At 48.1% G+C, this 64507-nt stretch overlaps 1 protein-coding gene across 2 annotated transcripts; it reads right to left on the bottom strand.

Annotated features, from left to right (window-relative positions):
* Positions 1-9805: 9805 nt before the first annotated feature.
* Positions 9806-52787, bottom strand: LOC146009871 (uncharacterized). 2 transcript variants are annotated; one of them, XM_083150440.1, is made up of 9 exons: positions 52658-52787; positions 34884-35033; positions 33759-33944; positions 29065-29143; positions 25413-25510; positions 21815-22124; positions 12840-12925; positions 12578-12707; positions 9806-11231 (listed from the first exon to the last, which is right to left on the bottom strand). In XM_083150440.1, the coding sequence occupies exons 2-9, from the start codon at positions 34959-34961 to the stop codon at positions 9922-9924; spliced, it is 2277 nt and encodes a 758-aa protein (XP_083006566.1). In that variant the 5' UTR covers positions 34962-35033; positions 52658-52787; the 3' UTR covers positions 9806-9921. The 2 variants fall into 2 exon arrangements, with proteins under 2 accessions (XP_083006566.1, XP_083006565.1); XM_083150439.1 differs by lacking the exon at positions 52658-52787 and adding an exon at positions 38953-39102.
* Positions 52788-64507: the final 11720 nt, after the last annotated feature.

Here is a 64507-nt window from a genome sequence, read left to right as displayed (position 1 = left end):
CACCGGGGAACCCTGATGATGCTCTCCAGAGCCGCACCCCTCCCGCTGTCACTCACTGTTGCTGATGTCAGGGAAACGTCAGTGTAATGCCTGGTACACACCAGGACGACTAGGGCCCGATCCCCACAATCTAGATCCAATTCCGATCAATTGGATGTAGATTGTGTGCTGATTGGGCCCTTTTCTGACCTGGTGTGGACCGATACCGATCCGATGCGCGGTCCCGCGGGTCGGTCGGTCGTTATTGAGATCCTACCTGCTGCAGGTAGGATCTCAATGATGACCATACAGCCGGGTGCGGGTCGCCATCGGATTGGACCCGCTCACGGTGCACATCGTGAGCGGGTCATGCCCCCCAGCGTCACCGTGAGCGGGTCGGACGAGACACTGACGACCCGCTCACGATGTGCATCGTGAGCGGGTCGTCCTGGTGTGTACCCCGCATAAGTCTGGTTGGCCTCATTCATACTTTTTGGCGCAAATGCATGCTATTTAAACCTGCTCTGAATTACTGTGCTTCACCTCTGATGAAAACTGCCTGCATGCAGTTGAAACAGCTGTCAGGTGTACAGCTGTCTGTTTGTGCAACCATGTTTGTACAATAACTCACTTTTGTTCAACTACATTCCGTGTGCCGGTTCCAATCCTTCTCCAAAAAGAGGGGGGTAAGTGCTTTTTATATTACTTCATACGTTCCTGGCACCGGAGCCCAGAATCTCACTAGAGTGCCATCCTGTAAACCATCCTCTATAATATATATATATATATTTCTTATCTATGATTTTTTACATATATGAATTATGTACTTACAGAAATGTAAGATACGGAATCCGGTGTTTTTTTTTACTATAAGCAATACCGGCCATTTTAGATGTAATGTTCATAAGATTTATTAATTGGATATCTCATTCTAAAAACGTTTTTATTAGTGTGATCTTTAAAAAAAAAAAAAATCTGTAATTTACTGAGGGTATGATTTTGATGATATATTTTTTCATCATAACTTTTTTAGCGGCAATTTATTGTCTGTCTCTCCTTAAATATATTTTATTCACCAATGAAGTTTGTCAGCGTGAACACGACAGCTGCCTCTGCCGCACGTGCCGGGCGACGCACTACAGAGTGCAGATGCATTCTGGCAGATGCTGAGGCGAACGACAGGAAGGCCACTGGTGAGACTGTGCCGCAGGCAAACTGTGCCCATGTACTTCCAGCAGGTACAAACTCACTCCACCTTGAAAAAGACGTCTGAGAACATCGAAACATGTTGGAGGAGCTAAGGATACCCAATTATTCCAGCATCTTCTGTATGCCGTAAAGGTTTTCACCACCTGGCTATATGGTACGGGGAATATCCTTCCTTTTTTAAATATTTTATTGTTACAATAAACACTTTTATATACTGCACCACGGAAGTCTCTAAGTGATTTTCCCACATATGCTGAAATGAGGATCTAAAGAAACCTTGAAGTGTTTACATGTATGCCATTTTAATACAGGAGCGGTGACTGCACTTTCTGATAGACGGATAAAGATACCCTTATATGTTTCCAGCAAACAGCATTACATGAGAGCCTTGCGTAAGCACACCCCTTAATGTTATTAACTAGAGGTGTCAGAGTGAACGGAACAACGTCCTTTCTAGCACCTTCTTCTATGGGGATAAAAGAAACCTCGATGGGCTTGCTTTTACACCATTCCATGTTAGGCCCCGTACACACCAGAATGATCCTGATTGTTAGTAGATCGTTAGCAGATTGTGTGACGGTTGCACGATCTGTTGGAGCACACGATCTGCTAACAATCTGCAAACGATCTGCATCCAATCCGATCCCAATCCAATCCGAGTCTGTATCCAGTTGAATGGATCTTTTACAGATCCTACCAGCAGCAGGTAGGATCTGTAAAACGACCAAACGACAGCAGGGACGCGCATCGGATTGGAATGGGATCGGAATTGGATCTAAACATCCCAATCTACATACAATCTGCATCCAATCTGCATCCAATCTGCAGCCAATCGGTCAGAATTCGATCCAGATTGACGGAATTGAGCCCTAATCGTTCTGGTGTGTACCCCCCCCTAAGACAAAAGTGGGCCACCCCTATTATTTTCTAGAGGAGACACATGCCCCTCTTATTTTTGGTCTAGGGGTGACATAGTATAAACTCCACTGACCACATTTGCATTGGTTCCTAGAGTTATTCCATATAAAAAGCAATAAACGACACCGGGAACTATCAGTGCAAAACGCCATCTTCCTTTCTTTTTTCCTTATTGATCACATTATTCCAGTGTTTGTAGTCTTGGATTTGGAAGAACGGTGATCACAAACTTTCCTTTCTGATCTATATTACCCTGCTGGCTGGTTGGGCCCTGTGCTGGTTCACAAAATACGGGGAACCCCTACTCATTTTGGCCCCCCGTGTTTTGGAAACCAGGACCGGCCCTCGAGCCTGCTGCTGGTTTTAGAAATTCTGGGATCCCCTACATTTTTTAACCCGTGAATTTCTAGAACCAGGATCGGCTCAATGAGCCTGGGGTTGGATACGACCGTGGCGGGGGATGGGGGATGGACCCAACGTCGTTTTTTTAAATTATTCATCTTTTCTATTTTTTTACACTGAAGTAGCCAGATCCGTGAAGACTTCACCCAAATACTTATTTTCAGGCCATATTTTACATACGGCCGGTTAGCAAATTAGGAATCACCATTCGACTAAATGATGATTCATATTCTATCGTATTTTAAAATATGAATGGCCATATATCGGCCACAGTAAATAAAAAAAAATATATGAATTTATGGCCGTAGACGATGGAAATGGCTACAAATAGGTGTATTCGTAGCCATTTCTTCTTAGTAAATATCTCCCAAAAATTGGGAGTTTTCTTGAGGGAGACAATATTATATCAGGTCAGCTTAATAATTATTTGAAGTGTATCTGTGCATAAGTACAATATTTAACACCTGACCATCACATAAGTACATGGGAAAGTGTCAATAAATTGTGTTTACACCACAGAGAGGGAAGGATAGGTAATAGGAACGAGGGTAGGACAGGACACTGACGCTAGCAGGAATATGACCTGGTGAGTTAAGGGTGGGAATCTATACAGTACTTGAGGACCCTGTACCCAATGTACGGACGAGCAATGTGCCTGCCTAAAGGAGATGAGCACTGGTGTCATGGTTAGAGAGGAAGAACAGGAGAGAGGAGGGCCCTGCACACAACATCGTACACTCTAAGGCACGGGTGTCAAACACAAGGCCCGCGGGCCAAATCTGGCCCGCCAGACCTCGTCATGTGGCCCGCACGAGGAGATAGCACGCAGGGCAGTGTGTCCCAGCAAAAAATTCCCAGGGCCAAAGACCAAGGGAAAGTAACAGGCGCTTGGCAGGAAGTGTTTTTCAGGGTGTTAGCTGCTGCTCAAAGGGGGGATAGTCAGTCCCCACCACAAGAAAACACAAGGACCAATCACGCCGAAGCGTGTGAGCAGCGCTAAAATGAAGGTGACACACACCAAATTACAATGTAGTAATATTTTTACTTGTTAAGGATAAAAAACATATAATAAAGTACAATACAAAAATTCACAATAAAAACAATATAGGTACCATAAGAACCAATTCTTCACGTCACAAGTTGGGGTGAACGTGACTGTATTAAGTCCAGTGTAGGACAGGGGATGTAAACCATGTAATAAATGGAAAAGGGAAGGGAGTGGGCATTTGATCACAGGTAAGTGCACATTACCATTTGGTGGACGATCTGTAATGAAACCACGGGTGGTAGTTGGAATCCTCACCCGGGTAGATGATGGTATTAGAGAGTGCTGTCGGTCGGCTTCCGCTGAAGATGTAACCCCTTGCAGATCCTGATGGTATTGGAGGGGGGGGGGGGGGGGGGTGGAATACCCCAACACTTTTGCAGTGAGCGGTGTGCGCCAGAAACCCGACAGAAGAAATTTGGAGGGGTGGTATCGGTGGATGAAGCAATGTCCTCCTTTTCTGGAAATGGCAAGCTGGAATTATGCCGCTGAGTGTTCCAGGAGAGACCGTGGCCACCAAACACAATGGAGGGACTGGGGTGATGAAGAGGGTGTTTTGAGCTGGTGAATCCGTGGGTCAAAGTGTACCAGTGGGTGAGTCCAATCTGGGTACAGTATCCCACACTTGGAGTGAAGAACCGGAGGTCTGCCTGACGCGTTTCACTGCCAACTGCAGCTTTATCAAAGGTGTCATTACAGATCGTCCACCAAATGGTAATGTGCACTTACCTGTGATCAAATGCCCACTCCCTTCCCTTTTCCATTTATTACATGGTTTACATCCCCTGTCCTACACTGGACTTAATACAGTCACGTTCACCCCAACTTGTGACGTGAAGAATCGGTTCTTATGGTACCTATATTGTTTTTATTGTGAATTTTTGTATTGTACTTTATTATATGTTTTTTATCCTTAACAAGTAAAAATATTACTACATTGTAATTTGGTGTGTGTCACCTTCATTTTAGCGCTGCTCACACGCTTCGGCGTGATTGGTCAGTGTGTCCCAGCTCCTGCCTAGGCCACCTCCTCTCACCCACCCTACCGCGGCCTCCTTACCTGTTCCTCCACTGTCGGCGGCCATGTTCCTGTAGGCACATATGTATGCGGCTACAGAAACATGGCCGCCGGCCTCCACGGCTACGTGGAGGAGGGCCCGGCCGCTTGTTCCCTCTGATGCCCGGCAGTGACAGACACTGGGTGGGGACGTCATGACGATGACGCCGCCCGCCCATGCGTCTGTAGAGAAGTAGGAGCAGGCAGGGAAGCTGGACCAGGAGTCGGGGACAGTGTGGCCGCAGCAAGCAGTGAAGAAAAGCTGGAAGCCACAGCAGCTGCGGGACAGACGGAGAAACAGTAAGTGAGGATGAGGATCACACTCACAATAAAAAAAAGATATATCTGCTGTTTCCTGAGGTGTCCCCGTGTATAATAATAATAATAATGCCATGACACCACAGGCTGCTCCTCCTGTATAATCATTTATGTGTCATGGCATTACTTTTATTATATTATATAGGGGGAGCAGTCTGTGGTGTCATGGCATTATTATTATACAGGGGGAGCAGCCTGTGGTGTCATGGCATGTCATTTGAGGATGACCAAACTGCTGATGCGGCCCCCGATGAATTTGAGTTTGACATCCCTGCTCTAAGGGGTGAACAGATGGACATACTGCCGAGAACAGCAGGAAGCTGGGGAAGGACAGTAAGCTTTGATATAAAAGTCTAGTATTGGTGCACATGTAAAGCGTAGAAGAACGGTCATATGGAATATTCACTGAGAAATGTAGTTACCTATATCAGAGTGCACCGTATTCAAACTTAACATTAAGAACAGTAGGAAGCTTAGGGGAGGGACAGTAAGCTTTGATATAAAAACGGGATTTTGTACTTACCGTTTAATCCTTTTCTCCAGTGACACTGGAGATCACAGTGGGGAATAGAAGGGTATTTACCAGGAGCATGGGCACTTTAAGAAATTAAAGAAGTCTGGCTGACTCCTCCCCTTCTATCTCCCCTTCCCAGGCTGTCTTAGTAATTGTGCCCGGAGGGAGCTGGAAGAAAACCTCACAGATCCTAACATACAAAACATGGCAAGAACAGTGAGAATAGAAATTGCAAACAGAAGCAACCACACAGAACTGGCCAGGGAGATCCAACAGACAACTAGAAATAACCCTGGCAGGAGACTTCAATGTAATAGGAAGGTAACCTGAACTTATGGAAGAGCAGCGCTGGGAGGGCGTCCAGTGCCACCTTTTGAATCGGAGAAAAGGATGTAACGGTAAATACAAAATCCATTTTCTCCTTCATCCACTAGGTAGCACTGGTATTCACAGTGGGGACGTCCCAGAGCTCCCATCATGGACGAGACAGTGCAGAGATCCTCCAAACACCGAACAGCCAAACTGGGAAGCCTGAGCAGCGAAGGTGTCAAAATGGTAGAACTTGATAAAAGGTCCTCTGACCAGACCAAGTAGAGGCCCTACACAGCTGTTGAGCAGAGACTCCTCGGGCAGCTGCCAAGAGGGACCAACTGAGCACGTGGAATGCCCTGTAATAGATGAAGGTGACACCTGCAATTCCGCCACACATGCCTGCTGAATAGAAAGGCGAAGCCACCTGACCAACATCTGTTTTGACACAGGCCAACCAGGCTTTGCTGAATCATACAGTATAAACAAAGCATCAGACTTTTCTGGAGACAGATCTTGAGGGCATGCACCACATCCAGATACCTGAAGTTGGTGGAATGGTCTGGGAAAGCTAGCTCAACAATCGTTGATTGATGTGAAATGAGGACACAACCATTGGAAGGAATGACACTTTAGTTCGTAATTCCACCCGATCCTCATGAAAGGTGGACGACAGGATAGTGCACTTAAGTCTGAAACCCATCTGTAGATCCTGTGTCTGTGCACAGTACCGCGGTAATTGATGTTTGTGGCAAGTCGCCATCAAGTCTATTTGGAGGCCCCCCGCTGCGCTCGCCACGCTTCGGGCTCGGTGGCTCGCTGCGCTCGCCACACTTTCTATTCTCAACTCCACGCCGACGTGGATAGTGGGGGTATGAAAAGGTCGTAGGACGCGTACCGCCGCCCCTCGCGGGCTCGCTGCGCTCGCCGCGCTTCGGGTTCACGTTGATCGTGGGGTGGCGTTAACAATTGTGGGGGCCATTTCACACTTCAGGGTGCCTATTTGGCCTCTGTGGGCCATTTAACATTGTTTCCTATGGAAAAATCGGGTCAATTGAGGCATTGAACAGGAAAATCGGGTCAATTGAGACATTTAACATTGTTCCCTATGGGAAATCGCGGGCATCGCACCCAATTTTTAGTGCATTCAATGCCCGCGATTTTTTACTAACGATGCCCACGATCAAAATCGTGGGCGCCGTTCTAAGTAAAGAGTACCGAAAATCTATTTAGCAGCCGAAGGCCACTAAATCCCTGACCCAAGCATCCTGACTGGATTGGAACCATACACCGCGGTACAATCGTGGACATGCCCCCACTATGGGATCCCCCAAGTGGGTTGGAAGTGCATCACGCTGAAGGCTTTGAGGAAGACTTAGCTTCCTGTTGGCCCGCAGAGGCGACTTCCCTACCACAACCCCTGGTTCCACGGCCATCGGAACACAATATCTTGCCATTGGACGAAAGGATCGAGAAGACGACCCCTGAAAGGACCGCTTAGGAGGAGCAGCTGAAGAAATGAAGTCTTACCCCTGTAGCTTGGGAAATCATTTTGTCCAACTCAGGACCAAATTTAAAATCTCCCTGAAAATGTAGGGCTTCCACTGCCCTTTTGGATTAAGCATCGGCCTGCCATTGGCGCATCCAGAGAGACTGAGGAGTCCACTGAGGGCGGAGTCTCACATGGCTTCCTAATATCTGCAGGGAAAGGATGAGATCAACAATCTGCTTGATACCTGAAAACGTTTATAAGGATGCAGCTGCCTGTCTGCGTCTTTTATCAAACATCTGTGGACGAGCCGACAATAAGGTCTCATATACCTTTATGGTTGTATTAACCATGGCAATTAGGTCCTCCAGCCCCTATGAAACCAGCTCTGGAGGTTCTTCCAAAGGTGGCACGTCATCATCCGACTCATCTGTATCCTCTATGTCTGGGAACAGTTGTTTTGAGGTAAAACAGAGGGGCTGCGGCTTATGTTATATAAACCTAGTGGGACCTGGTGGCCTCTCTATCCTGCTGTGAGGATAAATGAGAGGTGACCTCTGTAAGTTGTGAGACCCATGCAGGGAAGTCCTGCTGGGGAGGTAACAACGGGGGTTCTGTACAGTTATCACATATTACAGCACCCTCTGATTGTGGGGTAAATTTGGTGTTATATCTAACTCTCCTGAAACGGCTTCTATTGTGAACTTACATTTTATTTCTGTCCCGAATTCCCATAACGGTATCTTTGTCCAATCCGACAACAGAAAAGATGGTGAAGTTGAATGACAGGTTTATTTCCAGGACAAGACAATTTCCACAAAAGATGCAGTAAAACAGTTAAAAAATGGTTAAAAAAAATGCAGGGAGGTTCACAAGCAGCCGCGGCGGCTGTGTCCGGCTCACAGTATAAGCGCTGCAGACGCTGTGTCCGTGTAACTGGAGGGAGAGTCTGTGTGAGCCGCGATCTCCGTAGCGTGTGCGGGTGCTGCTGGTCTCCTCTGCGTTCACGGCTAGATCATCTTTTCTGTTGTCGGATTGGACAAAGATACCGTTATGGGAATTCGGGACAGAAATGAAATGTAAGTTCACGATCCTGTCTTACCCTTGAAGCATATATTTGCCAAAGATACCTTGATGTGCATGCCAGAATAGAACTTCCAAGTAAGTTGACTTCCTTCTGGCACCCACACACAAGGACATCTCTGACCCATTCAGAAGATTTAAGAATTTCATTATTCTTGGAGGTTCTCCCACCGATTATCTCCCAGCGCTGGTCACCTGTGTATATTGTCTCCAAGTTTCTCTATAGGTTGGGCGTAACCTTTTCCTAGGAGACCAGCAGCTTTCACTCCTTAGCGCAAGGTTTAAATCTATTTCTCCAGATCAAATTCTAAACCCACATTTACGTAAATACTGAATACTCCCCTTAGAGCAGAGGTGCCTAAACGGTGTCCACAAGGCACCCCCAACAGTCCAGGTATTACGTATGTCCAAGTTTGTCTATAGATGACTTCATTAGAACCTCAGTCAATTTGATTTAACCGTCTGTGCCGGACTATGGATATACTAAAGACCAGGAGTCTTGGGGAGACTTAACGACCACGTTTGGGAACCTCTGCCTTAGAGCCTGACAAGGCAAAGGGGATGTGCTCTGTATTGGCCAGAGGAAGAAGACAAAGTCATGAGAAGATGGAGGTCAGGGGAGTGGAGGTAGATGTCACCAGTGAAGGCAGCGGTGAGAGGAGGTGCACCAGGAGACAAGGGGCCAGGAATTTGGCAAAGATGATACCACCAGTAGCAGTACATACACAGCCATATAGGAGTTACGGTATCTCAAGGATTTTAGGAAAATAAATGGTTTATGCTTCTGTAGTTCTACTGGAATGCCACCCACCCGGAGGACTTCAGGGAAGTAATAGTGTTGTCTACATCAAGGTTACTAGCCATACACGAGGGGAACAGAACTGGGCAGGGATAGGACACTTATCTGAACCACTCCTATTCCATGTATTGGGCTAGCAATGAACCGACCTACAACTCTCAGAAAACCTCGGCAGGATCAGGAATCCCAGTGAAGAATTATATCTTATACATCCAGAGACCCCGTGACCACTAGACATACAGAGACTACCATGACCACTTACACATCCAGAGACCACTTAGACATCCAGAGACCGCCGTGACCACTTAGACATAGATGGACAGCCGCGACCACAGACCGATGTGACCACTTAGACATACAGAGACCGCTGTGTCTTTTACACTCTTTCACCAGGGCAATAAGTGGGTCACATCTACCAGAGGACTCAAATGGAACGTTCCAACATAATAACAATGACCGTTTAGACTAATCGGAGGGATAGTCAGTCCTGCTCTGAGCCAGCAATCTGCAGTCACAGGATTGAATAGGCCCTTAGCATCAGAAACTCCCCGATCCCTGGTGACCTCCGACACTTAGTGGATCCAGAGAATGCTATACCCGCCGTCATCCCTTGTGCTCCCACTTACTGGATATTATCTTGTACGATGGACAATAACAAGAAAAACCACACACACACAGAGAGCCCCGGTCAGGAGAAATACAATGCTGAGATTTATTCTTTAGATAAAATATTTCCATTAGTGAACACACAAAGTACAACCTGAGTAATCATGTGGGGATAATGTACGGTGTACCAAGATTACAGATCCGGAGTCCCGCTCACGCCAGAACTTGGAACCGCCTTCTCATTATTGTGACTTCTCGTATGTATAACGAGGTGTGATTTGGTCGTAAAACGCCTCCCACACTCAATGCATACAAATGGCTTCTCCCCGGTGTGGATTCTCAGATGTTCGAGAAAATGTGATTTCTTGGGAAAACATTTCCCGCACACATAGCATGTGAACAGCCCCTCACCTGTGTGGTATTTATAATGTTCAACGAGATTTGATTTGTGTTTAAAGCATTTCCCGCATTCAGCGCAGGAAAATGGTTTTTCGGCCGAGTGTGTCCTCTGATGTGCAACGAGACCCGTTTTCGTCGGAAAACATTTCCCGCACTCCGAGCATAAAAACGCTGTCTCGCCCGTGTGAGTTTTCTGATGTGTGACAAGATCCGATTTTGTGGCAAAAAAATTTCCACACTCGGTGCATATGAATGCAATACCGCCTCTGTGACTGGTCTCGTGTGTAGCTGGGTCTGATTTCCCAGGCTCAGAGCTCGAAGAAGGTTGTGCACCATTGTGACTTGCCTCGTGCACTACCAGATCGGATTTTGTCTTAAAAAATTTTCCACACTCAGAACATATAAATGCCGTATCGCCAAAGTGGCTGGTCTCTTGTGTCGCGGGGTCTGAGTTTTGCGTGAAACATTGCTCAGGCTCAGAGCTGGAAGATGGTTGTGCATCTGTGTGAGTTCTCTCGTGTATTAAAAGATCTGTTTTCTTTATAAAAGATTTCTTACACTGGGCGCACGTAAATAGCTTCTCGCCTGTGTGTCTTCTCTGATGCAAAACAACATGTGATTTAGTTGTAAAACATTTCCCGCACTCTGTACATGCAAATGGCTTTTCCCCTGTGTGACTTCTCTGATGTACAACAAAATGTGATTTCTTCGTAAAACATTTCCCACACACAGTACATGAAAACAGCCCCTCTCCCGTGTGATATTTGTAATGTTCAACAAGATTTGACTTGTGTAGAAAACATTTCCCACAATCGGCGCAGGAAAATGGCTTCTCATTTGGCTTAGCTGACTTGTTCCTTTGCTTTTTTTTCTGTGTTAAACGTTTCCCATCTGTAGAAGAGTTAAAAAGGGCATCTACAGTAATAGCTATGACAGATGAACCGAGCTCCGTGTAATCGGGAAAACCACGATTGGATGAATCGGATGACACATGTGAACTGTAATTTAATGGATGGATATTGGAGTTCGGTCCTTGAGAATTTCGGGTGTAGTCATAATCTGGAGGCACATGTTCCCCTGAGATGTTGCGGCTGTTATAACCATCTGGTTGAAATAAAATACATATGAACAAGTTTAATTACTTATGCTGTGAAATTAATGCAATCTATATATTATTACACATAAAACACACACACACACACACACACACACACACACACACACACACACAACACACACACACACACACACACACACGGGCCAGCATAGTGCCACATGAAGTGATTGTGGAATACCCATTTGTGAATCACCGTCTGCTAATTCACAACACCTGTTACTTCCTGTTATATGTGTGTCCAGAGCGGAGGGTCAGGGTTCTTAATGCCTTTTAGTGGCTGGTCAGTAGGCTGGGAATTATGCTAGAGATCTCTGGAGTGTACCCATATTGTGAAGCCTATGTGCTGTAACCTGTGAATTGCCAAACTATCAATCCTGCATGCTGTCCGCCTGCTGCTAATAAAGGAACAGACTTCATTTTTTAATCCGGTGTATGTGATTCCTTGTTACAACACATAGGAGGTGGTTCAATAAATAAGGCAACAAGACCTCATTACGTAATATAGTCAACTCAAACATATAGAGGCTTCTTGATGTTCCTCGAGGTTTCTTTAAAAAAAAAAAAAAAAAGGCGTATGAATGCAGAAATGCGTTGGTCACGCAAAAGACATATGCAGCAAAAGGCACCACCAAATTCAAGCCCACAGAGACCGTTCAATCTATTTCGAATAGAGACAAGAAGGGTCCAAGCGGGCAGACAGACTCGTAGCGTGCTATTTGTGAGACTGGAGAGTAACGGACCAGGGAAGTTATTTAGTAAAACTGCCCAACTGATGGCCTGAACAATACACAGAGGCCACCATGGATCTCATTCACGAGAGGTCTGAAATTAAATTACCATTAGGACCAGCCAAAGGCATACGTATAAGAAAACAATTAGTAATGGCAGTTGGGAGCATGCAGGATGATAGTGCAGACTGTATCAATAGTGCAGACATTGGTATTGCAGGTAGGGGCAAACAGCACACTGGTGTAACAGAGTCTGACTTGAACATAGCAGGCCATGAGATGGAACACACTGCACAGCTGGTAGATCGCTCATCCCTGGACTGACTGCAGATAATACCCTGAACATCACAATGTGTGTGTGTGTGTGTATGAACATCTCGTCCTTTACAATGCGGTCAGAGGTTAGCAGACTTGTGTTGTGTGGTGTGGTGGCTAGTCCCAGCCTCTAGGGGTCACTAGGCCTCCTGTTATGGGAGCTGCAGTACCGGAGTTTCCCAGAGGTGCTGCACTTCTGACTTCGTTCCGTGGCCTGGTGTCAAGTGACTGACACCTATTTATTCTGCTGAACATTGCAGGAATTTGGGACTATCCTTTGTATTACTCACCTGTGTCGATAAATGTCGGGAACGCAGGGAATGCAGGAATTTCCCCCTCCTTACTCTCCTGGTCACCCATCATATACGTCTCTTCTTCTACCTCTAAAACTTTGACCTTAATGTTACACAGATCTTCACTCTAAATAACCAGGGAGACAATAACACAACACATTACTAAGAGTATAACATCAGTGTATAAGACACACAGCTCCTGTACAGATCATAGTGACAGACACTGGTGTATATCGGTGAGACCCTAAATGCCACCTACCTGATACTCATGCGATATCTTGTGTTTCTTCCCTCTACAATCCTGGGCATACTGAGGCTGGGGGATATTCCTGTTACTGGGCCCATCTGTAGGAGATAACAGTGACTGAGGACATTGTATATATGTAATGATCAAAAAATGACTATTTATGCTACATTTACAAAGTATATAAATATATACACTAGTGACGGTGGGGTGAGAGGGAAGGTTGAGGAGCAGGTAATAAACAGATAAGATTTTAAAGCAGACCCCCCCCCCCTACCCCCATCCCAGTAAAGCTGGACGGCAAGGCACAGGGCAAGGTGGTGTCCATGCCAGAGCCTGCTCCTCAAGGTATCTGCCAATTGGGACTGTTTCGGAGAGGGCTGCCTTCTGTTAGCTCCAGAGAACCCTGCTTGGCACCATCTCTTAAGACAATCTCCATCTTGGAGTCACGTTCCTACGTGAAGAGGTGAGTGAGATGGAGGAACTCAGTCAGAACATGCATTAAGACTCCCTAGTGGAGGATGTGTTGCCTGCTTGGGTGAAGGTCATGGACCAGTCAATTGTGGTTTTGACCAGAGCGATACGGGATGACCGCAGCTTCCTCAGTATAGTCAAACTATGGTAGCCGGTACCTCCATGGACCCTGAGCAAGTCCTGCAGATGGATAGGCTTTCAAAATTCTGCTCCTCACCGAATTGATGTTCTAGGAAGCACCAGACTCCACCTGGTGTCCACTTCCCAGGTAAGGAGAATTCCAGAGGTTACGCCGGTGAGGAGGATGACATTTAAAGACCAGGACTGGGGTCGAGAAGTTTATTTGGAAGGGGAGCTTTCCAGTCAGCGACCAGACTGGGGTCATCTGCCAAACTTTGCAAATAGGAGAGGACGAAAGGCCTGCCTCTGAGAGGAAGCGGGTTATTACTTTCCCTTGCTCACAATGCAGAGGTGTTGGAGGAAGCCTGGCTCAATCCTCATAGGTGGTTTAAGTTTCTTGCAGGGTTCCAGAACCCATTAGCTGAATAGGACACGGCTGTTTGGGAGGCTCACCATTCCATGGACGAGTCTACTGCATGGTCGGCAAAAGTCACGGTCCTTCCTACAACAAGCACCACTCAAGGAAGGAAGGCACTGACGATTTGCTTAAATCTTTGTTTGTTTTTTAAGGGAAAATCCTTCCGCTTTTCTTAGCAGGACAACCAAGGCGATGGAAGTGTGGTCTGACCAGATGGCAGAGGTCATACAAGCTGGGTCAGATCTATCTGATGTATTTGCCTTTGCAGGTCACGCTTCTTCTTTTATGATTTTAATCCTTTCAGATATAGCCGTGCTGTCCATTTTGGCCAGGAGGTCGATGTGGCTGCAATTGTGACAGGTGGATAAGAAGACTCTAGAGACTGTTCTCTTTGAGAGGGATCCAGATTAGTCCAGAGCTGGAAGGTTTCATTTCTCAGATGACAAGTAGTAAGAGTGTTTACTCCATGTGGGAGACCATCCAAGTTTCGGCCTTTTCACTTCCCTCGATGGACCCCAGGCACCACCAATCAAGGAACACTTGAGGGATGGTGGGTGGAATAAAACTTTCACGTCCATGGTGTACAGATGCCCAGACCCTCAGCAGTGTGACAAGTAGTCAGCTTGGCCACTACCAGGTTTGTCCAGGAGCAAGTTTCCACCTAATCCTGTTCTAGGATATGCTCTGGACTTAATGCTTCTTTTGTCACCAATATTCTATGGCAGTGGTTCCCAACTCTGGTCCTCAAGTACCCTCAACAGTGCACGTTTTCCAGGTCACCCGGCAGGTGCACTCATTATTCAGGCACATTTGAAAAGATCCACAGGTGGAGCTAATTATAGCACTTGTGATTCTGTGTGGAGACCTGCAAAACATGCACTGTTGGGGGTACTTGAGGACCAGGGTTGGGAACCACTGTTCTATGGGATAGAATTAAATTTTCTGCCTTACTGTAGACTGGGCCTCAGAGGGTTGACCAGGTTCATACACATTTGTGGAGCAAGCAGCCCACAGAGTACCACCATTATCTAGTTGTGATTTGCCAGCTGTCCCAGTATCTCCTAATGTCACCCAGAAGACTGAAGAAGTCAGTCCGGTATCCTGGTGACTGAGGAACAAGCAGTCCACAAAGGGCTCCAGGAATACCATTATCTGGTGGTGATGGCCAGCTCTTCCAATATCTCCTAATGTCACCCAGTGTCAGGAGGCTGCAGGAGAAGTCAGTCCGGTCTCCTGGTGACTGAGGAACAAGCAGTCCACAAAGGGCACCGGTAACACCATTATCTGGTGGTGATGGCCAGCTCTTCCAATATCTCCTAATGTCACCCAGTGTCAGGAGACTGCAGGAGAAGTCAGTCCGGTCTCTTGATGACTGAGGAACAAGCAGCCCACAGAGGGCCCTAGTAACACCATTATCTGGTTGTGATGGCAGCTGGTCCAGTATCTCCTAATGTCACCCAGTGTCAGGAGACTACCGGTGAAGGCAGTCCGGTCTCCTGGTGACTCAGGAAAAAGCAGCCCACAGAGGGCACCAGTAACACCATTATCTGGTTGTGATGGCCAGCTCTCCCAGTATCTGCTAATGTCACCTAGTGTCAGGATACTGCAGGAGAAGGCAGACTGGTCTCCTGGTGACTGCAGAACAAGCAGCCCACAGAGGGCTCCAGGAATACCATTATCTGGTGGTGATGGCCAGCTCTTCCAGTATCTCCTAATGTCACTTAGGGGGAAATTTACTAAAGGAAATTTGTAAAAAATAGGTGTATTTGTATCCAGAAATACACTTATTTTTGACATTTACTATCCCGAAAATACGGCAATTCGTAGTCGTATTGATAGCACATCAATACGACTACGAATTGCCGTATTTTCGGGATAGTAAACGTCAAAAATAAGTGTATTTCTGGAAACAAATACACCTATTTTTTACAAATTTCCTTTAGTAAATTTCCCCCTTAGTGTCAGGAGACTACCGGAGAAGGCAGTCCGGTCTCCTGGTGACTAAGAAACAAGCGGCCCACAGAGGGCACCAGTAACACCATTATCTGGATGTGATGGCCAGCTGTCCTAGTATCTCCTAATGTCACCCAGTGTCATGAGACTGCAGGAGAAGGCAGACTGGTCTCCTGGTGACTGAGGAACAACCAGCCCATAGAGGGCACCAGTATCACCATTATATGGTGGTGATGGGCAGCTGTCCTAGTATCTCCTAATGTCACGTAGTGTCAGGAGACTACCGGAGAAGGCAGTCTGGTCTCCTGGTGACTGCGGAACAAGCAGCCCACAGAAGGCACCAGTAACACCATTATCAGGTTGTGATGGCCAGCTCTCCCAGTATCTCCTAATGTCACCTAGTGTCAGGAGACTGCAGGAGAAGTCAGTCCGGTCTCCTGGTGACTGCTGAACAAGCAGCCCACAGAGGGCACCAGTATCACCATTATCTGGGTGTGATGGCCAGCTGTCCCAGTATCTCCTAATGTCACCCAGTGTCAGGAGACTGCAGGAGAAGGCAGACTGGTCTCCTAGTGACTGCGGAACAAGCAGCCCACAGAGGGCACCAGTATCACCATTATCTGGGTGTGATGGCCAGCTGTCCCAGTATCTCCTAATGTCACCCAGTGTCAGGAGACTGCAGGAGAAGGCAGTCTGGTCTCCTGGTGACTGCGGAACAAGCAGCCCACAGAGGGCACCAGTAACACCATTATCTGGTGGTGATGGCCAGCTGTCCCAGTATCTCCTAATGTCACCCAGTGTCAGGAGACTGCAGGAGAAGGCAGTCTGGTCTCCTGGGGACTGCGGAACAAGCAGCCCACAGAGGGCCCCAGTAACACCATTATCTGTGGTGATGGCAGCTCCCAGTATCTTCTAATGTCACCCAGTGTCAGGAGACTGCAGGAGAAGGCAGACTGGTCTCCTGGGGACTGCGGAACAAGCAGCCCACAGAGGGCACCAGTATCACCATTATCTGGTGGTGATGGGCAGCTGTCCTAGTATCTCCTAATGTCACCCAGTGTCAGGAGACTGCAGGAGAAGGCAGACCGGTCTCCTGGGGACTGCGGAACAAGCAGCCCACAGAAGGCACCAGTAACACCATTATCAGGTGGTGATGGCAGCTCCCAGTATCTCCAAATGTCACCCAGTGTCAGGAGGCTGCAGGAGAAGGCAGACTGGTCTCCTGATGACTGAGGAACAAGCAGCCCACAGAGGGCACCAGTATCACCATTATCTGGTGGTGATGGCAGCTGTCCCAGTATCTCCTAATGTAACGTAGTGTCAGGAGACTGCAGGAGAAGGCAGTCTGGTCTCCTGGTGACTGAGGAACAAGCAGCCCACAGAAGGCCCCAGTAACACCATCTGCTGGCCAGCTCTACCAGATTACACATCTGAGGTCATCACTTGTATCATTACAAATTGAATAATCAGTTTATCTGAATATTAATTTTATTTCCATACTCCATTGCCTGAAGCTCAGAAGCAGTTCAATGTTTGAACACACGTTCCTACACATTCTGTATGCCTGGTGTATGCGGCAGTACCAGGCTGTTATTTCCACATTGCTGGAGCCTGGGACTACATTGCCATATAGCAGCACATCAGTGGTTATCCATCCGCTGCAGACGATGGATTTGGTCTGGGCTGTGGCTCTCTGTGGCGGGAGGAGGGCACTCTGTAAATCTGAGCCCTGTAGCCTGGCGCTACATTTATAGCAGCTGCGGCTCCTCGTGTGCACTGCGACTGGAGTCACACAGGTCCCTTGTGGAATAATAATAGCAACAGAACCACATGACTCGAGGACCTATCAGCAGCCAAGGCTTCCTATGTAAGTCCCTCCCTAGCCACCTCTCATTGGCAGAAGAATGTCTTCTGTATCCTGCATGCTTAAGTTCCACTTTGCATTATCTAGAGTTAGGCCGCACTGATAAATGTGAGGTATAAAGCTGCAGTGTTCCTCCAGTGCTAGACGGTCCTGCTGACCGCTATCCATAGATTCAGTGCATTGTGTATGCATGAAGCTCCAGCCAGTCCTGCTGAACACCACACAGGTCTCATGTGTTCCTCCAGCGCTGGCCAGTCCTGCTGAGCACCATACAGGTCTCCTGTATTCCTCCAGCGCTGGCCCGTCCTGCTGAACACCACACAAGTCTCCTGTGTTCCTCCAGCGCTGGCCCGTCCTGCTAAACACCACACAGGTCTCCTGTGTTCCTCCAGCGCTGGCCCGTCCTGCTGAACACCACACAGGTCTCCTGTGTTCCTCCAGCGCTGGTCAGTCTTGCTGAGACCCACACAGGTCTCCTGTGTTCCTCCAGCGCTGGTCAGTCTTGTTGAGCACCACACAGGTCTCCTGTGTTCCTCCAGCGCTGGCCCGTCCTGCTGAACACCACACAGGTCTCCTGTGTTCCTCCAGTGCTGGTCAGTCCTGCTGAACACCCTACAGGTCTCCTGTGTTCCTCCAGCGCTGGTCAGTCCTGCTGAACACCCTACAGGTGTCCTGTGTTCCTCCAGCGCTGGCCCGTCCTGCTGAACACCCTACAGGTGTCCTGTGTTCCTCCAGCTCTGGCCCGTCCTGCTGACCACCATACAGGTCTCCTGTGTTCCTCCAGCACTGGTCAGTCCTGCTGATCACCCCACAGGTGTCCTGTGTTCCTCCAGCGCTGGCCCGTCCTGCTGACCACCATACAGGTCTCCTGTGTTCCTCCAGCGCTGGTCAGTCTTGCTGACCACCATACAGGTCTCCTGTGTTCCTCCAGCGCTGGTCAGTCCTGCTGAACACCATACAGGTCTCCTGTGTTCCTCCAGCGCTGGTCAGTCCTGCTGAACACCCTACAGGTGTCCTGTGTTCCTCCAGCGCTGGTCAGTCCTGCTGAACACCCTACAGGTGTCCTGTGTTCCTCCAGCACTGGCCAGTGCTGCTGACCACCATACAGGTCTCCTGTGTTCCTCCAGTGCTGGCCCGTCCTGCTGACCACCATACAGGTCTCCTGTGTTCCTCCAGGGCTGGTCAGTCCTGCTGAACACCCTACAGGTGTCCTGTGTTCCTCCAGCACTGGCCAGTGCTGCTGACCACCATACAGGACTCCTGTGTTTTTCTCTGGCGGCAGCTGCTTATCTACCATTTACCATAGAGACTATAATACGTTAGGCTGTCCCCAGTCCCCTGAGTAAGTCATATTCCCCAGCCGTACTGGTAATAAGACCCTGTGTATTGGGGTCCATCGGAGATCTGCAACCAATGCGCTCAATAAGAACTGTTCCATTTACCATCTATATGAGGAGACTTTATTTAACCTCCTAGTTTCTAAGACACAGACTCCAACCATTATAACAAATACTGACAGTTGTTCTGGCCCTGGAATGTGAGGCTTTGAATGTTCTGCGTCCAGCTCAGACCAAGGGCAGGTATCCAAGTTTTCTATAACCAAGTCTTTTGAAAGATAACATGACACAGTGACATGATGTGAGGGAGAGCAGGAGTATAATAGGGGCTGATGGCTCCTGATGTATGAGAAACACCAGAGAGTGCAGGGAGGAGACTGGTCAGATCTCTGGGCTGGTAACACACAGTGACATGATGTGAGGGAGAGCAGGAGTATAATAGGGGCTGATGGCTGCTGATGTATGAGATACACCAGAGAGTGCCGGGAGGAGACTGGTCAGATCTCTGGGCTGGTAACACACAGTGACATGATGTGAGGGGGAGAGCAGGAGTATAATAGGGGCTGATGGCTCAAGATGTATGAGATACACCAGAGAGTGCAGGAGGAGACTGGTCAGATCTCTGGGCTGGTAACACAGTGACATGATGTGAGGGGGAAAACAGGAGTATAATAGGGGCTGATGGCTCCTGATGTATGAGATACACCAGAGAGTGTGGGGAGGAGACTGGTCAGATCTCTGGGCTGGTAACACACAGTGACATGATGTGAGGGGAGAGCAGGAGTATAATAGGGGCTGATGGCTGCTGATGTATGAGATACACCAGAGAGTGCGGGGAGGAGACTGGTCAGATCTCCTGGCTGGTAACACACAGTGACATGATGTGAGGGGAGAGCAGGAGTATAATAGGGGCTGATGGCTCCTGATGTATGAGATACACCAGAGAGTGCAGGGAGGAGACTGGTCAGATCTCCTGGCTGGTAACACAGTGACATGATGTGAGGGGGAGAGCAGGAGTATAATACGGGATGATGGCACCTGATGTATGAGATACACCAGAGAGTGCAGGGAGGAGACTGGTCAGATCTCTGGGCTGGTAACACACAGTGACATGATGTGAGGGGGAGAGCAGGAGTATAATAGGGGCTGATGGCTCCTGATGTATGAGATACACCAGAGAGTGCGGGGAGGAGACTGGTCAGATCTCTGGGCTGGTAACACACAGTGACATGATGTGAGGGGGAGAGCAGGAGTATAATAGGGGCTGATGGCACCTGATGTATGAGATACACCAGAGAGTGCGGGGAGGAGACTGGTCAGATCTCTGGGCTGGTAACACACAGTGACATGATGTGATGGGGAGAGCAGGAGTATAATAGGGGCTGATGGCTACTGATGTATGAGATACACCAGAGAGTGCGGGGAGGAGACTGGTCAGATCTCTGGGCTGGTAACACACAGTGACATGATGTGAGGGGAGAGCAGGAGTATAATAGAGGCTGATGGCTGCTGATGTATGAGATACACCATAGAGAGTGCAGGGAGGAGACTGGTCAGATCTCTGGGCTGGTAACACACAGTGACATGATGTGAGGGGGAGAGCAGGAGTATAATAGGGGCTGATGGCTCCTGATGTATGAGATACACCAGAGAGTGCGGGGAGGAGACTGGTCAGATCTCTGGGCTGGTAACACACAGTGACATGATGTGAGGGGGAGAGCAGGAGTATAATAGGGGCTGATGGCTCCTGATGTATGAGATACACCAGAGAGTGCGGGGAGGAGACTGGTCAGATATCTGGGCTGGTAACACACAGTGACGTGATGTGAGGAGGAGAACAGGAGTATAATAGGGGCTGATGGCTCCTGATGTATAAGATATACCAGAGAGTGCGGTGAGGAGACTGGTCAGATCTCTGAGCTGGTAACACACAGTGACATGATGTGAGGAGGAGAACAGGAGTATAATAGGGGCTGATGGTTCCTGATGTATGAGATACACCAGAGAGTGCGGGGAGGAGACTGGTCAGATCTCTGAGCTGGTAACACACAGTGACATGATGTGAGGAGGAGAACAGGAGTATAATAGGGGCTGATGGCTCCTGATGTATGAGATACACCAGAGAGTGCGGGGAGGAGACTGGTCAGATCTCTGGGCTGGTAACACACAGTGACATGATGTGAGGGGGAGAGCAGGAGTATAATAGGGGCTGATGGCTCCTGATGTATGAGATACACCAGAGAGTGCGGGGAGGAGACTGGTCAGATATCTGGGCTGGTAACACACAGTGACGTGATGTGAGGAGGAGAACAGGAGTATAATAGGGGCTGATGGCTCCTGATGTATAAGATATACCAGAGAGTGCGGTGAGGAGACTGGTCAGATCTCTGAGCTGGTAACACACAGTGACATGATGTGAGGAGGAGAACAGGAGTATAATAGGGGCTGATGGTTCCTGATGTATGAGATACACCAGAGAGTGCGGGGAGGAGACTGGTCAGATCTCTGAGCTGGTAACACACAGTGACATGATGTGAGGAGGAGAACAGGAGTATAATAGGGGCTGATGGCACCTGATGTATGAGATACACCAGAGAGTGCGGGGAGGAGACTGGTCAGATCTCTGAGCTGGTAACACACAGTGACATGATGTGAGGAGGAGAACAGGAGTATAATAGGGGCTGATGGCTCCTGAATCCCCCACTGGGCAGATAGATTTCACTCATTAGATTATACAGACAGATGAAGGTGTTGGATGAGAGATTGCTGTAATAACTGAGCAAGGAGAATGTGACTGTTTCTGTAATAAGTCTTTATTGCTCACCTGTGCTGAGATCTGTAGGAAGAACCTCCTCCTCCTCCTCCTCCTTACACTGCTGGTCCCCCATCATATACGTCTCTTCTTCTCCATCCGAATCTTCGGTTTTCATTTTAGTAAAATACAATTCTTCTCCTCTCACTGTACCTGTTTTCTTATCATTTACATACTTCTCATCTTCTCCATCGGTATCTTCTGTCTTCGTACGAGTCACATACGTCTCCTCTTCTTCCATTATATTATCTACCTTATCGGTCAAATAAGTGTGTTCTTCTTCCTCTGTACGTTCTACTTTAATACGAGTCCGCACTTCACTCTAAATTACCAAAAAATAAAGGTCTGATTTCATTGAGGGGATACAACAGCAAAAAGAAGGGTTCTGCAGCACAGTTTTTCTTACTCTATCTGGGGGACACTGGTAACATGGGGTTCAGAGGGCACTGTGAGGGGATGACCCATTGAATTAAGCGGATTGCAAATGAATCCACCTCCTTTACTTCCCTTTGGATCCTCTCAGGCACTCGAAATACATCTGAAATTTAAAACTTAAAAAGCAGAGCATATACAAAATCTCTCAACCAGCGCGACTGAACACACACACACACGTGTACAACTAGAAGGTGGATACACAGTGTTCCACAGACCGATTGAAAGGTACAGAAAATCCCATTATCTTTTGTCCTCCAAACTGGGAACCAGTGCCAGCCTTGGGGACAGTTGCCCAACAGGCGCTGAACAAGGCATGTTCCTTGACGTACGCCTGCTCAACAGCAGCCATGATCCACCTTTCCACCATTGTTATTCTCCTGGCCAACCACACAGGATCAGAAGAATGCCGGTCTTACATAATGTCGCTGATATAAGAAGACACATTCCTGGTGGAAAACCAAATATGAAGATCTACATGAGACGGCCACCAATACAGATACCCATCTGGCCGAAGACATGGCCAAACAAACCGATTTAGGTTCCTGTGATGCCGAGAAGACCAGATTAAGGTCCCAAGCCAACCACCGGTGAGGCAATAGGCACTTGGACATGCAACAAAGGAACAATTAAATCCCCTTACCTTGAGGGGTTCATGGCTTCAATAGAGAAGCCAGTTGTTGTGGAAGAAGCTACCTTGACTTAGAAGATCTATCTGGTATAGTAGTCTCCATGGAGGTTCCACCACCATCAGAAGAAGGTCAACATATCAAGATCATTGTTGTAAAGGCCACCATACACTATGCGATTTGGCCCCGATTTCACCCGATCCAGATGGATCGGGCAGTGAAATCGGACCAAATCGCAGGTTGACACCCGGTACGACCCGATGCGCGGTCCCGTGCGCATCGGGTCAGAGTTGGGATGTCGGACCGGCTGCACATAAGATAAATCTTATGTGCAGCCGTGGGGACTTTGAGGACGCCGGCGAGGGAGGGGGGCGGCAGGGGGAGCCGGAGCAGGGAGCTGTCATGCTCCGTCCGGGTAGGGGGGGGACACGCCGCTAGTAGTGCGGACGCTGCGGGGGACACAGGCGGCAGTGACATAGAGCCGGGCGGGGGGAGCCGGGAGCTGTCAGTACTGAAAAAAAAAAAAAAAAGCCCATACAATGAATGGGCAGCCTGTGATTGGCTGAGCGCTCAGCCAATCACAGGCTGCACATTCATTGTATGGGCTTTTTTTCAGTACTGACAGCTCCCGGCTCCCCCCGCGCCGGCTCTATGTCACTGCCGCCTGTGTCCCCTGCAGCGTAAGCACTACTAGCGGCGTGCGTCCGTCCCCCCAGCCGCCTTGCAGCATCCCCCGCCCGCCACCTCGATGTCCCCGGCCCCCCTGCTCGCTCCACATTGCAGCTCCCCGGGAGTTGCAAATGATACATCGCATGCGATGTATCATTTGCAAAACTTGGCACATCAAGTGCCAAATCGTGTGTCCCCCTCCCTGGGAGCTGCAGGGGGAAATCAGGTCCGACTTGTCCTTAGGACAAGTCGGACTAATGTATGGGGGCCTTTAGTTTGGGGCCAGCAAGGACTGCCCTGTAAAGAGGAGTCTGGTTCATCCAGGTATACTTCTGACAGACCACAACAATCTAACGACCGATGGAACGATGGTGAGGGTGAGGTTCGCTCCCCGACATAAGAGGAATATTGGCTGAGACAATCAGCTTGTACATCTAGGGTAATGAGGATATTGCCAGAACGTACTCTTCTGCCCAGCAACAGGACCTAGTCATCTCAGCCATCACGAACGAGTTTCAGGCTCCTCCGCTGGCTTATGTACGCCTCCTCGGTGGCATTGTCAGAGGAAGGGGTCTTCCTGAAGGAATGGATGAGCCTGGAGTAGAAGCTTCTGCACAGTACATAGCTCGAGGATATTTTTCAGAAGAACTTCCTCTCGGAACAAAGACCCAACGTCACTGCCGACCAACCCTGGGGACAAGCATCTGTTGTGATGAAGGATTAGGACCCCACAGATAGGATCTGGTTCTGGCTGAACTGGTTTATCCTCCAGACAGGAGAATGCAGAGAGCCAAAGACTGGATTGTGAGCAAGACAACAGCGATGACACCAGACACAAGATGGACAGAACCTTATCCTCCGGCTAAGGAACCAAAACAATATGGCATCAAAGAGGAGACTCAGGAATGGTACCGAGTCAGACTTGAGGTAACTAACCACCCAGCCATGAGCCTCCAGAGCATGGGTCCTCAAACTGCGGCCCTCCAGATGTTGTGAAACTACAATTACCAGCATGCCTTGCCACAGTTTTAAGTCTCCCTTATAGGAAAACTGTGGCAAGGCATGCTGGGATTTGTAGTTTCACCACATCTGGAGGGCCACAGTTTGAGGACCCATGCTCCAGAGTCTCTATCATCTAATGAAGATGGACTGAAGACTTTTCTTGTAGAAGAAGGATGCTGAGATACTGTATAACAGTCATCCACCACTGTGATCATTGTGTTCATTCTAGCACCCGCCATCTTTGAAAACCCATGTAGTTCCTCTTCCCAGCCTGGGGAGTCGCTGTCTGCTGTGGCGTTTCTAACACAGGTCTCGTTTGCATATCAGTGCTGATATACAGACCACATGGTGCTAGAAGCACTACAGCAGACAGCGACACCCCAGACAGGGAAAAGGAACTACATGGGTTTTCAAAGATGGCGGATGCTAGAATGAACACAATGATTAATGTGAAGGTACGAGTCTTACTAGATCAAATGTAAGTGCCCGCAACTAGATACAAGCACTAGCCCACCGTTGATATGGGTAAGCAGTAGTACCCATCCTAAACTGAGACCACGGGTGTAGGGGTGGTGCAATGAGAGGACTTCTGCCTGCCCCCATCCAGGAGAGCTATGCCACAAAACTGTACAAGGTAAAAACCGTACACTTCTCCAAAATGCACCAGCAGCTAATTGTTAGTGCACAATGCTGATTGGCTAAGGGGAAAATAGAGGGGAAAGATATCTTCTAAGGTACTGCCAGTGCCACACAGTGTCCTCCATTCCCCAATTCACCAGTGTACAGAGGAAATTCAGTGTATAACACACACAGCTACTGTATAGATCATATAGCGACAGTCACTATATTATATTGGCGAGACCCTAAATCCCACCTACCTTAGCCACCTGTGGGGTCCTGTATTTCTCCTCTGTAGAATCCTGGGAATACAGAGAACGGGGACATCTCTCTGGGATATTCCTGTTACTGGGCCCATCTGTAGGAGACACACAGTGACTGAGGACATTGTATATGTGATTATCCTGGGAATACAGAGGACAGGGACATCTCTCTGGGGTATCTCTGTTACTGGGCCCATCTGTAGGAGACACACAGTGACTGAGGACATGGTATATATGTGATTATCCTGGGAATACAGAGGACGGGGACATCTCTCTGGGGTATTCCTGTTACTGGGCCATCTGTAGGAGACACACAGTGACTGAGTACATGGTATATATGTGATTATCCTGGGAATACAGAGGACGGGGACATCTCTCTGGGGTATTCCTGTTACTGGGACCATCTGTAGGAGACACGCAGTGACTGAGGACATGGTATATATGTGATTATCCTGGGAATACAGAGGACGGGGACATCTCTCTGGGATATTCCTGTTACTGGGCCCATCTGTAGGAGACACGCAGTGACTGAGTACATTGTATATATGTGATTATCCTGGGAATACAGAGGACGGGGACATCTCTCTGGGGTATTCCTGTTACTGGGCCCATCTGTAGGAGACACACAGTGACTGAGGACATGGTATATATGTGATTATCCTGGGAATACAGAGGACGGGGACATCTCTCTGGTGTATTCCTGTTACTGGGCCCATCTGTAGGAGACACACAGTGACTGAGGACATGGTATATATGTGATTATCCTGGGAATACAGAGGACGGGGACATCTCTCTGGGGTATTCCTGTTACTGGGCCCATCTGTAGGAGACACGCAGTGACTGAGTACATGGTATATATGTGATTATCCTGGGAATACAGAGGACGGGGACATCTCTCTGGGGTATTCCTGTTACTGGCCCCATCTGTAGGAGACACGCAGTGACTGAGGACATTGTATATATGTGATTATCCTGGGAATACAGAGGACGGGGACATCTCTCTGGGGTATTCCTGTTACTGGGCCCATCTGTAGGAGACACGCAGTGACTGAGGACATGGTATATATGTGATTATCCTGGGAATACAGAGGATGGGGACATCTATCTGGGGTATTCCTGTTACTGGGCCCATCTGTAGGAGACACGCAGTGACTGAGGACATGGTATATATGTGATTATCCTGGGAATACAGAGGACAGGGACATCTCTCTGGGGTATTCCTGTTACTGGCCCCATCTGTAGGAGACACGCAGTGACTGAGGACATGGTATATATGTGATTATCCTGGTAATACAGAGGACGGGGACATCTCTCTGGGGTATTCCTGTTACTGGGCCCATCTGTAGGAGACACACAGTGACTGAGGACATTGTATATATGTGATTATCCTGGGTATACAGAGGACGAGGACATCTCTCTGGGGTATTCCTGTTACTGGCCCATCTGTAGGAGACACGCAGTGACTGAGGACATTGTATATATGTGATTATCCTGGGTATACAGAGGACGAGGACATCTCTCTGGGGTATTCCTGTTACTGGCCCATCTGTAGGAGACACGCAGTGACTGAGTACATGGTATATATGTGATTATCCTGGGAATACAGAGGACGGGGACATCTCTCTGGGGTATTCCTGTTACTGGCCCCATCTGTAGGAGACACGCAGTGACTGAGGACATGGTATATATGTGATTATCCTGGTAATACAGAGGACGGGGACATCTCTCTGGGGTATTCCTGTTACTGGGCCCATCTGTAGGAGACACGCAGGGACTGAGGACATTGTATATATGTGATTATCCTGGGAATACAGAGGACGGGGACATCTCTCTGGGGTATTCCTGTTACTGGGCCCATCTGTAGGAGACACGCAGTGACTGAGGACATGGTATATATGTGATTATCCTGGGAATATAGAGGACGGAGACATCTCTCTGGGGTATTCCTGTTACTGGGCCCATCTGTAGGAGACACGCAGTGACTGAGGACATTGTATATATGTGATTATCCTGGGAATACAGAGGACGGGGACATCTCTCTGGTGTATTCCTGTTACTGGGCCCATCTGTAGGAGACACACAGTGACTGAGGACATGGTATATATGTGATTATCCTGGGAATACAGAGGACGGGGACATCTCTCTGGGGTATTCCTGTTACTGGGCCCATCTGTAGGAGACACGCAGTGACTGAGGACATTGTATATATGTGATTATCCTGGGAATACAAAGGATGGGGACATCTCTCTGGGGTATTCCTGTTACTGGGCCCATCTGTAGGAGACACACAGTGACTGAGGACATGGTATATATGTGATTATCCTGGGAATACAGAGGACGGGGACATCTCTCTGGGGTATTCCTGTTACTGGCCCAATCTGAAGGCGACACGCAGTGACTGAGGACATTGTATATATGTGATTATCCTGGGAATACAGAGGACGGGGACATCTCTCTGGGGTATTCCTGTTACTGGGCCCATCTGTAGGAAACACACAGTGACTGAGTACATGGTATATATGTGATTATCCTGGGAATACAGAGGACGGGGACATCTCTCTGGGGTATTCCTGTTACTGTGCCCATCTGTAGGAGACACGCAGTGACTGAGTACATGGTATATATGTGATTATCCTGGGAATACAGAGGATTGGGACATCTCTCTGGGGTATCTCTGTTACTGGGCCCATCTGTAGGAGACACACAGTGACTGAGGACATGGTATATATGTGATTATCCTGGGAATACAGAGGACGGGGACATCTCTCTGGTGTATTCCTGTTACTGGCCCCATCTGTAGGAGACACGCAGTGACTGAGGACATGGTATATATGTGATTATCCTGGGAATACAGAGGATTGGGACATCTCTCTGGGGACATCTCTCTGGGGTATTCCTGTTACTGGCCCATCTGTAGGAGACACACAGTGACTGAGTACATTGTATATATGTGATTATCCTGGGAATACAGAGGACGGGGACATCTCTCTGGGGTATTACTGTTATTGGGCCCATCTGTAGGACACACGCAGTGACTGAGTACATTGTATATATGTGATTATCCTGGGAATACAGAGGACGGGGACATCTCTCTGGGGTATTCCTGTTACTGGCCCCATCTGTAGGAGACACGCAGTGACTGAGGACATGGTATATATGTGATTATCCTGGGAATACAGAGGACGGGGACATCTCTCTGGGGTATTCCTGTTACTGGCCCATCTGTAGGAGACACACAGTGACTGAGTACATGGTATATATGTGATTATCCTGGGAATACAGAGGACGGGGACATCTCTCTGGGGTATTCCTGTTACTGGGCCCATCTGTAGGAGACACACAGTGACTGAGGACATTGTATATATGTGATTATCCTGGGAATACAGAGGACGGGGACATCTCTCTGGGGTATTCCTGCTACTGGGCCCATCTGTAGGAGACACGCAGTGACTGAGTACATTGTATATATGTGATTATCCTGGGAATACAGAGGACGGGGACATCTCTCTGGGGTATTCCTGGTACTGGCCCCATCTGTAGGAGACACGCAGTGACTGAGGACATTGTATATTTGTGATTGTTAGATGCTGGGTGTATATAGGGGACCCCCATACCTGCTCTCCCCTGTACGATAAATGTCTCCTCTTACCCAGTGATGTGAGGGGCCGGTGATTCTCCATCATCCCGTCCTTGTACAGACCCCTGTATTCCTCTATATACTCCCCATCCTGCATGGAGAGATAGACAGTAACATCCTGACACCTTATAGGTACCTGACACACACAATGATACAGTCATCACACATCCCCCCGGTGTTACTGTATAACGTCCCCTTCCCAGCAGTCACCTCTCCGGTCACATCTCCTGGTGTTACTGTATAACGTCCCATTGCCAGCAGCCACCTCTCCGGTCACATCCCCCGGTGTTACTGTATAACGTCCCATTCCCAGCAGTCACGTCTCCGGTCACATCCCCGGTGTTACTGTATAATGTCCCATTCCCAGCAGTCACCTCTCCTGTCACATCCCCCGGTGTTACTGTATAATGTCCCATTCCCAGTAGTCACCTCTCCGGTCACATCCCCGATGTTACTGTATAATGTCCCATTCCCAGCAGTCACCTCTCCTGTCACATCCCCTGGTGTTACTGTATAACGTCCCCTTCCCAGCAGTCACCTCTCCGGTCACATCTCCCGGTGTTACTGTATAACGTCCCATTGCCAGCAGCCACCTCTCCGGTCACATCCCCCGGTGTTACTGTATAACGTCCCATTCCCAGCAGTCACGTCTCCGGTCACATCCCCGGTGTTACTGTATAATGTCCCATTCCCAGCAGTCACCTCTCCTGTCACATCCCCCGGTGTTACTGTATAATGTCCCATTCCCAGCAGCCACCTCTCCGGTCACTTCCCCGGTGTTACTGTATAACGTCCCATTCCCAGCGGTCACCTCTCCATTCACATCCCCCCGGTGTTACTGTATAACGTCCCATTCCCAGCAGTCACCTCTCCGGTCACATCCCCCGGTGTTACTGTATAACGTCCCATTCCCAGCAGTCACCTCTCCGGGATGCAGTTAATTTGCCGGCGGTCGGGATCCCGGCGGTCGGAATCCCGACACTGGAATCCCGAAACTTTCTCCCTCTGTGGGTGTCCACGACACCCATAGAGGGAGAATAAAATAGCGTGCCGAGCGTAGCGAGGCACCGGGCCCGCTGCGTGTTGAGCCCGCAAGGGGGGGCGATCCATGTCCCCCCCTTGTCGGGATTTCGGCGGTCGGGATTCCAGTGTCGGGATTCCGACCGCCGGCAAATCGTATCGGATCCACCTCTCCGGTCACATTCCCCGGTGTTACTGTATAACGTCCCATTCCCAGCAGTCACCTCTCCGGTCACATCCTCCAGGTGTTACTGTATAACGTCCCATTCCCAGCAGTCACCTCTCCGGTCACATTCCCCGGTGTTACTGTATAACGTCCTATTCCCAGCGGTTACCTCCCCCGGTGTTACTGTATAATGTCCCATTCCCAGCGGTCCCCTCTCCGGTCACTTCCCCGGTGTTACTGTATGACGTCCCATTCCCAGCAGTCACCTCTCCGGTCACCTCCCCCGGTGTTACTGTATAATGTCCCATTCCCAGCGGTCACCTCTCCGGTCATATCCGCCGGTGTTACTGTATAACGTCCCATTCACAGCGGTCACCTCTCCGGTCACATCCCCCCGGTGTTACTGTATAACGTCCCATTCCCAGCAGTCACCTCCGCCCCGGTGTTACTGTATAACGTCCCATTCCCAGCGGTCCCCTCTCCGGTCACATCCCCCCGGTATTACTGTATAACATCCCATTCCCAGCAGTCACCTCTCCGGTCACATCCCCCGGTGTTACTGTATAACGTCCCATTCCCAGCAGTCACCTCTCCGGTCACATCCCCCCGGTGTTACTGTATAACATCCCATTCCCAGCAGTCACCTCTCCGGTCACATCCCCCGATGTTACTGTATAACGTCCCATTCCCAGCAGTCACCTCTCCGGTCACATCCCCCCGGTGTTACTGTATAAAGTCCCATTCCCAGCAGTCACCTCCCCCCCAGGTGTTACTGTATAACGTCCCATTCCCAGCGGTCCCCTATCCGGTCACATACCCCAGTGTTACTGTATAACGTCCCATTCCCAGCAGTCACCTCTCCGGTCACATCCCCCGGTGTTACTGTATAACGTCCCATTCCTATCAGTCACCTCTCCAGTCACTTCCCCGGTGTTACTGTATAATGTCCCATTCCCAGCGGTCACCTCTCCGGTCACATCCCCGGTGTTACTGTATAACGTCCCATTCCCAGAAGTCACCTCTCCGGTCACATCCCCGGTGTTACTGTATAACGTCCCATTCCCAGCAGTCACCTCTCCATTCACATCCCCCCGGTGTTACTGTATAACGTCCCATTCCCAGCAGTCACCTCTCCGGTCACATCCCCCGGTGTTACTGTATAACGTCCCATTCCCAGCAGTCACCTCTCCGGGATGCAGTTAATTTGCCGGCGGTCGGGATCCCGGCGGTCGGAATCCCGACACTGGAATCCCGAAACTTTCTCCCTCTGTGGGTGTCCACGACACCCATAGAGGGAGAATAAAATAGCGTGCCGAGCGTAGCGAGGCACCGGGCCCGCTGCGTGTTGAGCCCGCAAGGGGGGGCGATCCATGTCCCCCCCTTGTCGGGATTTCGGCGGTCGGGATTCCAGTGTCGGGATTCCGACCGCCGGCAAATCGTATCGGATCCACCTCTCCGGTCACATTCCCCGGTGTTACTGTATAACGTCCCATTCCCAGCAGTCACCTCTCCGGTCACATCCTCCAGGTGTTACTGTATAACGTCCCATTCCCAGCAGTCACCTCTCCGGTCACATTCCCCGGTGTTACTGTATAACGTCCTATTCCCAGCGGTTACCTCCCCCGGTGTTACTGTATAATGTCCCATTCCCAGCGGTCCCCTCTCCGGTCACTTCCCCGGTGTTACTGTATGACGTCCCATTCCCAGCAGTCACCTCTCCGGTCACCTCCCCCGGTGTTACTGTATAATGTCCCATTCCCAGCGGTCACCTCTCCGGTCATATCCGCCGGTGTTACTGTATAACGTCCCATTCACAGCGGTCACCTCTCCGGTCACATCCCCCCGGTGTTACTGTATAACGTCCCATTCCCAGCAGTCACCTCCCCCCGGTGTTACTGTATAACGTCCCATTCCCAGCGGTCCCCTCTCCGGTCACATCCCCCCGGTATTACTGTATAACATCCCATTCCCAGCAGTCACCTCTCCGGTCACATCCCCCGGTGTTACTGTATAACGTCCCATTCCCAGCAGTCACCTCTCCGGTCACATCCCCCCGGTGTTACTGTATAACATCCCATTCCCAGCAGTCACCTCTCCGGTCACATCCCCCGATGTTACTGTATAACGTCCCATTCCCAGCAGTCACCTCTCCGGTCACATCCCCCCGGTGTTACTGTATAAAGTCCCATTCCCAGCAGTCACCTCCCCCCCAGGTGTTACTGTATAACGTCCCATTCCCAGCGGTCCCCTCTCCGGTCACATACCCCAGTGTTACTGTATAACGTCCCATTCCCAGCAGTCACCTCTCCGGTCACATCCCCCGGTGTTACTGTATAACGTCCCATTCCTATCAGTCACCTCTCCAGTCACTTCCCCGGTGTTACTGTATAATGTCCCATTCCCAGCGGTCACCTCTCCGGTCACATCCCCGGTGTTACTGTATAACGTCCCATTCCCAGAAGTCACCTCTCCGGTCACATCCCCGGTGTTACTGTATAACGTCCCATTCCCAGCAGTCACCTCTCCGGTTACATCCCCCGGTGTTACTGTATAACGTCCCATTCCCAGCAGTCACCTCTCCGGTCACTTCCCCGGTGTTACTGTATAATGTCCCATTCCCAGCAGTCACCTCTCCGGTTACATCCCCCGGTGTTACTGTATAACGTCCCATTCCCAGCAGTCATCTCTCCGGTCACTTCTCCGGTGTTACTGTATAATGTCCCATTCCCAGCGGTCACCTCTCCTGTCACCCCAGCCCCGGTGTTACTGTATAACGTCCCATTCCCAGCAGTCACCTCCCCCGGTGTTACTGTGTAACGTCCCATTCCCAGCGGTCCCCTCTCCGGTCACATCCCCCCGGTGTTACTGTATAACATCCCATTCCCAGCAGTCACCTCTCCTGTCACCTCCCCCGGTGTTACTGTATAACGTCCCATTCCCAGCAGTCACCTCTCCTGTCACCTCCCCCGGTGTTACTGTATAACGTCCCATTCCCAGCAGTCACCTCTTTCCGGGTACATCCCCCAGTGTTAGTGTATAATGTCCCATTCCCAGCATTCACCTCTCCGGTCACATCCCCCGGTGTTACTGTATAACGTCCCATTGCCAGCAGTCACCTCTTTTCGGGTACATCACCCGGTGTTACTGTATAACGTCCCATTCCCAACAGTCACCTCTCCGGTCACAACCCCCAGTGTTACTGTACAACGTCCCATTCCCATCGGTCATCTCTCCGGTCACATCCCCCGGTGTTACTGTATAACGTCCCATTCCCAGCAGTCACCTCTCCAGTCACATCCCCGATGTTACAGTATAACGTCCCATTCCCAGCAGTCACATCCCCCGGTGTTACTGTATAACGTCCCATTCCCAGCAGTCACATCCCCCGGTGTTACTGTATAACGTCCCATTCCCAGCAGTCACCTCTCCAGTCACATCCCCGGTGTTACAGTATAACGTCCCATTCCCAGCAGTCACATCCCCCGGTGTTACTGTATAACGTCCCATTCCCAGCAGTCACCTCTCCAGTCAGCAGCTGAATGATCTTGTTGGCAAGTTCCCGAATCTTCTTGTCATTGTGCTTCTCATGTGTGTGAGGTAGAGGCACCGTGACGGGACTCTGGGTCCTGCTCAGTCCTTCGGACACACAGGGACGGCTGCTGGGTGTCTCAAACTCACCGGATGTCTTCTTCACTACTGTGTAACCCTGTGTATTGGGGGAGACAGCTAATATCATTATATACACTCCCAGAACCCCCTCACCTCCCTGTATTGTTAATATATATATATATATATATATATATATATATATATATATATATATATATGTGATGTCACTGTCACCTCCCCGGTCACGTCCCTGTATTATTACTATAGATATAAGTGATGTCACTGTCACCTCCCTGTATTATTACTATAGATATAATTAATGTCACTGTCACCTCCCTGTATTATTACTATAGATATAAGTGATGTCACTGTCACCTCCATGTATTATTACTATAGATATAAGTAATGTCACTGTCACCTCCCCGGTCACGTCCCTGTATTATTACTATAGATATAAGTGATGTCACTGTCACCTCCCCGGTCACCTCCCTGTATTATTACTATAGATATAAGTGATGTCACTATCACCTCCCCGGTCACGGCCCTGTTTTATTACTATAGATATAAGTGATGTCACTGTCACCTCCCCGGTCACGGCCCTGTATTATTACTATAGATATGTGATGTCACTGTCACCTCCCCGGTCCCCTCCCTGTATTATTACTATAGATATAAGTGATGTCACTGTCACCTCCCTGTATTATTACTATAGATATAAGTGATGTCACTGTCACCTCCCCAGTCACGTCCCTGTATTATTACTATAGATATAAGTGATGTCACCTCCCTGTATTATTACGATATAAGTGATGTAACTGTCACCTCCCTGTATTATTACTATAGATATAAGTGATGTCACTGTCACCTCCCTGTATTATTACTATAGATATAAGTGATGTCACTGTCACCTCCCCAGTCACCTCCCTGTATTATTACTATAGATATAAGTGATGTCACCCTGTATTATTACGATATAAGTGATGTCACTGTCACCTCCCTGTATTATTACTATAGATATAAGTGATGTCACGGTTACCTCCCCGGTCAGCAGGTAGATGATTTCCAGGGAGATATTTATTATCATCTCAGTCTTCTGACTCTTGTCCGTGTCCATCCTCAGGGAATCAATCAGAATACAGAACGTGTGACGTGTAATAAAGATTTTGGTTCCTCACAGCTGGTATGTCTAGGAATAAATATAACATACATTACATAGAGCCCTGGTCAGCGTCTGTCAGAGGTTCCTGCGACCCAGCCCCATCACACCGCGCTGTACAGCATAACCCGGCATAGAGCCCTGGTCAGCGTCTGTCATAGGTTCCTGTGACCCAACCCCATCACACAGCGCTGTACAGCATAATCCGGCATAGAGCCCTGGTCAGCGTCTGTCATAGGTTCCTGTGACCCAGCCCCATCACACCGCGCTGTACAGCATAACCCGGCATAGAGCCCTGGTCAGCGTCTGTCATAGGTTCCTGTGACCCAACCCCATCACACAGCGCTGTACAGCATAACCCGGCATAGAGCTCTGGTCAGAGGTCCCTGTGACCCAGCCCCATCACACAGCGCTGTACAGCATAACCCAGCATAGAGCCCTGGTCAGCGTCTGTCAGAGGTTCCTGTAACCAATCACACAGCTCTGTACAGCATAACCCAGCATAGAGCCCTGGTCAGCATCTGTCAGAGGTTCTTGTGACCCAGCCCCATCACACAGTGCTGTACAGCATAACCCGGCATAGAGCCCTGGTCAGAGTCTGTCAGAGGTCCCTGTGACCCAGCCCCATCACACCGCGCTGTACAGTATAACCCGGCATAGAGCCCTGGTCAGTGTCTGTCAGAGGTTCCTGTAACCCAGCCCCATCACACAGTGCTGTACAGCATAAGCCGGCATAGAGCCCTGGTCAGAGTCTGTCAGAGGTTCCTGTAACCCAGCCCCATCACACAGTGCTGTACAGCATAACCCGGCATAGAGCCCTGGTCAGAGTCTGTCAGAGGTTCCTGTGACCCAGCCCCATCACACCGCGCTGTACAGTATACTGTTACCCCAAAGCTCCTCTCCTTCCTGCTGTCTTATCCTCAGACAGGACAGCAAGGAGAATGAGGGATAACCACAAGTACCAGCACACCCTATCAATTGGAGGCCACAGATACCCTATCACTGCCACCAGATGTAGGTGTCCTGTGTGACTGGTCGGCCGTGTGTGCGCAGCGTAAGGTGGGGGAGACATTACCTGAGGGACAATCACTGATACTCTGAGGATCTGGGGACTGACACAGCCACTGGCTGAGAGTCTCTATTGCTCAGTATAACAGGACACCACAGGCTGCTCCTTCTGTATAACAACAGGGCACCACAAGCTGCTCCTCCTTTACAACAGGACACCCCGACAGACAATCAGGGAGAGCAGCCCCTTGTTACATGGCTGGTCTGTGTCCTTACACATCCGGCCCCATCTGGTATACACATACATGTTATACCTATTATGTGTTATTCCTTCCCCTGGCCGCTGATTATAGAAACATAGAATTTGACGGCAGATAAGAACCATTTGGCCCATCTAGTCTGCCCCTTTTTTTTTTACCCTTCAGGTAATCTCAACCCTTTTTAATCCTTATTTCTTTGTAATGGCCCCCACACACAGCACAATTTTCAGGCATTTTCTGAGCGATTTTACTAAATTGCTCAGAAAATGCCTGAAAATGCATGTAAATCGCTGTGTATATAGCCCACACAGCGATTTACATGCGCGCACCCGCCGTTCTGAATCTGTCCAAGATTCAGAACGGACGGGCTGTACAATACAGAACAGTCGCTCAGAAAGCTCCTGCTCATCTCCCGCATGTGTGGCTGCGGGCAGATGAGCAGGGCTGTTCTGAGCGACTGAAGCCCCGCTGAACGCCGCCGCCGCTGCACCTGACACACCGCCGCCGCTGATCCCGATGACAGGCACCGCCGGAGACCACCGCCGGAGACCACCGCCGAGCCGATGACGTCACCGCCGGAGACAGCCCTCCTGATGACGCCGCGGGACAGAGCCGCGATGCTGGACTCCAGAGTAGCGGTAAGTATATCTATTTTTTTCCCACTGTGCCACCAATGTTTGGGGGGCTATACCCACTATACCACCAACGTAATATCCTTAATTATCTCCATCCTGGGGTGGGGGACTATATCTCCACCAATGTATGGCCCTTATTCTGGTTGGTGCGGTCGAGCCGCATATGCGGCTCCGACCGCACCAGACGTATCCCCGCCCACACTACGGATCGCCACGGCCGTCCGTACACGGACGGCTGGCGATCCGCACGAAAATGGTGGAGGCGTACGCCTCCACCATGGTGGGAGCTGCCCCCTGCATTCGATGGTCGACGACCATCGAAGGCAGGTCCGCACGCCGCGGCAGCTCCCGCAAGCTGAGACCACACGGACAATCGTCCGTGTGGTAGCTTGTATGGGGGCTGAAAGCTGACATCCGCCGACGTCAGCTTTCCGCCCCCATGAGTGGCGTCATGGCCTCATTACCATGCGTACGCCCCGCGTTTGCATGGGAACGCCCATGAAACGCGGGGCGTACACATAGGGAAATGAGGGCATGATGCCTCTCACGCCCCTATACGCCCCCTTTGCGGCGGACGAAATCCGTCTGCGGCGAAGGGGGCTGCACATGCGCAGATTGACCTCTGCGCATGTGCAGAAGAAAAACATCGGCGGTACGGCCGCACGCGGGCCGTACCGCACGAATCAAAATAAGGGCCTATGTATGGACTATAACCACTATGTATATATCTCCACCAATGTATGTATGGACTATCTCCACTATGTATATATGTATATATATATATATATATATATATATATATATATATATATATATGTGTATATATATATATATATATGTGTATATATATATATGTGTATATATATATATATATATATATGTGTATATATATATATATATATGTGTATATATATATGTGTATATATATATATGTGTATATATATATATATATATATATATATATATACACATACACAGTGCAGTTTGATGGCATGTGCGGCGTGACAGTCGTGACAGATTTGAAATCTCCCGTGCTGAATCTCCCAATTTGAATCTCTGACACAAATCTCTCTGTATGTGGCTCATTGTCTGAAATTAGCCACAAGAGTGAAATCTCTTGTGCTGAATCTCCCGTGATGTATCTCTGGCACACATCTCTGCGTATGTAGGGCCCTTAAGGATATGCATATGCCTATTCCAAGCATGTTTACATTGTTCTACTGTCTTAGCCTCTACCACCTCTGATGGGAGGCTATTCCACTTTATTACTGTTATTAATACTCCGCAGCTGCTGCTATAGCAACAGGGAACTACAGGCTGCTGCACCTGTATAAAAACATGACACAACATGTTGCTCCCCCTGACACCACAGGCTGTCCCCTGTATAATAATAACAGGACACCACAGGCTGCTCCCCTGTATAATAATAACAGGACACCACAGGCTACTCCCCCTGTATCATAATAACAGGACACCACAGGCTACTCCCCCTGTATAATAATAACAGGACACCACAGGCTACTCCCCCTGTATAATAATAGGACACCACAGGCTACTCCCCCTGTATAATAATAGGACACCACAGGCTACTCCCCCTGTATAATAATAGGACACCACAGGCTACTCCCCCTGTACAATAATAGGACACCACAGGCTACTCCCCCTGTATAATAATAACAGGACACCACAGGCTACTCCCCCTGTATAATAATAACAGGACAACACAGGCTGCTCCCCCTGTATAATAATACCATCAGGACACCACAGGCTGCTCTCCTGTATAATAATAGGACACCACAGGCTACTCCTCTATAATATGGCACCACAGGCTGCTCCTCCTGAACAAAGGGACACCGTAGGCCGCACCCTTTATATAGTAGAGCACCAAAGGCAGCTCCTCCTGTTCAAAAGGTCACCACAGGCCGCTCCCCTCATGCAGCAGGACACAATAAGCTACTCATCCTGTATCATAGCGCACTACAGGCTTCCCCAACTGTATAACATGGCACCACAGGCCGCTCCCCGGGTACATGAGGGCACCATTACCTGCTGCTGACGGACACAGCGGCGCCGCTATCTCCGTGCTCGGGTCCCGACTCTCGACGGACTCTCGGAAGTTGCAGCGATCGATAAGAAACTCCCTTCCTGTGTTTGGACCGCAAAGACCGGAAGTGCTGTGGCACGCAGCGCCCGGAAGTGCTGTGGAACGCAGCGCCAGAGCAGGAAGTGCTGTGGAACGCAGCACCAGGAAGTACAGTTTCACTCCTCATTAACATAACAACACCTTTATGTTCTGCCTCTCTGAAACCCATGTATGGGGCCTAAATCCTCCATGTAGTGGTTACTGTAATGCTGAATGACTTGGCAGAGCTGACACTTATAGCTATATTTAAAGGCCCCCATACACTGGGCAAGCCACATGCAATTTAGGCTCTTTTCCTGTGATTGTGGTGACCAGACGCAGGAAAAGAGCCCAAATTGCAGGTGATTGACAGCCGGTCCGATGTGCTGTCCCCTGCGGATCACACCGGAGCCTGCGAGTTGCGTATCTCCAAACTTTAAAAGCATCACTGGCGGGACCTTTGCGCAAGCCCAAAGTTTGGGGGCTTGACGCACAGCAAGGGGGTGTGGCCTTCAAATCGCGTCATCCAATGCCTCAGAATCTAATGAAAATGGTTGAAATCGCACTAGTGGATGGGGACCTTACACTGGAAGTGTTCAGTGCCCCCCACCCCCGCTCTAATGTATGCTTACCTTTACAGCAGGCTCCAGCAAGAACTGAGGGCCTTATTCTAGTTCACTCTTTCTGACAAAATCCTTCTTAGATGGACAAAACCATGTGCACTGCAGGTGGGGCAGATGTTACTTGTGCAGAGAGAATTAGATTTGGGAGGGGTTTTACTTCAAAGTGAGATCTATATTGCAGTGTAAAAATAAAGCAGCCAGTATTTACCCTGCACAGAAACAAAATAACTCACCCAAATCTAATTCTCTCTACACATTTTACACCTGCCCCACCTGCAGTGCACATGGTTTTGTCCATCTAAGAAGGATTTTGTCAGAAAGAGTGAACTACAATAAGGCCCTCAGTTCCTGCTGGAGCCTGCTGAAAAATAGCACTGGATATTGGTATAAATGTCCTACTACACTCACTGGTAATAATAGTCTCTGTACAGTGCTGCGGAATATGTGTGCGCTATATAATATAACTGGTAATAATATTCTCTGTACAGCGCTGCGGAATATGTGTGCGCTATATAATAACTGGTAATAATAATCTCTGTACAGCGCTGCGGAATATGTGTGCGCTATATAATAACTGGTAATAATATTCTCTGTACAGCGCTGCGGAATATGTGTGCGCTATATAATAACTGGTAATAATAATCTCTGTACAGCGCTGCGGAATATGTGTGCGCTATATAATAACTGGTAATAATAGTCTCTGTACAGCGCTGCGGAATATGTGTGCGCTATATAATAACTGGTAATAATATTCTCTGTACAGCGCTGCGGAATATGTGTGCGCTATATAAATAACTGGTAATATTCTCTGTACAGCGCTGTGGTATATGTGTGCGCTATATAATAACTGGTAATAATAGTCTCTGTACAGCGCTGCGGAATATGTGTGCGCTATATAATAACTGGTAATAATAGTCTCTGTACAGCGCTGCGGAATATGTGTGCGCTATATAATAACTGGTAATCATAGTCTCTGTACAGCGCTGCGGAATATGTGTGCGCTATATAATAACTGGTAATAATATACTCTGTACAGCGCTGCGGAATATGTGTGCGCTATATAATAACTGGTAATAATAGTCTCTGTACAGCGCTGCGGAATATGTGTGCGCTATATAATAACTGGTAATAATAGTCTCTGTACAGCGCTGCGGAATATGTGTGCGCTATATAAGAACTGGTAATAATATTCTCTGTACAGCGCTGCGGAATATGTGTGCGCTATATAATAACTGGTAATAATATTCTCTGTACAGTGCTGTGGAATATGTGTGCGCTATATAATAACTGGTAATAATAATCTCTGTACAGCGCTGTGGAATATGTGTGCGCTATATAAATAACTGGTAATAATATTCTCTGTACAGTGCTGTGGAATATGTGTGCGCTATATAATAACTGGTAATAATAGTCTCTGTACAGCGCTGCGGAATATGTGTGCGCTATATAATAACTGGTAATCATAGTCTCTGTACAGCGCTGCGGAATATGTGTGCGCTATATAATAACTGGTAATAATAGTCTCTGTACAGCGCTGTGGAATATGTGTGCGCTATATAATAACTGGTAATCATAGTCTGTACAGCGCTGCGGAATATGTATGCGCTATATAATAACTGGTAATCATAGTCTCTGTACAGCGCTGCGGAATATGTGTGCGCTATATAATAACTGGTAATAATAGTCTCTGTACAGCGCTGTGGAATATGTGTGCGCTATATAATAACTGGTAATAATAGTCTCTGTACAGCGCTGTGGATGATGTGTGCGCTATATAATAACTGGTAATAATAGTCTCTGTACAGCGCTGCGGAATATGTGTGCGCTATATAAATAACTGGTAATAATAGTCTCTGTACAGCGCTGTGGATGATGTGTGCGCTATATAATAACTGGTAATAATATTCTCTGTACAGCGCTGCGGAATATGTGTGTGCTATATAAATAACTGGTAATAATAGTCTCTGTACAGCGCTGTGGATTATGTGTGCGCTATATAATAACTGGTAATAATAGTCTCTGTACAGCGCTGCGGAATATGTGTGCGCTATATAATAACTGGTAATAATATTGTCTGTACAGCGCTGTGGAATATGTGTGCGCTATATAATAACTGGTAATAATAATCTCTGTACAGCGCTGTGGAATATGTGTGCGCTATATAATAACTGGTAATTATATTCTCTGTACAGCGCTGCGGAATATGTGTGCGCTATATAATAACTGGTAATAATATTCTCTGTACAGCGCTGCGGAATATGTGTGCGCTATATAAATAACTGGTAATAATAATCTCTGTACAGCACTGTGGAATATGTGTGCGCTATATCTAAATAACTGGCAATAATATTCTCTGTACAGCGCTGCGGAATATGTGTGCGCTATATAATAACTGGTAATAATAGTCTCTGTACAGCACTGCGGAATATGTGTGCGCTTTATAATAACTGGTAATAATAGTCTCTGTACAGCGCTGTGGATTATGTGTGCGCTTTATAATAACTGGTAATAATAGTCTCTGTACAGCGCTGCGGAATATGTGTGCGCTATATAATAACTGGTAATAATAATCTCTGTACAGCGCTGTGGAATATGTGTGCGCTATATAATAACTGGTAATAATATTCTGTGTACAGTGCTGTGGAATATGTGTGCGCTATATAATAACTGGTAATAATAGTCTCTGTACAGCGCTGTGGAATACGTGTGCGCTATATAATAACTGGTAATAATAGTCTCTGTACAGCGCTGCGGAATATGTGTGCGCTATATAATAACTGGTAATATTCTCTGTACAGCGCTGCGGAATATGTGTGCGCTATATAATAACTGGTAATAATATTCTCTGTACAGCAGTGTGGAATATGTGTGCTTTATATAATAACTGGTAATAATATTCTCTGTACAGCGCTGTGGAATATGTGTGCGCTATATAATAACTGGTAATAATATTCTCTATACAACACTGGGGAATATGTGTGTGCTATATAATAACTGGTAATAATAGTCTCTGTACAGCGCTGTGGAATATGTGTGCGCTATATAAATAACTGGTAATAATATTCTCTGTACAGCAGTGTGGAATATGTGTGCGCTATATAATAACTGGTAATAATATTCTCTGTACAGCGCTGCGGAATATGTGTGCGCTATATAATAACTGGTAATAATAGTCTCTGTACAGCGCTGTGGAATATGTGTGCGCTATATAAATAACTGGTAATAATATTCTCTGTACAGCGCTGTGGAATATGTGTGCGCTATATAATATCTGGTAATAATAGTCTCTGTACAGCGCTGTGGAATATGTGTGTGTTATATAATAACTGGTAATAATATTCTCTGTACAGCGCTGCGGTATATGTGTGCGCTATATAATAACTGGTAATAATAGTCTCTGTACAGCGCTGCGGAATATGTGTGCGCTATTAAATAACTGGTAATAGTCTCTGTACAGCGCTGCGGAATATGTGTGCGCTATATAATAACTGGTAATAATAGTCTCTGTACAGCGCTGTGGAATATGTGTGCGCTGTATAATAACTGGTAATAATATTCTGTGTACAGTGCTGTGGAATATGTGTGCGCTATATAATAACTGGTAATAATAGTCTCTGTACAGCGCTGTGGAATATGTGTGCGCTATATAATAACTGGTAATAATAGTCTCTGTACAGCGCTGCGGAATATGTGTGCGCTATATAATAACTGGTAATATTCTCTGTACAGCGCTGCGGAATATGTGTGCGCTATATAATAACTGGTAATAATATTCTCTGTACAGCAGTGTGGAATATGTGTGCGCTATATAATAACTGGTAATAATATTCTCTATACAACACTGGGGAATATGTGTGCGCTATATAATAACTGGTAATAATAGTCTCTGTACAGCGCTGTGGAATATGTGTGCGCTATATAAATAACTGGTAATAATATTCTCTGTACAGCAGTGTGGAATATGTGTGCGCTATATAATAACTGGTAATAATAGTCTCTGTACGGCGCTGCGGAATATGTGTGCGCTATATATTAACTGGTAATAATAATCTCTGTACAGCGCTGCGGAATATGTGTGCGCTATATAATAACTGGTAATAATAGTCTCTGTACAGCGCTGCGGAATATGTGTGCGCTATATAATAACTGGTAATAATAATCTCTGTACAGCGCTGCGGAATATGTGTGCGCTATATAAATAACTGGTAATAATAGTCTCTGTACAGCGCTGGGGAATATGTGTGCGCTATATAATAACTGGTAATAATATTCTCTGTACAGCGCTGCGGAATATGTGTGCGCTATATAATAACTGGTAATAATAGTCTCTGTACAGCGCTGTGGAATATGTGTGCGCTATATAAATAACTGGTAATAATATTCTCTGTACAGCGCTGTGGAATATGTGTGCGCTATATAATAACTGGTAATAATAATCTCTGTACAGCGCTGCGGAATATGTGTGCGCTATATAATAACTGGTAATAATAATCTCTGTACAGAGCTGCGGAATATGTGTGCGCTATATAATAACTGGTAATAATATTCTCTGTACAGCGCTGCGGAATATGTGTGCGCTATATAATAACTGGTAATAATAGTCTCTGTACAGCGCTGCGGAATATGTGTGCGCTATATAATAACTGGTAATAGTAGTCTCTGTACAGCGCTGCGGAATATGTGTGCGCTATATAATAACTGGTAATAGTCTCTGTACAGCGCTGTGGTATATGTGTGCGCTATATAATAACTGGTAATAATATTCTCTGTACAGCGCTGCGGAATATGTGTGCGCTATATAATAACTGGAAATAATAGTCTCTGTACAGCACTGCGGAATATGTGTGCGCTATATAATAACTGGTAATAATATTCTCTGTACAGCGCTGCGGAATATGTGTGCGCTATATAATAACTGGTAATAATATTCTCTGTACAGCGCTGCAGAATATGTGTGCGCTATATAATAACTGGTAATAATAGTCTCTGTACAGCGCTGCGGAATATGTGTGCGCTATATAATAACTGGTAATAATATTCTCTGTACAGCGCTGCGGAATATGTGTGCGCTATATAATAACTGGTAATAATATTCTCTGTACAGCGCTGTGGAATATGTGTGCGCTATATAATAACTGGTAATAATAATCTCTGTACAGCGCTGCGGAATATGTGTGCGCTATATAATAACTGGTAATAGTAGTCTCTGTACAGCGCTGCGGAATATGTGTGCGCTATATAATAACTGGTAATAATAATCTCTGTACAGCGCTGCGGAATATGTGTGCGCTATATAATAACTGGTAATAGTAGTCTCTGTACAGCGCTGCGGAATATGTGTGCGCTATATAATAACTGGTAATAGTCTCTGTACAGCGCTGTGGTATATGTGTGCGCTATATAATAACTGGTAATAATATTCTCTGTACAGCGCTGGGGAATATGTGTGCGCTATATAATAACTGGAAATAATAGTCTCTGTACAGCACTGCGGAATATGTGTGCGCTATATAATAACTGGTAATAATATTCTCTGTACAGCGCTGCGGAATATGTGTGCGCTATATAATAACTGGTAATAATATTCTCTGTACAGCGCTGCAGAATATGTGTGCGCTATATAATAACTGGTAATAATAGTCTCTGTACAGCGCTGCGGAATATGTGTGCGCTATATAATAACTGGTAATAGTAGTCTCTGTACAGCGCTGCGGAATATGTGTGCGCTATATAATAACTGGTAATAATATTCTCTGTACGGCGCGTATGGTCTAAAGCAGGGGTGTCAAACTCAAATTCATCGGGGGCTGCATCAGCAGTTTGATCACCCTCAAAGGGCCGGTCCCCCAAAAAGTACAAATGACAGAAAACTTGTACAAGGTGTACTTTAAAGCAGTGTGAAACAGGACATGCATATAACAATAATGCGATAACAAAAATGGTGGGCCATCAAACACAGAGCTATGCTGCAGAAATGTAATTCCACATCCAGTACTAATTATATTGAGGTGCAGGGTTCAGTGGTAGACAGGGACAGAAGGTACAGAGCTGCCTTAGGGATGCTAGAGGAGGTGACACCATTTTGGGAAAGACATTTTAATGTGGGCTAGCAAGATAGACACGCAGTGACTAGAGGAGAGCATGGCCTGCTGTGTAAATGTCACCCTCAGTGACAGAGATCCCCACGTACAGTGACCAGCCTGAGTTATATACTAACCTATTTCAGTCAGCCGCCTCGCACACACGGTTACCGCTACTACCAGCAGTCCAGCACGGATCGCCAGCTGCGTGACGTCCCAGTCCCAGCAACCAACCCCGCAGCTCCGGCGAGCGAGCGAGTGCGCGCGGGGTGGGGGGTGGGTGAGAGGAGGTGGCCTAGGCAGGAGCTGGGACACACTGCCCCTGCATGCTATCTCCTCGCGCGGGCCACATGACGAGGTCTGGCGGGCCTTGTGTTTGACACCCGTGGTCTAAAGTGTAATACCACACCCTTTTTGTGATGCCACGCCTCCTTCCATGAGGCCACGCCCCCTTTTACCTCACTCCTCCTTCCATTAGGCCACGCCCCCTTTTGCCGCGTGGCTATGCCGCACAAAGGTCCCCCTGCTATTATGTCTAGATCTGGGACCACCCATTACCAGAATTCTAGATTTGCCTATGACGCTGAGGCCACCCTGCCAGGCAGTCTCCCCATGCATCTAGCGGCACCTCTTTGTGTCTGGCAGAAGTGAACCCAAGCCTGTCTCCTGTGCCCGTACCGGTGCCGTCTCCTCGCCCGCTGGTGGATCAGCACCCTGGCAGCCCCTATAGAGGTATAGTCACACAGCCCTGGATGATATATAGCTATATAATACTCTCTATATACAGCGCCATGTGCAGGCTGGGGGGAGCAGGACGCAATGTACACTAATATCTCTGGTGTGCCCCCCCAACACTGCCCCTTTGAGCAAAACATTTTCAATATACTGCAATGTATTTTTTATATTGTTACAAAAGACACATCATTAATATTCACTAATACCGAAGGAGGGTCTGAGTAAGTACTTTTACAGGAACCAGGGGGTGCCATTATTAACCATTGCTAGGCACTGCACTGCCATCGGTACGCTTACAGCCCTGAGCGTGTCAGAACCTTGGGGCCCCTCACAAGCTTGAGGCCCGGTACAGGTGTCCCCTATGACCCCCCTGTCGCCTGCCCTGCCTGGGTGTCGGCGCTGTGCTCTCCCCCTGTGAGGGTCCCTCAGTATGTGTGAGTCTGGGCCCCGGGTGTCAGTGCTGTGCTCTCCCCCTGTGAGGGTCCCTCAGTACGTGTGCGCCTGGGCCCCAGGTGTCGGTGCTGTGCTCTCCCCCTGTGAGGGTCCCTCAGTATGTGTGAGCCTGGGCCCCGGGTGTCGGTGCTGTGCTCTCCCCCTGTAAGGTGTATGATGCTACCTACATGATGTGCCCAGCCCCCCCTCAGTGCCGCATGCACATCCATAGGAGACAGATCTGTGTATGGATGTGCCCTGTGTGCGAGAAGCCCCAGCTCAGTGTCAAAATACTGTAGGGGCCCCCTCATGACTCATGGCCCACCCCCTGGTGACACAAGGACTGCCCCCGGGGCGACGCAAGGACTGCCCCCGTGGCGACGCAAGGACCACCCCATGCCTTTAACTTTTCTCCCTGAAATTATTTTTCAAAAGTAGGCAACCCTACGCTATTTGTTTTTAGTGCATGATTCTGGTTCACACGCAAATACAAATTTTCTCTGTAATGGAGAAAACCATGTGCACTGCAGGTGGGGCAGATGTAACATGTGCAGAGAGAGTTAGATTTGGGTGAGTTATTTTGTTTCTGTGCAGGGTAAATACTGGCTGCTTTATTTTTACACTGCGATATAGATATCAGATTGAAGTACAAACCCCACCCAAATCACTCTCTCTGGAGGAACAGATAATTTGAAGGAAAAAAAAACGGCCATACAGATGACTAGCAAGCCATTGATTGGCTGAGACCTCAGACAATCAATGGCTTGCTAGTCATCTGTATGGGCATTTGTTTTTTCAAGTTATCTGTTCCTCCCGGCTCCAGCCGCTGCCCGGCAGCCAGCGTCTTCAAGTTCTCCCTGTTCCCGCTGTCGCCTCACCGCAACAGCTTCCTCCTGCCCAGCTCCCTATGCAGCCTCCCCCTGCTCGGCTCTCTATTAGCCGGCATCCCCCGCCCACTGCTGTCCCCCCGCACGGCTCCGGGGCCGACCCCGATCCGATGTTGCTGCACATGTAATCACCACGCCCCGTTGCTGTGCTGCAATCCACCAATGGATCAATGTGTGCGCCACATGTGGGAGTATATTTACCTACACAAGCACTTACCCCCCAGCTTACCCCCATGACATGCAGCGTGGGCTCCGTACTGGGGGCATTCAGGGGCTCAGTTCTAGAGCTGGGCTACCACAGCTGTAAGGCGGCATTAGAACCGATACCCTGCCATTCACAGCAAACTTTCGGGATTTGCGTTCCATTTTACTTCCTGACCATGTGGAACGCACTACTTCCGGGATTTGCGTTCCATTTAACTGACCGACCGTGTGTTCCAGCCTTCTTCTGCTACATGTGTAGCCGACAACACTTTCGGGCGCTGCGTTCCACAGAACTTCCTGGCTTTGTGTTCCAAACACAGGAAGTGAGTTATTTTTATCGATCTGTGCTACTTTTAATAGTCCGAGAGTCAAACTCAGGACCCGAGCCGGTAATGGTGCTCTAATGTACTTGTGGAGCGGCCTGTGGTGCCATATTCTACAGGGGGAGAGGCCTGTGGTTCCATACTATACAGGGGGAGTGGCTTGTGGTGCCATATTATACAGGGAGAGTGGCCTGTGGTGCCATATTATACAGGGGGAGCAGCTTGTGGTTGCATACTATACAGGGGGAGTGGCCTGTGCTGTCATATTATACAGGTGTAGTGGCCTGTGGTTCCATACTATACAGGGAAAATAGCCTGTGGTGCCATATGATACAGGGGGAGTGGCCTGAGGTTTAATGCTATACAGGGGAAGCGCCCTGTGGTATTATACAGGGGGAGCAGCCTTTGGTGTCATATTATACAGGGGGAGTGGCCTGTGCTCCCATATTATACAGGGGGAGTGGCCTGTGGTGCCCTATTGAACAAGCGTAGCACCCTTTGGTCTCCTATTGTACAGGGGGAGCATCTGGTCTGGTGGTGACCTGTTATTATACAGGAGGAGGAGCCTGTGGTGTCTTGTTATACAGAAGGAGCAGCCTGTGGTGTCCTGTTATACAGGAGGAGCAGCTTGTGGTGTCCTCTTATACCAGAGGAGCAGCTTGTGGTGTCCTGTTGCTATACAGGAGGAGCAGCTTGTGGTGTCCTGTTATACTGAGCAATAGAGACTGGTACTTGTGTATTATCATGGCATGCGATTTTGTGGCCGATTTGCATGCTATTCCATCCTAATACACCCCCACTATCCAAGTCAGCCTGAAGCGTGGCGATCGCAGCAAGCCCCACGAGGGGGACACATTACGCATCCTCCCTACCTGTTCATACTCCCACTATCCACGTCGGCGTGGAGTCGAGTTTATAAAAATTGGCGAGCGCAGAGAGCGGACGCGGAAAACGATCCCGTGTATTCCGCTGCACTCGTCACGCTTGGGGATCTGTGGGGGTATAAACAGGTCAGGAGGACGTGTACCGTGTCCCCACGCTTCAGCTTGACTTGGATAGTGAGGGTGTACTAGGATTGAATAGCATGCAAATCGGCAGCAAATCTTATGCGATATCGCATGCGATTTGCGGCCGATTTGCATGCGATTTCGCGAGCGCTGTGATAATACACAAGTACCTAGAGACTCTCAGACAGTCGCTGTCAGTCCCCAGATCCTCAGAGTGTCAGTGATTGTCCCCCAGGTAATGTCTCCCCCACCTTATGCTGCGCACACACAGCCGACCAGTCACACAGGACACATGTCTTATCCTGAGACAGGACAGCAAGGAGAATGAGTGATGGGATAACCACAAGTACCAGCATACCCCATCATTTGGAGGCCACAGATACCCTATCACTGCCCCCAGATGTACATTGGGGTACAGTATGCTGTACAGCACTGTGTGATGGGGCTGGGTCACAGGACCCTCTGACAGACGCTGACCAGGGCTCTATGCCGGGTTATGCTGTACAGCACTGTGTGATGGGGCTGGGTCACAGGACCCTCTGACAGACAATGACCAGGGCTCTATGCCGGGTTATGCTGTACAGCGCTGTGTGATGGGGCTGGGTCACAGGACCCTCTGACAGACTCTGACCAGGGCTCTATGCCGGGATATACTGTACAGGGCTGTGTGATGGGCTGGGTCACAGGACCCTCTGACAGACGCTGACCAGGGCTCTATGCCGGGTTATGCTGTACAGCGCTGTGTGATGGGGCTGGGTCACAGGACCCTCTGACAGACGCTGACCAGGGCTCTATGCCGGGTTATGCTGTACAGCGCGGTGTGATGGGGCTGGGTCACAGGAACCTCTGACAGACTCTGACCAGGGCTCTATGCCGGGTTATGCTGTACAGCGCTGTGTGATGGGGCTGGGTCACAGGACCCTCTGACAGACTGACCAGGGCTCTATGCCGGGTTATGCTGTACAGCGCGGTGTGATGGGGCTGGGTCACAGGACCCTCTGACAGACGCTGACCAGGGCTCTATGCCGGGTTATGCTGTACAGCGCGGTGTGATGGGGCTGGGTCACAGGACCCTCTGACAGACGCTGACCAGGGCTTTATGCCGGGTTATGCTGTACAGTGCTGTGTGATGGGGCTGGGTCACAGGACCCTCTGACAGACGCTGACCAGGGCTCTATGCCGGGTTATGCTGTACAGCGCGGTGTGATGGGGCTGGGTCACAGGAACCTCTGACAGACTCTGACCAGGGCTCTATGCCGGGTTATGCTGTACAGCGCTGTGTGATGGGGCTGGGTCACAGGACCCTCTGACAGACTGACCAGGGCTCTATGCCGGGTTATGCTGTACAGAGCTGTGTGATGGGGCTGGGTCACAGGACCCTCTGACAGACTGACCAGGGCTCTATGCCGGGTTATGCTGTACAGCGCTGTGTGATGGGGCTGGGTCACAGGAACCTCTGACAGACTCTGACCAGGGCTCTATGCCGGGATATACTGTACAGGGCTGTGTGATGGGGCTGGGTCACAGGAACCTCTGACAGACTCTGACCAGGGCTCTATGCCGGGTTATGCTGTACAGCGCTGTGTGATGGGGCTGGGTCACAGGAACCTCTGACAGATGCTGACCAGGGCTCTATGCCGGGTTATGCTGTACAGCGCTGTGTGATGGGGCTGGGTCACAGGAACCTCTGACAGACTCTGACCAGGGCTCTATGCCGGGTTATGCTGTACAGTGCTGTGTGATGGGGCTGGGTCACAGGAACCTCTGACAGACTCTGACCAGGGCTCTATGCCGGGTTATGCTGTACAGCGCTGTGTGATGGGGCTGGGTCACAGGAACCTCTGACAGACGCTGACCAGGGCTCTATGCCGGGATATACTGTACAGGGCTGTGTGATGGGGCTGGGTCACAGGAACCTCTGACAGACTCTGACCAGGGCTCTATGCCGGGTTATGCTGTACAGCGCTGTGTGATGGGGCTGGGTCACAGGACCCTCTGACAGACGCTGACCAGGGCTCTATGCCAGGTTATACTGTACAGCGCTGTGTGATGGGGCTGGGTCACAGGAACCTCTGACAGACGCTGACCAGGGCTCTATGCCGGGTTATGCTGTACAGCGCTGTGTGATGGGGCTGGGTCACAGGAACCTCTGACAGACTGACCAGGGCTCTATGCCGGGTTATGCTGTACAGCGCTGTGTGATGGGGCTGGGTCACAGGACCCTCTGACAGACTGACCAGGGCTCTATGCCGGGTTATGCTGTACAGCGCTGTGTGATGGGGCTGGGTCACAGGAACCTCTGACAGACGCTGACCAGGGCTCTATGCCGGGTTATGCTGTACAGCGCTGTGTGATGGGTCACAGGAACCTCTGACAGACTCTGACCAGGGCTCTATGCCGGGTTATGCTGTACAGCGCTGTGTGATGGGGCTGGGTCACAGGACCCTCTGACAGACGCTGACCAGGGCTCTATGCCAGGTTATACTGTACAGCGCTGTGTGATGGGGCTGGGTCACAGGAACCTCTGACAGACGCTGACCAGGGCTCTATGCCGGGTTATGCTGTACAGCGCTGTGTGATGGGGCTGGGTCACAGGACCCTCTGACAGACTGACCAGGGCTCTATGCCGGGTTATGCTGTACAGCGCTGTGTGATGGGGCTGGGTCACAGGAACCTCTGACAGACTCTGACCAGGGCTCTATGCCAGGTTATGCTGTACAGCGCTGTGTGATGGGGCTGGGTCACAGGAACCTCTGACAGACTGACCAGGGCTCTATGCCAGGTTATGCTGTACAGGGCTGTGTGAGGGGGCTGGGTCACAGGAACCTCTGACAGACTCTGACCAGGGCTCTATGCCGGGTTATGCTGTACAGCGCTGTGTGAGGGGGCTGGGTCACAGGAACCTCTGACAGACTGACCAGGGCTCTATGCCGGGTTATGCTGTACAGCGCTGTGTGATGGGGCTGAGTCACAGGTAGGGAAGCCAATCCCAGGGCATTTTTTCAATCCCGGAAATCAAGAAATAAAGAAATAAAGAGAATGATTGGCTTGCTGTACTCTGATTGCAGGTGTAGGTTAGTAAATATTTATGATACTTGATGGAGATGAAATTCTATAAGATAAATGAAAATAAAGACTGGCTGGGAGGAGGGTGAGACATAAGTGTGGGTAAAATGTAACGCAGGGCTGACAACTAAAGGGCATTTATACATAGGAAGATATTATCATTGACATCAGAGCTAGGGCCATGTCACCTTAGGATAAATGACAAACAACACTATTGTAACATGTATACAAAGGGCCAAGGTTGTAATGAGGCACGTGTCACATTTCCTTACAGTGAGGGGGGGTGAGAGAGACCTTCATGGTTCTGGATGCGGTGGCAGCCTGGCAGGCTCTGAAGAGCGCAGTTCTATGGTCCCTACCCTGGTGGCAACAACTGTGCCCGCTTGTAGCGGCCGGGTCCCAGCACAGCTGCAGTGAAGTGAGGAGCAGGAAGTGTCGTTAGACCCCGCCCCACTTCCAGCACAGCTTCCGGCCAGGGTCAGTGTCCTCGAATCTGCTGGCTCTGAACTCCGCGCGCCGTGGCCCTACTATAATAAAAACTGGAACAAAAATTCAAGAGGGTGCAGGGGATTGCCTGCTGGACCCCCGGGGCCCCCCACCTGCCGGGCCCCATAGCAGTTGCATCCCCTGCGCCCTCTGTAGTTACGCCACTGTTTTCAGTCCATAGTAGGCATCCAGGGAGGTAAAAAAACACACAAACTGAGTAGCCCGTCACCATACGGACAGGAGGAGCCACAAGTGTGTTTACACTTGTGGCTCCTCCCCTGATACTTGCGGCACCTCCCCCTGAGGGATTCTCCAGTGACGTCATTCAGGTAAGTGTGTATGGGGGATTGTCGTGTGTATTAAAGGTTTATTTTTTCTGTGTGTGTGATTTATTTGGACATTGTTTTACTGGGTTGGGGGAGGAACTAATCTACCCCCACAAACGTGGCTGTTATAGGTGAGGCCATAGTTTGCAGGAGGCAAATGGGACAGCAGGGTGTCCGCAACAAGTTACGTCTGAGTATCATAGTAGCTTTCCCACATGTTATAGAGTTTTTCAACAGAAATATCTTTCCAGAGATTCGTCCAACCACTCCATTTTGAAAATATGATGTCATTTGGTGACAGAAAGAGAGAATGGAGGGGTCGTGGGCTGCAGCCAAAACTGTAATATACTCTGCCTCCTGGGAGCCACAGGCATGAGTGGTCAGTAATCAAGCCCATCAGATACCGTCCATGCAGTGACATATATGTCCCGTGGAACAAATTGAGGAACAATTCTACATAAAAAGCGGCAGGGGCCAGTTTAATGGAATATTCCAGTTTTTTCAACATTTTTTTTGTGGCCAGTGAGGGAAGGTGATCTCTCCATTGTGATATCCCCCACTCCCCCACTATCCCCCATTTCATTGATGTAGCGCAACTTCCAGCAATTTTTGTTAAATCCATTGCACTTTGTCCTACATAGGAATTACTTTGTATTCAATAACCGCTTTTACATCCAAGGAAGGGGTACAGCAATGGGGGCGGATTGTGCCCCCACTTATGTGAATTCCTTGGATGGTGGGAGCCTGAAGTCATTATTCATGAGGATAATGTCTATGTAGATTGCATCACTTCTTGTATGCGCTACATCGATGACCATTTAATCACCTTCGTCATCGCCTCAATGAGCTAAATCTGAAATTCACCTTTGAATACGGCAGCTCGGTAATCTCCTTCCTGGATCTTCGGAACTACAGGGACTTGAATGATATGATCGTTATAGAGATCTACCTTAAATCCACCTCTACCAACAGCCTTCTGTGTATTACCAGCGCCCATTTTCCACGACATGTGGCTAACATTCTGAAGGGGGATTTCTTGCGGTTACGACGCAATTGTTCAGATGATACTTACCACTCAAAGTGCAAAGATCTGACTGAGAGACTTAGGGAAAGGGGTCGCTCCAGGAGATCTATCGAGAAAGCCCAGAGGATCATTACAACGACAACAACCAGGGACCAAAGGAGCCCCCATTGAGGACAACACTATTCAATTCATTGGTAACTTCTGTTCAAAATGGAGGGACATCTAAAGTATCATACAGAAATATTGGCCCATTCTGCTTAGTGATGATGACCTCTTATAGAAATTAGTAGAGAGGGTCAACATGAGTTGTAGACGGGCCCAAGTTCTAAAGACCAGCTTGTACATAGTCACTATACCAACACCACCACCAAAACAGTGCTACCCAAAGGGAGCTATACATATGGTGGATGCAAAATATGCGACTACATCTCCAAAACACGAACAGTGGACTTTGATAAGGCCGTATAATTCTGATCAGGGAATAATTCAATTGTAAGAGCAGGAACCTGATGAAATGCTTAACGTGTAGTTGTCAGCTCATGTTTGTGGTAATGACCATCCGCGTGCTGAATCAACAAGCCTTAGAAGATTGGGGCGATATCTGAAATGCCACCACAGATTTGTCAACAATGAAACAGGCAACTTCTGTAGCCAGACCGACGTTCATATCTGTGGCCTAGAACGAGGTAAATTGGGTCTGAGAGAGGGTGATCTTACCCGTGCACTCTTCAAAAAAAGAGAGTAAATGGATTTTCTTACTTACACCTAGAGGTCTGATTTATTTATTTATTTACAGTTTCTTTCTTTTTTTTTTTCAAGAAATGTTTTATTGAAACACCATTTAATGCATTTTACAATAGAGAATCACGCAAATCATTGTTGACAGAGCAAGTACAAATGTAAAATCTGACATTATGGCTTTAATGTTGCAAAAAGTAATATGCATGTGCCAATAAAGAAATACAATAAAAATACAAAAGAAGTGTCTACGTTATCTCCTATTATTAAATAAGTCTTCATTATGGCCCAGGGCTTCCGGAGGTCAAAAACTGTGCGGAGATATCTCATAAACGAATCATCTAGCCCAATCGGGGGGATCCCTGGAGATAATTCTCAACATGTACCATTGACTATGTCTAAGTGAGTTATGAAGCTTGGTCCTCATTTCCAGTGGCAGTAATGTAATATGACTCTCCTACGTGTTCAAACATTTTTTTTGTACGAAGTTCTTTATTTAATAAACATTCAATCCAATCCTTGTCTGCAGGATGGCTTTACGTGCCACCGCATTAACAATTAGCAAGAGTCTTTTACTTCCCCTAGTCGTACGCCAAATATACCCCAATGATCTGTGAACGGCACATAATTCACCAAGTGACCTGTAGCCAAAACAATTGTAGCATGGGACAACTCCAAACATAGTGATTGAGGTCTGCTTCGCTAGTATTACACCTCAGACATACCACCGCGGGAAACATCCCCAAACAATACCTTTGACAGCTGTGTGCAGGTCAAATAGGGCATTACCGAGGTCCAAGCCTTCATACCTGCGTTTATGGTTTCGTGGTCTATAATTTGTCTAAATAAATTATAACGTATAGCTATAGCCTTCAGCCACCCCAGTCAAAAGCATCGTATCTAAGGTGTTTGTCCAGTCCGCCTCTGAAAAATGACGTATTACCTCTGTGACATAGGGCAGTATTCAATGAGAAAAGTTCTCCGTCTTTTGTGGAGAACTTGTGCTTTTTTCGCCGTGGAGAGAGGTTTTTTTCTCCAAAGGCGAGCCACCCTATTCAATGTGAAATATTCTCCGTCTTTCTTAGTGATTCTCGCCGTCTCTCTCCGTGAAGAAATTCTCCATCTTTTGATGGAGAGCAGGAATGTGAACTTTTAAACTAAAAGGGTGTTTTTTTTAATTTTGGTGTCAAAAAATCAGGTTTTTTTTTCTGTGGAGGGCCATGTTATTTTTATTCATGTGCCTATAGCACATGAATATATATTTAATTTTAAAAAAAATATTTTTTTACATTTTTTTTTCTTTTTCTTTTTTTTACACAGTGCAGCCAGCAGGGGGCCGGAGCGCTCGAGCCGCTCATTAGATATTCATATATTCACTGCACCCGAAGCACGTTCGGGTACAGTGAATACTGGGTCCCCCGCTGGCTATAGAGGGGGGCAGCCTGTGCTGCCTGGGTCCCAGGGGGGCCCCCTACCCTCACATATGTTCTGTGGCATCCAGGGAGACTTTAATCTCCCTGGATGCCACGTCCCTGTCAGCTCCCTGCTGCGGACGCTCGTCCGCTGCAGGGGTTAAGACTCGCCGCGAGTGGCGGCGAGTCTTATAAACATTGAATAGTGGCAGCAGGAGAGGCAACGAGCCCTCCGGAACACGGAGAGTGCACGGCGAGCAAAAAAAAAATGCTCGCCGTGCACGGAGAATATTACCATTGAATACTGCCCATTATGTTTAGCCTGTATGTAGGCCAGTGGATGCCTCCCAAATGATTGGAAGGTCTCCGAAGCCTTATCGTATGACAACGGCTTTTTCAAATCTATATCGATCAGATTCCTAAGACCATTAAATGGTTGGCTAGTCAAACCTCCCCTGAATTCTGGGTTATTCAAGAAAGGTAAAAATAAGGATTTGTGGACATTTAGGTTTAATCTGTGCCTGGGAATATGCCATACCCTATGCGTAGACCACAGCAAGGGATTCAATCGAATCCTTTCATCCACCTCACTGCCGTGTATGTGCAGGAATCCCACCAATCCACAATTATCCAAAAAGGCCCCCTCAATTTGTGCGTTAACATACACATCCCGACCATGCAACCAATCCCTAAGGAGGCGGACCAAAGACACATGGTTGTAATGTAAAATATTTGGGAAATTTATACCCCCATTAAAGAGCGGCTGCTGCAATTTATGCAACCCAATACGAGGGCATTTAGAACCCCAAATACATTTTCTAAAATAGGAATCTAGTGCTCGCAGGTCTTTCTACAGATATAACAAATGAGGGAAGGTCACCATTTTAATGAGATTGGCCCTGCCAACGTAGGAAAGTTTTAAGTGTTTCCATCCATCCAGCTCTCTAGCGCTTGTCTGAACTGCCTCTGAAATGTTCCTTCTGTATAGATCAGAGTCACGTTTCGGGAGGTGCACGTCTAAATAGTCAATAGAAGCCTTTTCCCATTTTATTGGAAAGTTCCTGCCCCAGGATGGTGTGGAGACCCGAGGTTGAAGAAACAGACACGAGGACTTAGAAACATTTACATTTATGTGTAGCCCCAAATTTCCCCATAATCATTTAATCTGTCTATGATCTTACCCGGCGCTGGTTCTAGAATAAGTAATGAGGTGGACAGTTGGGTATACAAGTATTTAATAAGATCCACAAAGGCTGTTTCGAATTCCCTCCTCTCTAGTATAGAATACAAATGAGGCCATGCCACAGAGTCCAAGGCCTTATTAGTGTCTAGACTCCTAGGTTGACATTTGTGAGATTCTCCCATGTCTGCCGCTATGGCCATGCGGATGGCTTTCACCGAGCGACGGCCTCAGATGAATCCCGTCTGGTGGGTAGTAAGCAGATCATGGGCCATCAATTGTAGCCTATTAGTTATGATCTCAGTCAAGATTTTAAAATCAACATTTATCTTTGCCTGATTTCGGGAAGAGAGTGGTGTATGCTTCAGTCAATGACGGGAATGAAGGGTTTAAATTTAAGGATATTGTTATATAACTCCATAAGCGCCGGTGTTAATTCCGTTTCTAATAGTTTGTAGTGACTCCCAGAGAAGCCGTCCGGGCTGGGAGATTTGTGGGGTTGTAGACTAGCAATGACTTCTTGCAATTCCTCAGACGTTATATCCTTCATAAGGACATCTCTCTGACTTTGGGATAATGGGGGCAGGTTTGCTGACGTTTGCAAAGATTCTTGTTTCTCTACATTAATAGGGAACTCTCTGTATAAGGTTCTATAATATTCCTCAAAATGAGTCAATATATCTTTTGGTACTTGTTTCCTAGCACGGCCACAATCGCGGGCATCGTGTGCCTTAACTTTAAGGCACACGATGCCCGCGATTTCCTTTGAAAAAAGCAGTACTCGGGTACATCGCGTCGGTCGTGTGCCTTAAGAAGGCACACGACGTGACCAACGCGATGCCCACGATTTCCCCATAGGCTTCAATGTTAAAATATTTTAACATTGAAGCCTATGCGATGGACCCGATTTGTCCATAGGCTTCAATGTTAAATTATTTTAACATTGAAACTGAGTCCATTTAACATAGGAAAAAATGGGAAAAGGCCGAATAAGGGCCATTTCTCATTGGCTATGGCCCCGTTATGTGTGTAAAAAATAATGGCCCCCCATTGTGGCCGCCACCCCCACGATTGACGCAAACCCGAAGCGTGGCGAGCCCGCGAGGGGCGCGGTGCGCGTCCTACGACCACAGTGGTATTATTGTTATGTTATTATATTATATGTCCCCCATAGCTTTTTTTGTGCGCACAGACAGCACGGACACATCCGTGCTGTCTGACTTCTACATGCCGAATGAAGATGGCGCCGGAGACGGATCTTATATAGAGATCCGAATCCGGCGCAGGGTGATGACGTTTCACCCTCGTTTTGGACCCGGGAAGATGGCGGCGACCACCGAACTCCCTGGATCCGGCCTCGGATCAGGTAAGTCCGTGGGGGTTCGGATCTCTAGGATCTGAACCCGCTCATCTCTAGTACTAAGCTTCAAAAGTGATAAAATGGAGAGTGAAAAACAACCAGACAAACAGCTCCTGCCTGACTATTTTCAAACACAGTCTGTGACATGGCAGGCAGGAGCTGATTGGCTGGCTGTTTATCACTCTCCAGTTTATCACCTTTGAAGCTTAGTACATCTGGCCCTGTGTGTTGTGATTGTTGTGTAAATAATACATCTTAATTGTGTGTTCTTTTTTTGGGTTGCTGTTCTTATTGCACCGGTATTTCTTGTACATCGTAATCTCGTCTGTGAGAATTTGTTTTCTCGCTCGTTGATAATAATAAATTAAAATTCCATTCTTGTATGCTGTGGAGTATTTAGGTTTAGAATGGGACAAAATACCTATCTGGTTCCATAGGCCAGTCCTCCTCTCCAGTAGAAATCCTGTGTACCTGTGAAAATACATTAAACTCACCTTCTCCTCCGGCATAGATCGCATTCAGTCAGGGGCATCACAATAATGTTGTGGGCCCCATAGCAAAATCTGGAAAGGGGCCCCCCATTGTCACTACAATGCAAAAAAAAAAGGGAAGTCTATGCGCGGGAGTGAGAGAGGTGTGGCCTCACAGGAGGGGCAGTGCGCAGCCCACAAATGCAGCTTGGTAACATTTTCAAGTAAAGAAGAATGATATTTTTCTTAGCAGTGTCTCTTCCAATTTTATTAGGCAGTGGGTGGTAGGGGGGTAGAGAGACAAGAAGATGGTGATTGAGAAGCAGTGGGTGACAGAGAGAGGGCTGTAGGGAGAAGGTAACGGAGAGGATGACTGTGAAATTGTTACAGTGACAAGCAGTGGGTGATAGGGAAAAAATATGGGGAGCAGGGAGAGGGTGACAAATTGGAATCGGTACATCTGTCAGAATGAACTTAGGTCTACAGTCATTAGGTCGACGCCACTAGGTCGACTGGCAGGAAGGTCGACATGACTTAAGGTCGACATGGGCCAAGGTCGAATTTGCATAAAGGTCGACATGAGGAAGGTCGACTGTTCATAAGATCGACATGGGTTTTTCACTGTTTTTTTTATCCGAATGTCGACACAGTCGACATGGACACAGTTGGCAATGAGAATCGGACCCTCGCATCGCTCGCAAGGCTTCGGGCACGGTGCCTCGCTGCGCTCGGCACACTATTTTATTCTCCCACCACGCCCTAGTGGATGGTAGGGCATGAAATACCGCCTGTCGGCACATGTCGGCTCAAAAAACAGTGAAAAAACGATGTCGACCTTATGACCAGTCGACCTTCCTCATGTCGACCTTTATGCAAATTCGACCTTAAGTCATGTCGACCTTGGCCCATGTCGACCTTAAGTCAGGTCGACCTTCCTGCCAGTCGACCTAGAGGGGTCGACCTAATGACTGTAGACCTAAGTTCATTCTAATAGATGACCGCTTCCCGACAAATTGAGGGAGACTGGTAGAGTGAAAGGTATACAGTGAGAGGCAGAGTGTATATGAGGGCTCTGTTCAAGGGAGTATAGGGGGTAGATTGAGTTAGAAGGGCTCACTGTCACATGAAGGGAAAGTATTAATGGAGAGACACCCAGAAAAGAAGGCTTTTTACATGAGAGAGAGAGAAATATAGGGGAGGAGGAAGGGGGAGGTGGGAGAGAGAGAGTGGGACATGAGGGGAGATAGGGAGAGGGGAAGGAGAGACAGAAGGAAAGGGGGAGGGGAGAGAGGAGTGAAAGAGAATGGGAAGGGTTTAGGCCCTCAGGTGACTGTATCTGATTGGCTTGCTGTACTCTGATTGCAGGTGTAGGTTAGTAAATATTTATGATACTTGATGGAGATGAAATTCTATAAGATAAATGAAAATAAAGACTGGCTGAAAGGAGGGTGAGACATAAGTGTGGGTAAAATGTAACGCAGGGCTGACAACTAAAGGGCATTTATACATAGGAAGATATTATCATTGACAACAGAGCTAGGGCCATGTCACCTTAGGATAAATGACAAACAACACTATTGTAACATGTATACAAAGGGCCAAGGTTGTAATGAGGCACGTGTCACATTTCCTTACAGTGAGGGGGGGTGAGAGAGACCTTCATGGTTCTGGATGCGGTGGCAGCCTGGCAGGCTCTGAAGAGCGCAGTTCCATGGTCCCTACCCTGGTGGCAACAACTGCGCCCGCTTGTAGCGGCCGGGTCCCAGCACAGCTGCGGTGAAGTGAGGAGCAGGAAGTGTAGTTAGACCCCGCCCCACTTCCAGCACAGCTTCCGGCCACGGTCTCTCTCCTTGAATCTGCTGGCTCTGAACTCTGCGCGCCGTGGCCCTACTATAATAAAAACTGGAACAAAAATTCAAGAGGGTGCAGGGGATTGCCTGCTGGACCCCCGGGGCCCCCCACCTGCCGGGCTCCATAGCAGTTGCATCCCCTGCGCCCTCTGTAGTTACGCCACTGTTTTCAGTCCATAGTAGGCATCCAGGGAGGTAAAAAACAAACAAACTGAGTAGCCCGTCACCATACGGACAGGAGGAGCCACAAGTGTGTTTACACTTGTGGCTCCTCCCCTGATACTTGCGGCACCTCCCCCTGACGGATTCTCCAGTGACGTCATTCAGGTAAGTGTGTATGGGGGATTGTTGTGTGTATTAAAGGTTTATTTTTCTGTGTGTGTGATTTATTTGGACATTGTTTTACTGGGTTGGGGGAGCAACTAATCTACCCCCACAAACGTGGCTGTTATAGGAGAGGCCATAGTTTGCAGGAGGCAAATGGGACAGCAGGGTGTCCGCATCAAGTTACGTCTGAATATCATAGTAGCTTTCCCACATGTTATAGAGTTTTTCAACGGAAATATCTTTCCACAGAGATTCGTCCAACCACTCCATTTTGAAAATATGATGTCATTTGGTGACAGAAAGAGAGAATGGAGGGGTCGTGGGCTGCAGCCAAAACTGTAATATACTCTGCCTCCTGGGAGCCACAGGCATGAGTGGTCAGTAATCAAGCCCATCAGATACCGTCCATGCAGTGACATATATGTCCCATGGAACAGATTGAGGAACAATTCTACAAAAAACCGGCAGGGGCCAGTTTAATGGAATATTCCAGTTTTTTCAACATTTTTTTTGTGGCCAGTGAGGGAAGGTGATCTCTCCATTGTGATATCCCCCACTCGTAGGCAATCATGTTGAAGAGGGGTGTAGGGGAATGAATAGTGAACTGAAATGTGTTCTCGGTCTCAGGAGAATATTCAATGGCTTCGTATAGTCCTTTGGGGGAGAGCACCCTGGAGAGACCAGCCACATAATGTTGGGCCTGGAGAAACTCCAGTGGGAAAGACTGCAGAATTGGGAACTTGTCAACAGCTTGTGCAAATGTTAGAGGATTTTTTAGTCTTTATATTGATGAAGTGTCCCAAGCTAGGAATCCCACGTCATTGCCACAGAGTACATGGGTGATGTGTATTACCATCCTGAAACCAGAGATTAGACACTAATGGAAGCTGAAGAGATATATACGGGTTTAGCGATTGATCATGGCGTAATAGGTGCCATACTTGACGAGTGGCCATAAGTAATGGGTTTCTCTGTAATGAGAGAGGTATATCCTCATCATGTAGATCAGTGGTCAGGGAACAGGGGTAAATGACCCCAAATGGGGTAAAAATGAAATTCCTGGGGGTAATGGACAGTTATGCTTGCCCTGCTGTGTCTCGCCAGCGCAACCGTCCATTACCCCCAGGAATTTCATTGATGTAGCGCAACTTCCAGCAATTTTTGTTAAATCCATTGCACTTTGTCCTACATAGGAATTACTTTGTATTCAATAACCGCTTTTACATCCAAGGAAGGGGTACAGCAATGGGTGCGGATTGTGCCCCCACTTATGTGAATTCCTTGGATGGTGGGAGCTTGAAGTCATTATTCATGAGGATAATGTCTATGTAGATTGCATCACTTCTTGGATCAATGAGCTAAATCTGAAATTCACCTTTGAATACGGCAGCTCGGTAATCTCCTTCCTGGATCTTCAGAACTACAGGGACTTGAATGATATGATCGTTATAGAGATCTACCTTAAATCCACCTCTACCAACAGCCTTCTGTGTATTACCAGTGCCCATTTTCCACGACATGTAGCTAACATTCTGAAGGGGGATTTCTTGCGGTTACGACGCAATTGTTCAGATGATACTTACCACTCAAAGTGCAAAGATCTGACTGAGAGACTTAGGGAAAGGGGTCGCTCCAGGAGATCTATCAAGAAAGCCCAGAGGATCATTACAACGACAACAACCAGGGACCAAAGGAGCCCCCCAATGAGGACAACACTATTCAATTCATTGGTAACTTCTGTTCAAAATGGAGGGACATCTAAAGTATCATACAGAAACATTGGCCCATTCTGCTTAGTGATGATGACCTCTTATAGAAATTAGTAGAAAGGGTCAACATGAGTTGTAGACGGGCCCAAGTTCAAAACACCAGCTTGTACATAGTCACTATACCAACACCACCACCAAAACAGTGCTACCCAAAGGGAGCTATACATATGGTGGATGCAAAATATGCGACTACATCTCCAAAACACGAACAGTGGACTTTGGACTTTGATATGGCCGTATAATTCTGATCAGGGAATAATTCAATTGTAAGAGCAGGAACCTGATGAAATGCTTAACGTGTAGTTGTCAGCTCATGTTTGTGGTAATGACCATCCGCGTGCTGAATCAGCAAGCCCTAGAAGATTGGGGCGATATCTGAAATGCCACCACAGATTTGTCAACAATGAAACAGGTAACATCTGTAGCCAGACCGACGTTCATATCTGTGGCCTAGAACAAGGTAATTTGGGTCTGAGAGAGGGTGATCTTACCCGTGCACTTTTCAAAAAAAGAGAGTAAATGGATTTTCTTACTTACACCTAGAGGTCTGATTTATTTATTTACAGTTTCTTTCTTTTTTTTGTTTCCCAAGAAATGTTTTATTGAAACACCATTTAATGCATTTTACAATAGAGAATCACGCAAATCGTTGTTGACAGAGCAAGTACAAATGTAAAATCTGACATTATTGCTTTAATGTTGCAAAAAGTAATATACATGTGCCAATAAAGAAATGCAATAAAAATACAAAAGAAGTGTCTACGTTATGTCCTATTATTAAATAAGTCTTCATTATGGCCCAGGGCTGCAGGAGGTCAAAAACTATGCGGAGATATCTCATAAACGAATCATCTAGCCCAATCGGGGGGATCCCTGGAGATAATTCTCAACATGTACCATTGAGTATGTCTAAGAGAGTTATGAAGCTTGGTCCTCATTTCCAGTGGCAGTAATGTAATATGACTCTCCTACGTGTTAAAACATTTTTTTTGTACGAAGTTCTTTATTTAATAAACATTCAATCCAATCCATGTCTGTAGGATGGCTTTACGTGCCACCGCACTAACAATTAGCAAGAGTCTTTTACTTCCCCTAGTAGTACGCCAAATATACCCCAATGATCTGTGAACGGAACATAATTCACCAAGTGACCTGTAGTCAAAACAATTTTAGCATGGGA

The sequence above is a fragment of the Crinia signifera genome, chromosome 6 (genome assembly GCF_055691185.1).
Source record: "Crinia signifera chromosome 6, ASM5569118v1, whole genome shotgun sequence".
NCBI lineage: Eukaryota > Metazoa > Chordata > Amphibia > Anura > Myobatrachidae > Crinia > Crinia signifera.
Note: the sequence above shows the minus strand (reverse complement) of the source record. Positions and strands in the feature narration are given on the sequence as shown.

Excerpts from the sequence above, each read along its gene's own strand:
- LOC146009871 (XM_083150440.1), bottom strand. The coding sequence starts at position 34,961 with ATGGACACGGACAAGAGTCAGAAGACTGAGATGATAATAAATATCTCC. Across the intron at positions 29,144-33,758 it reads TTCAGCTGCTGACTGGAGAG|GATGGGGAGTATATAGAGGA; the intron begins GTGACTGCTGGG and ends CTCTCCATGCAG. Across the intron at positions 22,125-25,412 it reads GGACCCCACAGGTGGCTAAG|AGTGAAGTGCGGACTCGTAT; the intron begins GTAGGTGGGATT and ends TTGGTAATTTAG.